Source organism: Bos mutus, chromosome 15, assembly GCF_027580195.1.
Source record: "Bos mutus isolate GX-2022 chromosome 15, NWIPB_WYAK_1.1, whole genome shotgun sequence".
In the NCBI taxonomy this organism is placed as follows: Eukaryota; Metazoa; Chordata; class Mammalia; order Artiodactyla; family Bovidae; genus Bos; species Bos mutus.
The window spans coordinates 59,372,709-59,444,797 of NC_091631.1; the positions used below are offsets into that span (position 1 = coordinate 59,372,709).

General features: G+C 39.3%; 1 protein-coding gene across 1 annotated transcript; it reads right to left on the reverse strand.

Moving 5' to 3' along the window:
- Positions 1 to 8,679: 8,679 nt before the first annotated feature.
- Positions 8,680 to 43,793, reverse strand: FDX1 (ferredoxin 1). The gene is made up of 4 exons (XM_005889823.3): positions 43,410 to 43,793; positions 37,733 to 37,857; positions 19,230 to 19,359; positions 8,680 to 9,269 (listed from the first exon to the last, which is right to left on the reverse strand). Exons 1-4 carry the CDS (start codon positions 43,586 to 43,588, stop codon positions 9,143 to 9,145), a joined length of 561 nt encoding a protein of 186 aa, XP_005889885.2. The 5' UTR covers positions 43,589 to 43,793; the 3' UTR covers positions 8,680 to 9,142.
- Between the last annotated feature and the right edge of the window lie 28,296 nt (positions 43,794 to 72,089).

Here is a 72,089-nt window from a genome sequence, read left to right on the forward strand (position 1 = left end):
AGTTGTGTCCGACTCTTTGCAACCCCATGGACTGCAGTCTGCCAGGCTCCTCTGTCCATGGGATTTCCCAGGTAAGAATATTGGAGTGAATTGCCACTTCCTTCTTCAAGGGATCTTCCTGACCCAGATCAAACTTTCGTCTCCTATATTGCAGGCTGTCTCCTGCATTTCAGGCAGATTCTTTACTGCTGAGCCACCAGGGAAGCCCGGGAAAGTGGGACTGACACATATACACTGCCCTGGACAATTTAGTGGGAAGCAGCTGTGTAGCACAGGGAGCTCAGCCTGGTGCTCTGTGATACCTGGATGGGTGGGATGGTGGGGGAGGTTCAAGAGGGAGGACACACACACACACACACACACACACACACACACACAGAGCTGATTCACTTATTGTACAGCAGAAAGTAACACAGCATTATAAAGCAATTATACTCCAATTTTTTTTTTTTTAATTAAGAGAGAGCTTGCTTTCTCTCTCTGCTCTCCTCCAGGTGAGGACACAATGAGAAGCTGGGAGTCTACAACTCTCAAGAGGGCTCTTGCCAGAACCTGATCATGCTGGCACCTTGACCCCAGACTTCCAGCCTCCAGATTGTGAGAAATAAATTTCTCTTGTTTACAAGCCAAAAAAAAAAAAAGACCTAAGTGTGGAGAGGGGCAGGACAGAGGTGGGGGGAGGAGGAAGCAGAATGGAATTAGTATCTTGGCAGAAAGTGTGAGTGGGACAGGGAGGGATTCCTCTACGTCTCAAGCCTCATGGTCAAATGTTTAAAAAAAAAAAGCATTAGGAGCCATGCACTTCTAAATTTTATTACTAATTAGAATTTAACATGCTTGGGGGTTTGGGATGAGGTGTTAAGTACCAAGTATGTTACCTTGGACAGGGTGAGCTTTTTCCAGTTCAGAATTAATACCCCTACAGAAAGTAAGAGCAAGGGGATGCTTCACCCAGATGGTTTTGCTCTTTGGTATCTACACACATTCTGAAAACACCTAATGTACTTTTAAACTTTTCTGTGCACTGGCATTAGGTGATGACTGCTGGCTTTCTTTCCTTTTCAGTTTGCCCTTTGCTCTCCAAACAACTTTTAGTTTGGAAGGCTGTAGTCAGCCCACAAATCTGGACTAGTGGCATAAAAAAAATTGTGTAATAGCAGGGACACATGAGTGCCAACAGGTGGTTTTGCAATCTAATGTCTCATGATAAGTTCTGTCATCCTGCTGCTCAGCATGAATTCTGAGCCTGATGATGGTTGTTTTGAGGTGTGTACATTAACCACATCAAGATGAGGCTTTCACCCACCCAGGATAGGGTTTCATGGGGGCTTTGGAAGGAAGGGCTCCAAGTCTGAACATGAAGTGAACCCAAAGTTACTCAGCCACATCTGACTCTTTGCGACCCCAGCGACTGCAGCCCACCAGATGACTCTGCCCATGGAATTCTCCAGGCAAGAATACTGGACTGGGTTGTCATGCATGACTACACAAACATAACCAGCCTGAGAGCTGGTACAACAGTTAGATATTCTAGTCCCTGGTAGAGGAAGGAAAAAGCCAAGGAACTCAGCTTCTTACTACCCTCTTTGTCCTCTACAGTAAGAAGCCTGCATCTCCTGAAGGTGTGCTCACCAGGCAGGACACCCCAGACAGTAGAAGCTGATAGAAACGGGTGCCAAGTCAAAGTATGTCCGCTCCACTGCTGGGTACATGAACAATTCCAGCTTTGTAAATTCTGGCAGCGCCCTTAAAAGAAATAATCATCTTGTTCTTCCGAAGAGTTCAACTGTCTGGCAAGAGTAATAAAAACACTTGAGAGTTTGTCTCCTCATCATCCTGGTGATCGCTGTGTGTGTGCACTCAGTCATGTCTGACTCTATGCAACTCCATGGACTGTAGCCCTCCAGGCTCCTCTGTCCAGGGAATTTTCCAGGCAAGAATACTGGAGTGGGTTGCCATGCCCTCCGTCCAGGGGATCTTCCCGACCCAGGGATTGAACCTGAGTCTCTTGCACCTCCTGCATTGGCAGGCGGATTGTTTACCGCTGAGACACCAGAGAAGCCGCGAGAACAGCTATATCCCAAGACTTTACCCCTGAAAGCTGTTGATAGTATATAAACTTTTTGCTTTCCTTTGGTTTAGTGGACTCGTTTTAACATAATCACACTTACTTAATCCACACCCCTAACCTGAGATTTTCTCCTCTCGAGCCCCTCCCACTTTACCCCTGAAGCCGTTCAGAGCACAGTGGTGGGCAAAGGAAATGGGTCTTTTCATAGGAATTTCATTCAATAAACTCAACCAATATTTAGTGACCACCTACTACATGTCACATACTCCTCTCAAGGCATTTGGAACATAACAAGTCAAAGACTGAATGATTTACCTTATCATGAGCAATGATTATGCTTTAAAATATTTGGGGTGTCAAGAAATGTATAAAAATTTTTTGAGCTGATTTTAAAACTCATATGTATATCTTACTTTAGTGGGAAGGGAGTAAGCTGATCACAGAAGTGCTGCTATTCTTTTCAAAACATGTTTCCACTAAAAAAATAAAAAACAAGTTTCCATATAGCAATTTGTATTAATATTTTAGTATATGAATAAATGTGTGGTTTGAAAGAACTGACATTGCTCTAAAAAGTAAACAACTTATTCTTTCATTTTCAGCAATGGGGCCCTCACTTCTGTCACTTGTATTGAAAGTTGCTCCTTGCTTTTTCTTTCAAAAAGACAGTTATTTCCAGTTCAGACACAGCTGTATTATCTTATTTGCTTCCTTTTGTAGTTATTATAGCCTAGAAATTTTCAACTCGTAACTACTTCTTGAGAATTTAATATATGTGGTTATCAATGGAATATGTCTAATATAAAATATTATAATAAAGCACTATAATAAAACAAATTTTAGTGCATTCATCAGATGGGTAGTAGGCTTAAGATTAATCCCTTTGCACATCTGCTTTTCAAAAATAACATTCTGAATATAAAAGTCAAAGAATCAAGTCTCAGTTTGCAATTCATATGCAACAGGAATTTCATGTTTTAATACCTAAGGGTTAGATTTTGTCAAGAAGCAACCAACAATCACACAGTGCTTTACAGTTAACAAAAAACGTCTATATGCATCATCTTAAATAATTACTGAACTGTGTCCAGCAGAGACTACTACACAGATGACAAAGCAGTTTGGTTCAAGTATGGGTATTATCATCTCTACTTAACAGACATGTAACCAGAGACTCCACAGGGTTAAGTGACTACCTCAAGATGGAACATTCATGAGGAGGCATAGCCAGGCCTCAAGTGGACACTGTACAGTTTTCTGCGAACTATAAAAAGCTCTCATACAAAGGTATAGTGACCACATGTTTAACTCATTAGCAAGGAGATTAGCAGAATGACAAGACTGATTCAAAGAAAGACATGAGAAACTGATACACAGACACACACGTGCGCATGCGGAAGGAAAAGAGAATGCTGTTTTAAGACTGCAGAGATACAAAACTGGCTGCCTTACAAGGCAAGAAAACCATAACTCTTAAAGAGTTATCTTTTCTACCAAACTATTCCTTTGCAACTTACCAGTCTTCTCTACATTATCTCACATCTATCTTTAGAGGGACCGGGCCCTAGTCAAGAGTAAGGACCAAGTTAGCTTCCTCCTCCGGGGCAGGAGTCAGCAAATTTTCTCTTGTGCAGGGCCAGACAGCAAATATATATATACACTTCAGGCATTCTAGGCCATTTGGTCCCTGTCACAACTACTCAACTCTGTTGTCGCAGCATCAAAGCAGCCATAGGCAATGAATAAAAAATGAGCGTGGCTATGCTGCCGTTAAGACATTACTTACTAAAACGGGATGGGCTTGATTTGACCCACAGGATACTTTGCCAACTCCCTTGCCCTAGAGCTTCAGATGATCCTTGGGTGGCCCAGTTAGACAAGCCACTTCACAACTTTGAAGTGACCTGCAGTAATCTTTCTGCTTTATTTCCAAGTTTTAGATAATTTTTTTTAAAATGGTGGTACCCAGGCTTTCAAACAACTTTTGCTGTGCTTTTCCTGCACAATGTAAGACAGCTTACTTTGCTGTCTCTCTAAGGCTCATTCAGACTTTGGACTTCTGTTACAGAACAAAAGGCTCTCATTAAAGAACATTAGGGGCTTCCTCGGTGGCTCAGCAGTGAAGAACTTGCCTGCAATGCAGGAGACATAGCACAAGCTGTGCTTCAATTCCTGGGTCAGGAAGACCCCCTGGAGAAGGAAATGGCAACCCACTGCAGTATTCTTGCCTGGAAAACCCCATGGACAGTCCATGGGGTCACAAGAGTCTGACATGACTTACTGACTAAACAACAAAAGAACATTAAAACAAAACCACTGAGTTCTTTTTAATGTCTTTGCTTGCTTGGTTTGAGGAGATTCTGACTTCCTATTCTTTTTCACAGGCCTGAAGAAAGCTCATCAGAACCGATGGAAAACCCAATGCTAATGATAACTCACTGAAGGCTACCATAAATACAGGATGCCAAGGCTTTCCTGGAGGTCCAGTGGTCAAGACTGTGCTTCCACTGCAGGGGGTACAGGTTCAATTCCTGGCCAGGGAAAGTCACGCATGCCAAGTGCTGTGGTGAAAAAAATTACAGGATGTCAGACACTTCTAAGATGAAGCACCACTGATCTGCAGGCATGGTGGTAACAGTGTCACATGACTCAAGAGAATGGAGTCCATGTATCACCTATAGGACCTCAGCACTCAGACTTCAGGAACCACTGACATCTAAGACCAGCAGAGGGATCTGCATTGACCTCATTCAAAACTGTTTCGGCCAAAATGTTAAAAAAAAAAAAAAAAAAACCCTCATTCTTCTCATGGCTGAGTAGCATTCCATTGTGTATATACAAATCTCCTTATCCATTCGTTTGTTCATGGGCATTTAGGTTGCTTTCGTACTTTGGCTATTATAAATAATGCTGTTCTGAACATTGGGATACACGAATCTCTTTGAATTAAGTTTTCATCTTTTCCAGGTATATGTCCAGGAGTGGGGCTGCTGGAACATAAGATAGTTTTGCTTTTACTTTTCTGAGAACGCTCCATACTGTTTTCCAGTGACTGCATCAATTTACATTCCCACCAACAGTGTACAAGGGTACCCTTTTCTCCACATCCTTGAAAACATTTGTTGTGTTCTTGATGATCAGCATTCTGATAGGTGTGAAGTAATATCTCATTGCAGTTTTGATTTGCATTTCCCTGGTAATTAACAATGTTGAGCACCTTTACATGTGTCAGTTGGCTATGTGCATGTCCTCCTTGGAAAAATGTCTACCCAGGTCTTCCACTCATTTTTAATTGGGTTGTTTTTTTGATATGATGTGTAAAGGATGTTTGTGTGTTTTGGATATTAACCCCTTATCAGTCATATCATTTACAAATATTTTCTCTCATTCAGTAGGTTGTGTTTTCATTTTGTCTATGTTTTCCTCTGCTGTGCAAAAGCTTTTAAGTTTAATTAGGTCCCATTAGTTTATTTTTTGCCTTTGTTTTCTTTGCTTTAGGAGACAGATCCAAAAAATACTGCAACAATGTAAGTCAAATTTTGTCATTTACAACAACATGGATGGACTTGGAGAGTATTATGCTAAGTGAAATAAGTTAAACACTGCATGACATTACTTATATGTGGAACCTAAAAAACACAACAAACTAGTGAATATAACAAAAAAGAAACATGTACAGATATAAAAAAACAAAAGTGGTTACCAGCGGAGGGAAGGAGGGGACAATATAAGGCTAGGGGGTTAAACAGTACAAACTGTTACATATAAGCTACAAGGATACAACACAGGGAATATAGCCAGTATTTTAATTATAAATGACTATATGCTTTAAAAACTGTGAATCACTACACTGTACACCTGTAACTTACATAATTTGGTATATAAACTATACTTCAATTAAAAAAAAAAATCTTAAAGTTGAACACCATCCTTTTAAATATAATGGAGATTATCTAACCTCTCAAGAAAATACTCCTATGTATCTGACTCCCGTTAAGTTGGAGTTAGGATGCAGGCACACTATAAGGCCTGTACTGGGCTCATGTAATCCCATCAGTAACAGGTGACTGCTGACGAGCAAAGCACCAGAAGCACGCTCCTTGTAAGCCCAGGTTTTGACTAATTCACCTATGTACTGTATACCTTGTTGTTTAGTCGCTGAGTCACATCTGACACTTTTGCGACTGCAATGGACTGTAGCCTGCCAGACTCCTCTGTGCATGGGAATTCCCACAGAGAAATACTACAGTGGGTTGCCATTTCTTTCTCCAGGGGGTCTTCCCAACCCAGGGATTGAATCTGCAGCTTCTGTACTGCAGGCAGATTCTTTACCACTGAGCCACCAGGGCTTCCCACTGTATAGCTATTGTAGGCTAAATACCACAACAGAGACTGCAAAGCTGAACACAACATAGTCCTTACCCCAGAAGTGACCAGCAGACAAAGGGACAGAGGGAGCCAGAAAGGCACAATGGCTTTTCTTAATTTTATATTATTATCAAATCAAGTCTAAAAATTAAATGACCAATAATACATCCAGATAATAAGATAAGCAAATGGGATTCAAAAGGAGAGAAGAATAAGACATTGATCAGGTGATTTATTACTAACAGTTTTTGCAGAAGTAACACCTCTCACTGTAAAGATCTTTCCCATCAACTTCTCAAGTTGCTTTGAGTAGATTTAAATTATCTTTTAACTTCCTGTTTCTGTTGTCATAGCCACATTTATTTCTGTCTGCTGGTGATCATGTCTTCCTCCTGCCAGCTGGCTGTCTAGTTTTTCAGTTTCTAGCAACTTTGAAACAGAAGAAAATCTGATAAAAGTAACTTGATATCATGTGATGTGTTGATATATTAAAGGAATCCTGTTGCTGCTTCACAAAGATCATGCTTCTATTCTTCAAAACTTTTCCAACAAGAAACAAAGTTTATATGTAATTTCTGAGTATCTATGAATGGTTTACACTTAGAATAAATTTTCACAGGCTGTTTTTAGGAATATGCATACAATTATTTTGGGTTTTTTTTTATTTATAGTGATGTTATCCTACAAATAAGAAAGTCATCAAAGAAATTCTGATCCCAAAATGTGGTTTACCACAAAATTTCAAGTAGCTTAAATAAAGGAAAAGCAATTATAAGAGCTGTAAAAAGGAAGAAAAGAAATAGGAAAACATATACTGAATCTAAATTTACCTCAGAAAACATTTTTCCAAGTGAAATGTAATTGTTCTATTGCTTAATGACCACAAAAACCACATGGACCACCATGTGATACTGAAGTAGTTATTTAAAAAGGAGGAGAGTTGTCCTTTAAGACAAAAGTTTGACAGTATTTTTCACAGTGAAACTTAAGCAAAAGGTTTTGGAAATTCTTAGAAGTGTTCACTTAAATTCAGCAGTTCTGAATTATTTCCATATTACAGGATGGTTTTATCTGTGAAAACCAAATTCAACATTTAGTATTAGCACGTAACCAACAATTCTATAGAGTACTGTGCCAAAGGAAGGTGCATTTCTTGATGGCAAAGTGACAGAGAAATGTAAACTGAAAATTACCCAGCTTTGCAAGGAAGCCTATCTTTCTTCTCCTGGCTTTAAACCATCAAGAAGAAAACTATGAGGAGTCAGAATAAAACAAACGAACCATCATAATAAAGGAGACATAAGAATCTTTTGAAACACAATTCAAGAGTAAAATCTAGCCCTCTTAAAAAGTTTAGAATACTGTTAATTAAAAGGCTAATCTTCACAGGCAATGAAGTGCTAGTAAATTAATCTGAAAGTAATGGTTACTGTGATGGCTTAAAAATGTTGTCTGCAAATTCTCTGAAATCCCACAATGCAAATGATGGGTCAGACTTGATGTCTCACTTCTAATGAAACAAACAAGCAAAAGCAATACTCCATGACTTTCAGCTTCTGCCTAGCAATGCTTATACGCCTCTTAGGGCACTGGCTCTCAGAAACCACCTACCCCATTGTAAGGACACCCGGCTTACACGAAGGGACCGTACGTACATGAGGGTCCTGCTAGATCCCCAGCGGACACCAGCATCAACTTGCCAGTCACATGAGGGAATCATAAGCCTTCAGATGATTCTAGCACCTGGCTTCTAATGCTCAAAGTGCACAGATATACTTGAAGCTAACTCAACTTTACAATTCACTTTGCACTAATTTTTTTCTGCCCTTCCCCATTAGTCCAAAATAGTTGCTGTTTCATTACACTTTCAAGAGCATACTTCATACCCTTTTATTGTCATTTATCAGTTTATTCACAATAAAGATAAAATACAAATGTCTGCCATGCATGGATGGTGATCTGAAGGGCTCAAGCCCCCCGTCCTCCAGGACCCTGCCTGCATGCTCACTGCACACCACGTGGCTGTCCTGGCCGAGGGGATGGTAGCCCCCTCGTTCCCTTCTTAGGACAGAGAAAACCTAATCCGTAAGATATCCATTCTGTCACAGGGAGAAATTTATAAATAAGCATTACTTTTTAAAGATTACAAAGACAGACCATTCTGATCAAGATTAAAAAAAAAAAAAACACATTTAATTTTTAGTTTACTCCTCCACCTCAGTCAGAATTGAGACCAAACATCTTTGACAGTGCTTTATTATCTGTGCTCAGATTTTAAATGAGATCCCTAATTTCCCCAGTTTCGATCTAAACATGTACAGTTCTAGTACTGACCTTCTAATTAGCAGTATGACCCTAGACAAGCCACCTTACATCTCTGCCTCCACCCACATCCAAGAGAGATAATGACACCCTTTTTTAACCTACTTACTTATAGGTAGGTAGGCGTAAGATTTATGTTGCTGATCAATCACAGGTAAAATATATAAGGTTTTTCATACTAACTACTTTCTAGTATTTGTTTTTATAATTTAATCAAAATAAAAATGGCATACTTTCAGAACTACAAAATTCAGCAGTTGTATCAGATGAATTTAGTAAATCTAGTCATAATGATAAATCCATTCATCCATGTTCTCATTTAATTACATTAAGAAATAATAATTATAAAAATAGGGTAAAATGTTGTGAAAATATTCCTATTTATTCTATCTTTGAGGAGTTCATGCCCATATCAATGGACTCTCTGGCATCAGACACGGCATCAGGTACTCGAACAGTCATATTGTCCATAGCCTTTGTCAAACAGATCTGGCAGCCCAACCGCGATCTGTATAAAAAAGGGGAAAGGTACGGTTTAGTATTAAGCATATCTTATTCACAAGGCAACAAAGTTAATACGACCTTTTCTTACCCAGAACACTGGGATTTATTTACCTTTTAAGTTTTCATTAAGTCAAAAAAGATACATCCAACCCTTTCAACTAGAGAATAACAGAATGTAAACATGAAAACAAAAAGGTTGATATGTCAAAGTTTTATTTTAACCTCTAGCTTCTATCTTCTACTAATTGTTTCATCAGAACTACTGATTTTTGGTGACAGGAACGACAGGCAATGAAACAATGAGAAGACACAACGTTGGAGAAGAGAACTGGGGTTTTAGCAATGCCAAGAAAATAATTACCTTACAGTCACAACTACACTGGGAGGTGACAGGCACATCAGAGGTATCCATCCCTTCAACTGAGTTATGGGAAATATGTTAATACTATGTACTGAATTTCATTACCATTCAAAATAATTCCAGCCCAAAAAGATTACACTATGGCTGATTCATGTTGTTGTTTGCCAGAAACCAATACAATACTATAAAGCAATTATGCTTTAAATAAAAATAATTTCTAGAAAAAAAAAAAGACTACAAAACAAAAATTAAAAATACAGAAACAGCATAAATTGATAAAAGGAAAGTAAATATTTATCACTGGAAGAATAACTGTAATTCCATTTTTTTCACAGAATTATGACCAATTTTATGTTTAAAAAGGAATCTTAAACAGTGATGTACAAATTTATGTCTTCGTAGCTCTAAATCTAAGTATAAACAAATCTTTCAACAAGCATAAAATGTTAAGTTATAAGATCATTTTACACCATATTTTAATTAGCAGAGCTTTTTATTTCTTAATGGCACATAAAAATAAATACTATATTTGTCTCATACTCTAACTGCCTTCAAAAAATTTGATGGAATGTGATATGCAGGTCTTGATTTCATCAACATACTCATCAAGCACCTGCTGAGCATCTAAAGGGAGAGAACTAAATGTCAGTGGGTTTGCAAAGAGCAGTTCACTTCGATCCTTACTAAACACCTCTTACATGTCGGGCACCACGGACGGCAGGAGGAGGCAGCACAGGGGCTAGAACCACACAGACTGAATGTGGTTCAGATCCAGCACTGAATGTGACGTGTTCACAGGCAACTTTCTTAATCCTGACAAATATTAGTTTCCGAATGTCATCCTAAAGATGGATAATAAGTGAGTTCCTCACAGGACTACCGTAAGGATTATTTGCTAATATCAGTATTAAGGCATGAACTTTAAATCAAATAGAAGAGCTGAGACACATTCACAGGTAATTAACATGTGAGATTGTGACAAATGTCATGAGAGAGAAAGCTGTAAGGTCTGAGGAGAAAGCACTGACTTCTAGCTGGGGAGATGGTGTTTCTAATGGGTTCTGAAGATTGGATAGGATTTAATACTTAATAAAAGATAAAGAAGAAAGGCATTTGAGGCAAAGGTAATAGGGGTTCAAGGCATGTTTGAGTTAATATGGATTTCTGACTTGGCTGCTGTGCAGGCCAGACAAGGACAGGAAGAGTGATGGGCTAGAAAGGTAGTCAGGCCACGGACAGCTCTGAACATCAATGAAGGGGTGGTTCATGTTTTCACTAGTGAGCAATGAGGGACTCTGGGAGGGGCCCTGAAAGGGAGTAAGTACTACAGTCATTGGCTTCCCTGCTGGCTCAGTAGTAAAGAACACACCTGCCAATGTAGGAGACACAGGTTTGATCCCTGGGTTGGGAAGATTCCCAGGAGAAGGAAATCAGCTCCAGTTTATGGGGTCAAAAAAGAGTCAGACACAACACAGTGACTCAACAACAATGAACAACTACAGTCATGGAAAACATTGACTGCTGATAGAAAAAAATCCCTTTCTGCCAGTAGTTCCTATTTGTTAAATTAGAAAATCTTGAGCAAAGAATGCTCAAACTACCGCACAATTGCAATCATCTCACATGCTAGTAAAATAATGCTCAAAATTCTCCAAGCCAGGCTTCAGCAGTACATGAACCATTAACTTCCAGATGTACAAGCTGGATTTAGAAAAGGCAGAGGAATCAGAGATCAAATTGCCAACATCTGCTGGATCATCCAAAAAGCAAGAGAGTTCCAGAAAAATATCTACTTCTCCTTTATTGACTGTGCCGAAGTCTTTAATTGTGTGGACCACAACAAACTCTGGAAAATTCTTAAAGAGATGGGAATACCAGACCACCTTACCTGCCTCTTGAGAAACCTGTATGCAGGTCAAGAAGCTACAGTTAGAACTGGACATGGAACAAAAGACTGGTTCCAAATACAGAAAGGAGTCAGTCAAAGCTGTATATTGTCACCATGCTTATTTAACTGTCACCATGCTTATTTAACTTACAGGCAGAGAACATCATGAGAAATGCTGGACTGGAGGAAGCACAAGCTGGAATCAAGACTGCCAGGAGAAATATCAATAACCTCAGATATGCAGATGACACCACCCTTATGGCAGAAAGTGAAGAGGAACTAAAGAGCCTCTTGATGAAAATAAGAGGAAAGTGAAAAAATTGGCGTAAAACTCAACATTCAGAAAACTACGATAATAGCATCTGGTCCCATCACTTCATGGCAAATAGATGGGGAGACGGTGGAAACAATGACAGACTTTATCTTCTTGGGCTCCAAAATCACTGCAGATGGTGACTGTAGCCACAAAATTAAAAGACACTTGCACTTTGGAAAAAAGTTATGAACAACCTAGACAGCATATTAAAAAGCAGAGGCATTACTTTTGCCAACAAATGTCCGTCTAGTCAAAGCTATGGTTTTTCCAGTGATCATGTATGGATGTGAGAGCTGGACTATAAAGAAAGCTGAGCACTGAAGAATTGATGCTTTTGAACTGTGGTGTTGGCGAAGACTCTTGAGAGTCCCTTGGACTGCAAGGAGATCCAACCAGTCAATCCTAAAGGAAATCAGTCCTGGATGTTCATTGGAAGGACTGATGCTGAAGCTGAAACTCCAATACTTTGGTCACCTGACGCGAAGAACTGACTCATTGGAAAAGACCCTGATGCTGGGAAAGATTGAAGGCAGGAGGAGATGGGGACGACAGAGGATGAGATGGTTGGATGGCATCACCAACTCAATGGACATGAGTTTGAGTGAACTCCGGGAGTTGGTGATGGACAGGGAGGCCTGGTGTGCTGCAGTTCAAGGGGTTGCAGAGTCGGACGGACTGAGTGACTGAACTGAACTGAACTGAAAATCTTCAATTATGCATTAAGCTCTTTCAACAAGAGAGAAAAAGAGGCAAGCCAATTTCAAGCCAAAGCAAGTCAAGCAAAAATGAGACAAGACAAAGATTGTGGTGAGCCTGAGACAGACTATTGGTTATACTCTTGGTGTTCATATAAAATTAAGTAATGCTAGTCTTCAAGGAACTTGGGGAAGAGGATGGAAAAAGCTATCAATGATATAGGGCAGAATCAAGTAAGCACAGTAACGGAAGAACCAGAAGTACATAGGAGAACATGGGGAAACCCTCCTGGTTCTATAACCTGAGAGGTAAGGCAGTGGTGCTGGGACCGCTCTCACTCCCCTACTTTCTCCTGGAAGGTCTCCGGCTCTAAGGTGGATCAGTGTAGAACCTCTAGAGAAGGAGCCGGATTGCAAGTCTTCCTTGATTTCATTATTAATTAATTTTGGGAATTCCCATAATTTTTTTTTAAAGAAAAATACAGTTTATTTCAAGCTTACAGAAACTTTCAGAGTGCTCCATTTGTCCATCTGTTTGTTTGTCCAAAGTAACAGGTTGTTGGGGTAGGCCCAGAAACTGCTCCCTTGTTGAGCTCTGAAGCTCAGCTCCCAGAAGGATGCTTCCAAAACTAAGTTTTGGCCACAGCAATCAGAGCAGAAAAAGAAATAAAAGGAATCCAAATTGGAAAAGAAGAAGTAAAACTCTCACTATTTGCAGATGACATGATCCTCTACATAGAAAACCCTAAAGACTCCACCAGAAAATTACTAGAACTAATCAATGATTATAGTAAAGTTGCAGGATATAAAATCAACACACAGAAATCCCTTGCATTCCTATACACTAATAATGAGAAAACAGAAAGAGAAATTAAGGAAACAATTCCATTCACCATTGCAACGAAAAGAATAAAATACTTAGGAATATATCTACCTAAAGAAACTAAAGACCTATATATAGAAAACTATAAAACACTGGTGAAAGAAATCAAAGAGGACACTAATAGATGGAGAAATATACCATGTTCATGGATTGGAAGAATCAATATAGTGAAAATGAGTATACTACCCAAAGCAATTTATAGATTCAATGCACTCCCTATCAAGCTACCAACGGTATTCTTCACAGAGCTAGAACAAATAATTTCACAATTTGTATGGAAATACAAAAAACCTCGAATAGCCAAAGTGATCTTGAGAAAGAAGAATGGAACTGGAGGAATCAACCTACCTGACTTCAGGCTCTACTACAAAGCCACAGTTATCAAGACAGTATTGTACTGGCACAAAGACAGAAATATAGATCAATGGAACAAAATAGAAAGCCCAGAGATAAATCCACACACATATGGACACCTTATCTTTGACAAAGGAGGCAAGAATATACAATGGATTAAAGACAATCTCTTTAACAAGTGGTGCTGGGAAATCTGGTCAACCACTTGTAAAAAGAATGAAACTAGAACACTTTCTAACACCATATACAAAAATAAACTCAAAATGGATTAAAGATCTCAACGTAAGACCAGAAACTATAAAACTCCTAGAGGAGAACATAGGCAAAACACTCTCTGACATACATCACAGCAGGATCCTCTATGACCCACCTCCCAGAATATTGGAAATAAAAGCAAAAATAAACAAATGGGACCTAATTAAACTTAAAAGCTTCTGCACATCAAAGGAAACTATTAGCAAGGTGAAAAGACAGCCTTCAGAATGGGAGAAAATAATAGCAAATGAAGCAACCGACAAACAACTAATCTCAAAAATATACAAGCAACTCCTACAGCTCAACTCCAGAAAAATAAATGACCCAATCAAAAAATGGGCCAAAGAACTAAATAGACATTTCTCCAAAGAAGACATACAGATGGCTAACAAACACATGAAAAGATGCTCAACATCACTCATTATCAGAGAAATGCAAATCAAAACCACTATGAGGTACCATTTCACACCAGTCAGAATGGCTGCGATCCAAAAGTCTACAAATAATAAATGCTGGAGAGGGTGTGGAGAAAAGGGAACCCTCTTACACTGTTGGTGGGAATGCAAACTAGTACAGCCACTATGGAGAACAGTGTGGAGATTCCTTAAAAAACTGGAAATAGAACTGCCTTATGATCCAGCAATCCCACTGCTGGGCATACACACTGAGGAAACCAGAAGGGAAAGAGACACGTGTACCCCAATGTTCATCGCAGCACTGTTTATAATAGCCAGGACATGGAAGCAACCTAGATGTCCATCAGCAGATGAATGGATAAGCAAGCTGTGGTACATATACACAATGGAGTATTACTCAGCCATTAAAAAGAATACATTTGACTCAGTTCTAATGAGGTGGATGAAACTGGAGCCTATTATACAGAGTGAAGTAAGCCAGAAGGAAAAACATCAATACAGTATACTAACGCATATATATGGAATTTAGAAAGATGGTAACGATAACCCTGTATACGAGACAGCAAAAGAGACACTGATGTATAGAACAGGCTTATGGACTCTGTGGGAGAGGGAGAGGGTGGGAAGATTTGGGAGAATGGCATTGAAACATGTGAAATGTCATGTATGAAACGAGATGCCAGTCCAGGTTCAATGCACGATGCTGGATGCTTGGGGCTGGTGCACTGGGACGACCCAGAGGGATGGTATGGGGAGGGAGGAGGGAGGAGGGTTCAGGAAAAAATTAAAATAAAAAAAAAAGAGAAAAAAAAACAATAAAAAAAAAAAATAAATAAAATAAAATGCAAAAAAAAAAAAAAAAAACTACTCACAGGTCAAGCCACAAATTAAACAATAAGGTATTATTTATTGAGGTGACTTCGATGGGATAAGGTGTTGGAAAGAGGTTGGAGGAGACAGAAAACAAAGCCCAGGTCCCCTGAGCTCACTGCCTAGACAAGGTCTTAGACATCCTAAAGGAACCTAGGGCCAGACCCTGGGCTGCAGGAAGGAAACATCCCTGGGAGGTTCAGGAGCACAGAGCTGTTCTGTGTGGGGGTTGGCGGGGCAGGTACCACAGCTACTTTCATATCTTCAACTAATCTCTCTTCTATCTGCAAGCTCATCTCACCACTCCTTAACCAGCAGGAATATTGGTTCTCCTGCTGGCTCTCCCCCTTCACACATTCACTTGCCTACTATCAACCAGCATTTAGCTTCTCCTCCAGTCATTCCCATAATTCCCATAATTAATTTTCATTATTAACCCCACAAAATCTCCCACTTGTGCAAACCCTGAAGACATTTTCTACAGCCACTTTGTCATATACACCTAACAGCGAAATATACTAGGTGTGTTAACTTGACTTCTAAAGTTTGGTTTTCAAAGCAAAGAAGGAGCTTCAAACTGCAAGAAACCAAGGGCTTTGGGGTCCAATGTAACTGACTGAAACCAGGGCTCTGTCATTCTCCAGCTATGTGGCCTTGGCAAATCTCTGAGAACGAAGCCCTGTCCCATAAGGTGGTGATAATACTGCAAACTCTGAAGGTTAGAAACAATCTTTGTTAAGATTGTAGGCATTACAGTAAATGTCTGGCATATGAGTTAATATTTTATAGTTAAAATGCCAACAACAACCACTGAGTGAATGCTTTTTCCATCAGACACTATTTAAGGAGCTGCACGAGCATGCATTACTGACATGACACAACAATCCTATGAGGTAGGTACTATTTTATTATCCCCATTTTACAAATATGAAAATGAGGCCTCTGTGTAGGTTATCCATGGAAACTGGTTGCAGGGAGCAATGACAACTATCAAAAATAGATTCACAAATCATTCCTGAAGCTATCAACCATTAATTCCAAAAACAGCTGGTGATGATGCCCTTTCTGAGTCAGGCACTAGAGATACAATGATGAAATATTGGATCATCAGTTTCCTTTCAACAAAAGTAAAAAAAAATTAATTGGAAGTATTAGAAGATAAGTTCTAGATCCTAATAAATCTTCTTTCATCTATTTTTATTCAAGGAATTAATATTTGCCACAATTTAATGAGTTGAGATGAAATTTGATGCTTTTTATGGTATTTTTGAAGGACAGATTTGATAATTGAAAGAAATTATAATGAAAAGTTTTACCTACTTGAGAGAATACAGTTTTTAGAAAAACTTAAATATAATAATAATGTTAAAATGAATAGTTTTAATTGTACATTAAAGAAAATTAATCAGAACTTATTCTTGTTACTAAAGGATCATCAGTCCATTATTAATCAAGGCTAAGTACACTCTCTAATAACATTAAAATGCTCTTCAATCTAAAAATCAAGGACACTTACATCAAACTTAATTTTAAAATAAACCTAGATCTAAAGACTGAGTTTCCTTTAATCTTTGGAAATATATAGTACCCTAGAAACAGAAGTTTACATGCAGTTACCATTTTTGAACAAAATTATTTTCATTCCATTTTATGAATGCTTTCTAAATCCTACCTGTTAAAAGCATTATACTCTTTACCCACACCCTACTTATTTAACTTCTATGCAGAGTACATCATGAGAAACGCTGGGCAGGAAGAAGCACAAGCTGGAATCAAGATTGCCGGGAGAAATATCAATAACCTCAGATATGCAGATGACACCACCCTTATGGCAGAAAGTGAAGAACTAAAGAGCCTCTTGATGAAAGTGAAAGAGGAGAGTGAAAAAGTTGGCTTAAAGCTCAACATTCAGAAAATGAAGATCATGGCATCTGGTCCCATCACTTCATGGGAAACAGATGGGGAAACAGTGGAAACAGTGGCTGACTTTACTTTTCTGGGCTCCCAAATCACTGCAGATGGTGACTGCAGCCATGAAATTAAAAGACGCTTACTTCTTGGAAGGAAAGTTATGACCAACCTAGACAGCATATTAAAAAGCAGACATTACTTTGCCAACAAAGGTCTGTCTAGTCAAGGCTATGGTTTTTCCAGTCGTCATGTATGGATGTGAGAGTTGGACTGTGAAGAAAGCTGAGCACTGAAGAATAGATGCTTTTGAAGTGTGGTGTTGGAGAAGACTCTTGAGAGTCCCCTGAACTGCAAGGAGATACAACCAGTCCATTCTAAAGGAGATCAGTCCTGAGTGTTTACTGGAAGGACTGATGCTAAAGCTGAAACTCCAATACTTTGGCCACCTGATGCCAAGAGCTGACTCATTGGAAAAGACCCTGATGCTGGGAAAGATTGAAGGCAAGAGGAGAAGGGGACGACAGAGGATGAGATGGTTGGATGGCATCACCAAGTCACTGGACATGGGTTTGGGTAAACTCCAGGAGTTAGTGATGGACAGGGAGGCCTGGCATGCTATGGTTCATGGGGTCACAAAGATTTGGACACGACTGAGCAACTGAACTGAACTGAACTTTCCCCACAGAGCATTTCTACTACAATTCTGTGCACATAAGAATACCAGCTATAAAATGTCATAAAAGCTATTTCTTGCTTTCCATTATTTTGTTCTAAAACGTCTAAATTTTACCATCAAAATTTTTGGCTAGCTTACATTTGCAATAGGTCTTATATCTTCTCACAGTCTTGTATCTCTCCTTTAATGAAGCTCTCCCTTTCCTCTCATTTTTTCTTTTTGTTCAGAGTATTATCTGTTACGTGCACCTATAAATTTTATCTGAATAAAAGAGCAAGCAGTTAGCTATGGTTTACCCCTCACATTGAGAGAAACAATTTTCAGAACCAAATCGACACAACCACTGAGTGTGTAGTGTGTATTATCCTTTAGAACAGAAAAGGAGGTGTTGATAGAGAATGTGGCACCTGAAGATATGAGGGAGACTGGTAGGTGGCAGCCACAATAAATACCAATGAACTAAAAACTTTTGTTGAGGATTACAGAGTTTACATCAAGGGTCTAAGAAAATGGTGGTTACATAATACACATGAAATAAAGTTTATTATTACTTTTTTATTGTTTTCAACTATTTTTCATTAGGGCCACAAAACTGGAGTTAAAAGTCAAAGCCAACCTGAAGTAAACTCTGATTATCTTGCCCTTTGAAACATTAAATTAACTCCATATCTTCCCTAACTCAAACCAAAAGACTAGATAATTAAAAGAAAAAAAGTATCACTTGATATCACTTACTACTATAAATCTTACCACTTCATTTTGATATATGGCAAAACCAATACAATATTGTAAAGTTAAAATAAAAGAAAAGAAAAAAAAGAATAATTCTATTAATAACAAGAATAAGATCTGAGTTTCTTCAATGTACAATTAAAACTACTCATTTTAACATAACTATTATAAAGTTTCTGAAAACTGTATTCTCACAAGTAGGTAAAACTTTTCATTATAATTTCTTTCAATTATCAAATCTGTCCTTCAAGAATACCATAAAAAAGCATTATATTTCATCCCAACTCATTAAATGTGACAAATATTAATTCCTTGAATAAAAACAGATGAAAGAAGATTTATTAGGATCCAGAACTTATCTTCTAATACTTCCAGTTAACTTTTTTTTACTTTTGTTAAAAGGAAAGCTTCATAAGGGTTAAACTGTAGAATACATGGAGAAATGTCATATATTTGATATTCAAAGTTTGCGACTTATCTGTCTACACAGGGAGAACACTATTACATGCACGCAGATTACATGTCTCTGGTCAGAGACAGACATGAACAAATAAAACTTTCACCCTCCCAGATGATTCTTACAACAGAAATGGTCTGAAAATCTTACCTATCTGTTAGTCCATATGCCAGATCAAGCATGTCATTCTCCTCATCAGTGATTGCTTCCAATTTCTCAAATATGTGCTGTTCAAAGATGAGGTGACAGGTAGAACAAGCCAAGGTTCCCTCACATGCACCTACAAAAGCAACACACATTGAAAGCACTCCTCTCTACATTCAGCAAGATTCAAAATCGACTGGAATTAAGTAATTTCTAAATTTAAAAATCAGCATTAGCACACATCAATGGTAGGATTTATTTCTGAATAATAATGAGAATTAGGGACAACTCCGCATACCCGATACACACAGAGTTGGAAATCACTTTCAAATATTACTTTTAAGAGGTTATGGGTTAGATGCTGTGAGGGAGACTCAAAAATACAAAACCTAATATCAAAGAGTTTAGAAGTTAATGAGACATGTATAGATACAAAAATTTATGCCTTTTAAATTTATATAGTTAATAATTTACATACAGCTGTAGAAGTTACTTACCTTTTCCTGGAGAACTCAACACAATTTATAGGAGCTTTTGTGGTATGTAAGAGGGATCAGAAAGTAATCAAACTGATATCTAAATAAAGTTAAATATTCTTCCCTCTCAATCTTTCTTTATAATCAAGATTGCCGGGAGAAATATCAATAACCTCAGATATGCAGATGACACCACCCTTATGGCAGAAAGTGAAAAGGAACTAAAAAGCCTCTTGATGAAAGTGGACAGTGAAAAAGTTGGCTTAAAGCTCAACATTCAGAAAATGAAGATCATGGCATCCGGTCCCATCACTTCATGGGAAATAGATGGGGAAACAGTGGAAACAGTGTCAGACTTTATCTTTTTGGGCTCCAAAATCACTGCAGATGGTGACTGCAGCCATGAAATTAAAAGACGCTTACTCCTTGGAAGGAAAACTATGACCAACCTAGACAGCATATTAAAAAGCAGACATTACTTTGCCAACAAAGGTCTGTCTAGTCAAGGCTATGGTTTTTCCAGTGGTCATGTATGGATGTGAGAGTTGGACTGTGAAGAAGGCTGAGCGCCGAAGAACTGATGCTTTTGAAGTGTGGTGTTGGAGAAGACTCTTGAGAGTCCCTTGGACTGCAAGGAGATCCAACCAGTCCATTCTGAAGGAGATCAGCCCTGGGATTTCTTTGGAAGGACTGATGCTAAAGCTGAAACCCCAGTACTTTGGCCACCTCATGCGAAGAGCTGACTCATTGGAAAAGACTCTGATACTGGGAGGGATTGGGAGCAGGAGGAGAAGGGGATGACAGAGTATGAAATGGCTGGATGGCATCACTGACTCAATGGATGTGAGTCTGGGTGAACTCCCGGAGCTGGTGATGGACAGGGAGGCCTGGCGTGCTGAGATTCATGGGGTCGCAGAGTCGGACACGACTGAGCGACTGAACTGAACTGAACTGATAATCAGGACAGAATCAAAGAAGTCACTTTAAGAGTCACACTGGTTTAAAATAAAGAGAATATTTCTCCTGCTCCATGTTTTTAAAAGTCATTAATTTTACAGTTGTTTATTGAGTGCCTATTACACGCCAGGCACTATAAAAAGGGAACCGAAAAGTCATCTAGTCCAACCAAACTCTGACTGAATATGCTTTCCAACACCCTTTTCCCAGGGTTTACCCAGCTCCTGCTCAAAAACTTCTGACAAAGAAATCCTCCTGCTGAAGCTGGTCGATCTCACATTTGGTTGCTTCTGTGCTGAAGTCTGTCACTCTGTAACTTTCCACCTACTGCTCCAACTCTACCCCATGGAGTCCAATCGTTTTTTTCCTTCTGGTTCCACTGAGGTAAAATTAACAAAATTGTAAGATATTTAAAGCACACATCATAATGATTTGATATATGCATGTACTGTGAAAGGACTCCTCTCAGGACTCGTTAATACACCTGCAACCCCATATATGTCTATTTACTTATTTTCCATGAGAATATGTAAGGTCTACTCTCTCAGCAACAGAGTTATAGCCACCATGATTTACATTAGATCCTCAGTTCTTAATATTAGAGGTAAAATTTTAAAGCCTTTTACCTATTCATCTATTTCCGTGATCTCCGCCAAGCCCCTGGCAACCACTTTTCTACTTTCTGTGTCTATGAGCTTATTTAGTGAATCCTTCTAAACAACAGCTTTTCATATATTTAAAAATGTTCTCCAGGCTGAGCATACCCAGGTCCTTCAGATTTTTCTTACATAGTAACATAGTTCTAAATCCCTCCTCTCAGTCTGGTTGGGTTTTCCTTAAAATACAGCATCCAAAAGATGACCCAATAAAACAGAATCATCCATAATCATGTTCTCATTAAATTCTACCTAAAAAAGTTATTCTGGTTTCCTTTTTAAATAATTTTTAAAGCCATTATACAATTGTAAAGATTATAGACTCTTGGAAGTAACATCAGTTGGATTTAGATTCTCTTGGTCAATAAGCATTATATAAAATATTAATAGAACTACTATCAATAGTTAGTGAATTTCTTACTTTTCCTGTGAAAAAATTTATCATTGTAACAAGAATTGTTCTTTCACAATTTAAACATTTGTTACTCATATTATTTTAAAACATAAAGAAAGAAGAGAGGCTTCCTTAAACATTTCTATTAAATTTCATTCAAAGCAGATTTTATTAAATCTCATTCAAAGCGAAACAAGATGAAGCAGAGACATACCATACAGTGACGTACAGGGGTCATAAGCATGTACTCTGGAGCCAGATTGCCTGGCTTCAATCTCAGCTCCACTTTTTACTAATGGCCTCACGTTGGGCTCCTCCACCCTCCATGCCTGAATTTCCTCAGTAGTAACTGTACCAACCTCACAGGGCAGTTGCAAGCATTACACATGAATGTGTGCTTAACATATGTACTTGCAACCATGGCTGACTGGGAGAGTAAGACCTATTCAGTATTGGCAATTATTATTATTTGGAAGTTACAAGAAAACTTAAAAGAATTTCAACTTTCTTATATATTAAATTATATGTATGTTTATATATTAAATATATAAATATGTATATACAGTACATTTATGTAATATACAAATATATACCCACACCAATTAGTTATTTGAACAAGCACTTTACTTTTCTACTTTTGCATAAATTTGAGGCTTTCCACACAAAAAGGTAAATGGATATATTTTACTTAAAAGGAAATGGGCTTCCTCTGCTTAAAAAAAGGTAGGCAAGTTGTTGTTCAGTCGCTAAGTTGTGTCTGACTCTTGCGACCCCACGGACTACAGCCCACCCAGCTCCTCTGTCCATGGGAATTTCTCCAGCAAGAATCCTGAAATGGGCTGCTATTTCCTTCTCCAGGGGATCTTCCCAACCCAAGAATTAAACACACGTCTCCTGCAGTGGCAGGCGGATTCTTTAGCGCTGAGCCACCAAGTAGGGAGGCAGAGAGGTAGAAAGAAAGAAAACCTCTGCAGTAAAAGGAGAACTGGTGGAGTGCAACCCTGAGGCCAGCTGGGCTCTGGAAGAATCTGCCATACTGTCCGCTGTGTCCTGGGCAGGCGTCTCAAGGACCTCAATTTTCTTCTCATCTGTATCATGGGAGATTGAGGTAGATGATACCTAAGGGCCTATTCACTCTAATATTTTATGACTCCACAAAGAAGAGTTGTAGTTCTTAATGGATTTGCTTACTAGTATTCAATAAATACATACTAATTTTGCTTTCTGTTTTTATCTGATCAGTACCCAATCCAGACAAACTCAAACTAAAATGTCAAATCCATCTGGAGATATTGGGGGACAAAGTTCAGGAAATTCAGCATCTTTTGTCTTAAAATGTAAGTAAAACCCTCCCTAAAATATACCAAGCAACTACCCTAATTTAAAAAGCTTTAAAAAGCTTCAAATTTTTATTATTAAAAACACAAATCCTGAGAAATGCAAGCAATGCGTAACAGAAGATACAAGAAAAACAAACTCACGATCCTGGGCAGAATGCGGAGTTGGGAACTGGCTACAGAGGCAGATGGTGGACCAAGCACAGAGGCCTCCCAAGCTCTCCCAAGGAGCCTGAGCGTGCGTTGTAAGCACACACACTGGGTGGGTAAACCAGCACACTCTCAGGGTGGGTTGCCTCCGAGATGTTTCTGGCTGGGGATTACCAGCAACTGTCACTCTACCACCCCTCTTGAATCCAGCCCCTGGAGAACAGTGGTTGCTGCTGAAGTTTTAGGAAGCTACTAAAGGATTCTGAGTAGGAAAGTGACATGGCATGTTTATTTTGGATAGATCCTGCTGGTGCCTGTGTGTAAAGGATGGGTTTGACATGGACAAGACAGAAGCTAAAGTCATGACATCTCACCAGAGAGGAGGGGGAAAAGAGGAAAGGAAGGATAAGAGACTGAGAGAGTCAAAGAGACACGTCCCCCCACCCACCCAGAAAAGGACTTAAAGTACAGATGTGTCAACTGGAAGACAGAGAACCAGAAAAGGGTGATATCAGAAAAGCCCAGGGAAGAAGCCAGTGCATACAATATGGTCTCAATCATCATGGAATTCACAGAAAAGTCCACATGCCAATAAATCCCTGCAGAAAATTTAGGACATTCTTTGTACCACCTGGTCAGTCAAAATGAAGAGTTACCATCCGTGTTCTAGGTCTTCGCTTTCTTCCCTAGGAAAACTCAATTCTTTTAACCTTCTCTTAAAGGCTTTATTTTCATTCTCTAATAATTTTCATAGCTCCTCTCAGGAACCTTGCCAGCTGATTCCACATCTTGCTTAGGATGCCAAGTTCAGAGCTGAAGAGAGTATTCTAATAAGAATCTGACAAATGTTGAATATATACAAAAGATTAACTTTTGGTTCCTACACTCAAGTTCCTATTACACATTCTAGCCCCATATTTATTCTTTAGATAAACACATCATGCTTGGGATTCCTCCTGATTTTACAGTTTATTTCAAACTTTTTCTATCACAGGTTGTCAATAGATATGCTTTTCTTATTCTTTGTACTGGGAAGAAACTCAAATATAATAGAAACTTTAAGGTTCAGGATGAAATCAACTCAGCCTGTATAAAATGGCTATCACTGAACCAGAGACACACATGGTCATGTTGTGGTACAAATATCACTATAGAAAAAAAATCTGGAGCAAAGCTTTACAAACCCTGTGAATAGTACTTAAAAGAAGAAACAGTCTATCCTGCAAAACTTCAAAATAATACAACAATCTGAGCATTTTTGGGGAGGGTTTTTTTTCCCTTAAACCATACATTCTATAAAAAAAGAAAAAAATTAGAGAACAGTGAAGACATGTCTCTGATAAGGTGTCTGGAGGAAAAAAAGATTTTAAAAGACAGCCTAAAACTGTGAGAAGAAAACTTTAAGTTACTCCTTTTTAAATTTTTTTTTTCATCTCATGATTTCATGGTGGGTATTTCTGCCAATTTGTTTCCTGGTCTTGTAATTAGAGGTAGGCCCCCAGTCAATAAGCATCTGACTTTTGTCTTTTCGGTATACAGGTCTATGAATCTTACACATGTATACGTTTGTGCACCCACTACCACAACCAGGACACAAAGCAGGTTCATCACCCAGAAGAAAATCCTCGTGCCTGCTGTGCTCTCGGAGGCACAGCCTGCATTTCTCCATTCAGGAAACAATTCCATTTACAATAGCATCAAAAAGAATAAAATACCCAGGAATAAATGTACCTAAGGAGGTAGAAGAACTATACTCAGAAAACTGTAAGACACTGATGAAATGAAAGACAATACAAACAGACCAAGATACACTGTGTTCATGGGTTAGAAAAATTAATATTGTTAAGATGACCACACTATCCAAGGCAATCTACAGATTCAATACACTTCCTATCAAATTACCAATGGCACTGTCCACAAAACTAGAACTAAATTTTTTTAATTTGTATGGAAACACACAAGACCTGAAAAAGCCAAAATAACCTTGAGAAAGGACAGCACTCTAAGTATCAATTTCCCTGACCTCAAACTATACTACAAAGCTACAGTAAGCAAAAGAACATGGGACTGGCATAAAAACAGACACACAGATTAACGGAACAGAATAGACAGCCCAGAAACCAACCCACCCATCCATGGTCAATTACTCTCTGACAAAGGAGGCAGTGATTTACAATGGAGAAGAGAGTCTCTTCATTAAATAGTGCTGGGGAAATGCTATTACATATAAAAGAATGAAATTAGAACAATTCTCTAACACCATAGATAAAAATGAACTCAAAATGGAGACAACACAGACTCTTCAGTAAATGGTGCTGGGAAAACTGGCTATCACATGTAAAAGAATGAAACCAAAACACTCTCTAACACCATATACAAAAATAAACTTAAAATGGATTAAAGACCTAACTGTAAAACCTGAAACCATGAAATTCCTAGAAAAAAACAGAATATTCTTCGACATCATAGCAGTATTTTTTTTTGGATCTGTCTAATAAAGCAAAGGACATGAAAACAAAAATAAACAAATGGGACCTAATTAAACTTCAAAGCTTTTGCAGAGTAAAGAAAACCATTGACAAACTGAAAAGACAACCTACTGAACAGGAGAAAATATTTGGACACAACTGAGTGACTTTCACAAGATATGAAGACAACCTAAGTGTATGTCTATGGATGAATGAATAAGATATACATACACCACACACACACACACAATTATTATTCAGCAATAAAACAGAAGAAAATCCTGGCACTTGTGAGACAAGAATAAGCCTTGAGCAATTATGCTAAGTTGAAATAAGTAAGACAGAGAAAGACAAAAACAGTACAATCTCACTTATATGTAGAATCTAAAGTCAAATTCATAGAAACAGAGAGCGATGGCAGGGGCTAAAGGAAATGGGGAGAGTTGTCAAAGGGTGTAAATTTTCAGCTTTAAGATGAACAAGGTCTGGGGATCTACTGTAAAAGATGGTGACTATAGATACAACACTGTGTTATATATTTGACATTTGCTGAGAGTAATCCTAAATGTTTTAACCACCAAAAAAAAGGAACGATGTGAGGTTAACCCTATTGGGATAATCATTTTGCAACTGATTATGTGTATCAAACCATTACATTGTACATCTTAAACTTACACAATGTTAGTTGTCAATTATATGTCAATAAAGCTAGGAAACAAAACCAATAGTGGTGATGGTTACATAACTGAATATTCTAAAAAAAAAAAAAAAACACAGTTTACTTTCAATGAGTAAACTATATGGTATGTGAATTAAATCTCAGTAAAGCTCTTCCAAAAAAAATCAACTAGATGTATTTTTTTTTGCTATTATTAGACTGCCTTGCTTACTGTAACATCAAGTTTTAATATCTGTACTACACATACTTCTTCCAACTTTATCCTTCTCTTCTAAAACTGGCTGTTGTAGTTCATTTTTCTGTAAAAAGTTCAGAATCGCTTGTTTGTATCCACAAAAAATCCTGCTGAGATTTTAACGGGAAATGTAACAAATCTATATTATCAATAAAAACTGACATCTTTACTATGCTGTCTTCCAATTCATGAATATAGTATGTCTCTCAACTACTTAAGTCTTTGCTTTCTTTCATCAGTTTTATAATTTTCAAGATATTGATGTTATATTGTGTTAAACCTAAAAATTTCATTTGGGGTAGGTACTGTAAATGTTCTTTTAAAAAACTTTTTTGGTTCCCAACTATTCATGCTGGTATACAGAAAGACAATTGATTTTCATGTGTTGATCACGTACTAGGACCTTGCCAAACTCACTTAGGTCTAAGGTTTTTTTTTTTTTTAAGATTCCTTGTGATTTTCTATGTAAACAGCCATCTAAAAACCTTTTAAATCAGTATGCCTTTGATTTTTTTTGTTTGTTTGTTTCACTACACAGACTAAGACTTTCATCCTGATGTTATAAGATGGTAAGAACAGACATTCTAAGCTTGTTCCTAATCTTAGGAGAAAGGCATTTCATCCTTCATTACTGGGCATGATGTCAGCTGTAGGTTTTCACAGATACCTTTATCAGCACCGGATCTACACCAGAGCTGATCCGGCACTGCCCACTTGTCTTTAGTTAAAATGCAGGAGCTGCCACCAATTCTGTATCCTATTTGACACCAAGTTCATGTCCTTACTGACCATCCCTGCAGCTCCAAACTCCGCTAAACCACAACCCAAACTGCACACGCTACAGACAAGAACAAAGTGAATGACGCTCCCCTTGGGCTTCATCTTCTAACTTATCTTCCGCATTATAGAATTCCCAGGTTCCTATCCACCGTGAAATCACCAGCACTGGAAATCAGCAGTAAATATTTTCCTACTACCAAACTGGGATGCAAAGGGGAGTTCCTATAGCATATGAGCGGGTACGTGCACTGTGCATATGCAGTAGGTGGGCCCAAGGAGTTCAGAAGTTCTTGATCTAGTATTAAAAGTTAGACATTAAAATGCAGTCTCTCATAGAAACCAGGGTATAAATGGTTAGTTAGCTATTAAGTTAGTTCTGTGGGTTGGCCTGAAAATTTAGCCATCATGTGTAACAGTATTTCCATGGGAAAACAAATTCCAAATGCTAAGAAGTTGACCTGAAAATGAATGTGGTAAACAAAACCTATCCCAAAAATGAAAAGTGTTTGTTATTTTTTATGCTAATCACATACAATAGGGAACAAGTCCACAAAACAGTGGGAGACAATTTATCAAACAAAAAAGGATACACAAGCAGCAACTACTATAGAACCTTCAATCTAAAAATGATAATCTAAAATAAATTTTAAAAGTTAAAATGATAGCTGATCAAAATATGGGTATATTGATACAATAATACATGTGTAGAGATGGGAACTGAAAGTACAAAAGTTATGTGACTTATGCTTATACACAATCCCAAAGCAGTACTGACAACTGTTGGTTTTAAGTGTCTTTGTAAGACGTTGGCTATATAAAAGTAAATTAATAGATAAAATGTGTAGATATGTGTGTGTATATACACATGTATATCTGTATCTATATACTTATATATACAGATACATACTCACAATATATTAAACATAACATGATCACATTTTATGAGGAATACATTCTCAAAGATTTTGAAATTGTTAGAAGTCTCATAATTCGAGAGTTATATTCTCAATGAAACAAAATGGATTCTTACGGTCCATAAAGCTTTAACCTTCAAATCATTATTTTTGTTGCAAAATATACTTAAGTAGAACAAACATTTGAAGTGAAACTTTTTACACTACTATGTCCACCTTTCAAATAATCAAAAATACTCCATGCCTTACAACAGACGATAATCTGATATGACTCAGGGACACATTACAGCCTCATGAGCCCGTGGTACCAACATTTTACCATCGTCCAATAACTGTCATGAACTTAAAGATACATACGGTTCAGTGCTGCTGTAATTTTGCTGGCATTTTGCCTAATAATTCAGAGTTCTTTCTCCTAAATTAGCAGTAATAGAAATTATGACAGGTTTTTGGCTTCCTTCACTGCATTCTGTCACATTTAACTGCTGTTCCAAAATAATTCATTTTCAGATGCATTTTTCAGCATTAACACTTAATGAATGCTTGGCTGAAACCGTCATGGGCTTTAAAATGATATTAAACTATAATCACAGTTTAAAATATCAGCACTACAGTCAACAAAAATCACACAGACATCAGATATCTGGAAACAGCACAGTTTACATGATACTGACAAAAGCTGACAGATACTGGCTTGTAATTGTAAAAGGTATCAAAACAAATATACAATTTGTAATTCACACAGTCTGCCAGCTTGAAATTATGGGATTCTTGACAAAAGTTTTGGGCTTCACAGTACTTCTGATTTTACTAGAGTAAGAAACTTAATATTATTAATCTGTACAATTTCAAATGTGTATAATTTTAAAATTATGTTAAGAATAAGTAAGATATTTTGTTAACTAAGGTATTTTGTTTAGTAAGGCAAGGCTATTGGCTAATTTCAAGGCTGATGATGAATAAAACTTTTTGTTTTTAACAAGACTAATACTAAAGATTAAAATTCCTGTCATAAAAAACTAATTCCCAGAGTAAGTTAGCTATCTGCAGACTACTACTCCTTTCATGTAACTTAAGAGTTTTCCACCAGGAACAGACTGTTTCATGGGTGTGTGAGTGTGTGTATATCTGTAGCTTATATTATATTAAAAAAACTTGGAGCTCTATAATGATGCTGACAAGAAAGATTGCTAACCCCTTTCTCAAACAAAACTCCAGAGGATAGCTATGCTGGAATATTATATCCTAAAAATATGAAATGATATATAAATATTAAAACCTAATTTTCTAAAGTAAAGCTTGATTTCAGAGCCATAAAGAATCAATTAACATGACATGAATAAATATTTATATGATCATTATCAGGACCACACAATTTGAATAATTTCCCTCAAAACAGTCACACAAAGGAAATACACAGTAAGAAAATATAAATAGTCTGAGATAATAAAGGAGGTAAATTTGATCAGAGAGGTGTAACTGCCCCCTAGTGACAGAATACTATAATACTGAAAACTTAAAAGATCATCCAAGAAAACCTACATTAACATAAAAGTTGGAAATAAGAATTTTTATAAATGTATTGCTTCCAAAATTTACTTTTTACTCACTGATCCATTCATTACTTCACTTCATATATGAAAATAAGAATCACTAAATCCTTCAATACAGTCCCCAGGGAGAAAGATGCAGAAATAAACAAATATATAAATAGATTATGATGTGATGAAAGAAATGAACAGGATGCTGTGATGGAGAAAAACAGATTCAGGGTAATAAAAGAATTCCTACTTTGGACTGGGTGGTTGGGCAAAGTCCCTCTAAGGAAGTAACAAACTGAGACCAGAAAGATGAAAAGCAACACATAAAGGATTCTTCAGGAGGGAGAGGAAGTGTCCCAGGTAGAAAAAAATGTAAAGTGTATACACAAAGTCTTCAAGCTAGAAATTCTAGGTGAGTTCAGCTCTTGATAAATGGCCAGTGTGGCCAAAGTGACAGAAAGAACAATGAGAAGTGGGAGAGAGGAGGAAGGGCAGAAGGAGCCAGGTAATGCAGACGCTAGCATAAGGAATGTAGATTTTATCCTAAATGAAATGGGAATTTATTCATGGTTTTTAATCAGAGGATCTGTCTTATTTGTATTATGATGAATGACCCCAGCTGCTGGGTTCAAAAGCAGAAGTAGAGAAGTGCAGCTCCTGTAACACGTAACTGGCAGCCCAGACAGTGACTGCAGAAATGGTGAGAACAGGACCCACTGGAGACAAACAGAGTACATCTGATAGGAACAGCTGACGGCCTGAAGGGAGAGGATGCTGAAGAAGGAAGAATAAAAGATGCTCTCCAGTTTCAGGTTTGAGCACCTGAGAGATGCTCACTGCTGATAGTCAAGATCCTCGGAAGGGGAAGTTTCAATAAGGGCGGTGTGGAGGGGGGAGGAGGGCGGGGATCAAAAATCCGTTTAAATATGACAACTTTTTTCAGTTCAGTTGCTCAGTCCTGTCTGATTCTTTGCAATCCCATGGACTGCAGCACGCCAGGCTTCCCTGTCCATCACCAACTCCCGGAGCTTGCTCAAACTCATGTCCATCGAGTCAGTGATGCCATCCAACCATCTCATCCTCTGTCGTCCCCTTCTCCTCCTGCCTTCAATCTTTCCCAGCATCAGGGTCTTTTCCAATGAGTCAGCTCTTCGCATCAGGTTACCAAAGTATTGGAGCTTCAGCTAAAGCATCAGTCCTTCCAATGAATACTTAGGACTGATTTCCTTTAGGATTGACTGGTTTGATCTCCTTGCAGTCCAAGGGACTCTCAAGAGTCTTCGCCAACACCACAGTTCAAAAGCATCAATTCTTTGGCGCTCAGCTTTCTTTATAGTCCAATTCTCACATTTATACATGATTACTGAAAAAACCATAGCTTTGACTAGACAGACCTTTGTTGGCAAAGTAATGTCTCTGTTTTTTAATATGCTGTCTAGGTTGGTATTAGCTTTTCTTCCAAAGAGCAAATGTCTTTTAATTTCGTGGCTGAAGTCACCATCTGCAGTGATTTTGGAGCCCAAGAAAATAAAGTCTGTCACTGTTTCCACTGTTTCCCCATCTATTTGCCATGAAGTGATGAGAGCAGATGCCATGATCTTAGTTTTCTGAATGTTGAGTCTTAAACCAACTTTTCACTCTCCTCTTTCACTTTCATCAAGAGGCTCCAAGAAAAGATATAAAGTAGGAAGTTGTGCAATTTCCAAGAAAAGAATTAAATAGGAAGTTGAATCTTTAAGTCCAGGGCTCAGAGGGACACTGTGAGCTAACAACACACAGTCTATGGACATCTAGATGGGATTTAACGTCACGGAAGGGATAAGATCACCCAGAGAGGAACCGTACAGACACTCTGAACTAGGCCAACCTCAGCTGTGTACAGTGTTCACCTGTTGAGTAAGACTAGAACAAGGGCAATATTTAAAGCATCTCCTGTATTCAGCTTTAGAAATGAATGAAATAGTTGGCCCTGCATACCTGCCAAGTCGCTTCAGTCATGTCCGACTCTCTGCGACCCTATGCACTATACCCTGCCAAGCTCCTCTGTCCATGGGACTCTCCAGAGAAAAATACTGGAGTGGGTTGCCATTTCCTTCTCCAGGGGATCTTCCCGACCCAGGGATCAAACCTGCCTCTTTTATGTCTCCTGCACTGGCAGGTGGGTTCTTTACCAGTAGCTCCACCTGGGACGCATAGTTGTCCCTTACAATGTTGTTATAATCGCTTCTTTGTAAACATGGTAGTTCAGACTTCTTGATTTCATTTCTTCCATTTTTATTCTAGAAAGTGACTTAGGCTTAACTCTTATCTTTTGTGAACCTAGTTTAGCTTATCTCAAATTTATATTTATATCCCAAAATTCTGGACACATTAGGATCCTTGATCTTTAAAGTATCTCTTCTATGTCCACGTAAACAAATGCAGAATTCTTACTGAATTACTAAAGACTGTGTTGGCATTAAACTTTCGGTACTTACAGGAAACTAGGGGGAAAAGGACTCTTTCAGTGTTTATCTCTGTGTATTAAGACTATGGGAAGTTACAATTTTTTAATGTGCTTTTAAAATTTGTTATAATGAACAATGAACCTGTAGTAATAACTATGCTAACAAGAATAGCTAACATTAATTTAGCCTTGCTTAGATAAACTCATTTGATCTCTATAGCAACCTTACAAAGTACTTAAGTACTAACATTATTTCTATGTTACCCTTAAGGAGACAAGGTATGAAGAGGTTAGAGATCTAACTGAAGGTCACAAAGGTGACAAAGTGACAGAGCTGGGAAACAAACACAGGCAGGAACTCCACTCTTAACATTCCAGCCAACAGTTTTCCAAAAAGAAAATATATATATTTTAAATTGTGACTCATTGTATGAGTCCAATTTTACATTACAACCTGGTATACATATACTTTGTAAAATAGCTAAACAAGCATTTCATGGAATAATACAAAAGATGGTGTTGTTATATTTTCTTTTTAATTACTTTAACTGCTGAGAGCTACTAAACTGATTATATGACTAATGGTTGCAAACTGCAATGTGAAAAACAGTGTTATTGCAATATATAGTCATGAATGATGAAAGAAAAAATACTTTAAAAAAATTTAAAGTACTTTCAAGTATTAAGGTCAAAATATGCTTTTATTTCAAAGAAATGGAAAGCAACTCATGAAAATTATCTACTGTAATAAAGTATTTTACAGTATTTTGAGAAAAATGTAGTTCCGTGTAAAACAGAGGTTAAGAGCCTTTCAAATAAATGTTTAAAATTAATTTTCATTTTCATTAGTTTTTTTGGTCAAACAGCACATTTAAAGAGCCTTTGCTAATGGCTAAAAATAAATAATACCTCATCAGAAAAGCAGGCAAATAATTTGAGCAATTAATAAAACAAATTTTACTAAGTAATTCTTTCCCTAGGAATTTACCACAAGGAAATGACAGAACACAAACACAGAAAAGTATTCATGGGGATGTTCACCTTAAGGGTATTTGTAATAGCTGAAAAATGGAAGTCCCCTAAATGTTCAAAGAAAGAAATGGATTAAATATACCATGGAATTAAAAGCTTCCCTCCTGCTTCCCTACCAGTAGGTAACCACTGATTATTTGTTTTCAAGACTCCTTCCACAGTTTTGTTTTGTTTTTTAATGGAGTAATATAGTATCCCCTTGCATGACTAAGTATCAGTCTTCTATCAATGGGCATTTGCTTCTTTCAAATCTTTTGCTCTCAAATAACTCTGGAGTAAAGGGTCTAGTATATATGTATTTTCATAAAGCTGAGATTGAAGCTGTGGAGAACTGTATAGAAACAGATTTACTGGATCACAGCCTCCACATTAGCCGTTCCAGAACACAAAAGATTAGCTTTCTCAAGAACAGCAAAAACGTTCTATACTTCTTTAACAAACCCTCACACCCAGTGGTAACAAAGTCCACACATAGTGATGTACAAAGGCCAAAGATCATCCCCACATACCTTAAGCTCTCTGAACTTTGGTAACAGCTGATTCAACATTTTGTCTAGTAAGTCTAATAGCTGGGACTCCTCGGGGACAGCTTCTATTGACTGCTTTTCTTCCTGAGTATGGGCCATACTTTCCTGTTTCCTTAGGCATCTTGAATTTTTTATTGCAAAGTAGAATAATATAATATGGCAACTCTGGAAATCAGGGCTCACCACTGTCTCCCCTAGGTTTGTTGCTGCGGCTGGCTTTTTGGCGATTGTTCTTGCAGCTATTTATTTCTTTAGTGACTTTCCCAAACTAACTCTGAGGTCTGTATTCCCGGCAGCACGTGATCAGCGATGTCTCTGTTCAGTGAGCTTAGTGATCAGCTGAGATCACTATCTGGAGGTTTCCTTCAGGGCTTTGAACCAGTAAGGCTTCTACCCTCTGCTAAGGAGCTCAGTTCATGACTAGGCACACCTTCAACATTCAAGTACTCTGCATGTCTGTCTTGGCCTTCACCTGCATGAAAGACTCAAGATCAGCCAGAGATGCACAGATGGGAGACTAAGGCCCTATCGGGCCTTTTCTGGGCATAAATACAGTCCTGCATTTGTGCATGGCCTCCAGATCCCCAAAGTATTTCAAAGCCATTTCATACAGACATTTCATTCACCAGATTTTTCTTTTAGGCTTTCTGGCCAGGCTCCTGTTTGCTCCAAGAGGCATCACAGCCTCAGGCAGCAAAACTACAGGTCATTATTTCAGACGAAAGTCCTAGGGACAGAGCCTCCTCACAGAGCAATCTCTGAGGCAAATCGAATAACAACTCCTTGGAATGGAGCTTTTCTGGGAAGCTGCAAAATAAGTGATGACATTCTGGAGAATGCTTCTGAGCAAGTCAAATCAGTTTGTTCCTCAAGTGGCTGCAAGGCTGCCAGTTTTTAAGGCTACTGCTGAACAGGGAAGAGGAGGAGAGCAGACCAAGTTAAAATACCACAAATTCTACTGTTCTTACCAACGTAGCCACTGTGCTAAGCACTTCACTTCCAATATACTACTTAATCTTCAACAATCCTATGATGTTAGAACTATTACAACCATATTTTACAGAAGAGGAAACTGAGGCATACAGATATAAAGCAGCTTGCTCCAGATATTATGGCTAGTAAGTGACAATGTTGGTTTATGAAGCACAATTGGTCTGATTCCAGGGTCTATTCTCAATTACTGTGCAGTGTATTACTTTTCATTTGTGAGAGAACAATTCAGAGAAACCAAGCTTAGTCAACTAAGTGCTGCTGAATAGGAACTCATGAGGGAACTCAATTATATATAAATTTTACAGAATATATATGGAATTACCCATGGGTTCTTTTACATAAATCAGTCAATCTATGGTATGGATCTGAATCATGTGAATTCAAAAGGATATCTGCACAACTTCCCACTCTCGCTATACTATCAGGACATAACATACTTTAATATTTCTACAGATTTCTGAAACTCAATCCCAGCCAAGAACCACCGCTTTAGAGTAAGAAATTCCTTAAAACTAGAACTCGGAGAAGGCAATGGCACCCCACTCCAGTACTCCTGCCTGGAAAATCCATGGATGGAGGAGCCTGGAAGGCTGCAGTCCACGGGGTCGCTGAGGGTCGGACACGACTGAGCGACTTCACTTTCACTTTTCACTTTCATGCATTGGAGAAGGAAATGGCAACCCACTCCACTGTTCTTGCCTGGAGAATCCCAGGGACAGGGGAGCCTGGTGGGCTGTCATCTATGGGGTCGCATAGAGTCAGGACATGACTGAAGTGACTTAGCAGCAAAACTAGAACTATAGCAACTATGTCATCACCTAATTTCTGTAACAAGTGTTCACAAAGGAAAGACACTTCTTAAGAGAAAAATGGTTTCTTACAGGAAAAAGCCGAGGTTTGGGAGTTATGAGAAACTTAGGCTTGAATTTTGTAAGGCATTCTCACTTGTTACTGTATGATCCAGGGAACATTAAGTTTCTCTGAACTTTATTAGTTTCTTCACCTATAAACTGGAAGTTAAAAAAAAAAAAAAACTGCCTCTTAGAGTTGTTAAAATAATAGATAACATATGCTGGAATATAGTAGGTCCAGTTATAGTTATCCCTGTAATTGACATTAGATTCAGAAATTTAGCAAATATTACTGAGTGCCAACTCTGGTTACCTGAGTGATAAGAGTCTTCCAAAAGCACACAATCTAATAAAGGGAAGGGACATTTCCTCTAAAAAAGAAAACTGAAATGAGTATTAACATATAGAAGTATATTTAATATATCATGGGAAAACGGAAGGGAAGAAATAATTCTGATCTGAAAAGAGCTCTTAAAAGTGCAATATGAATGGTCCCTTGAATGAAAAATAGTCAGATATGCTCCTTGGACCTGACTGCAGACTAGTGGTTCTCAAACTTTCGCATGCATCAAATCACATGGAGGGCTTGTTAAAATACACATTTCTGGGCCTATCCCAGACTTTCTGATTCAGGAAGTCCAGAGTGGGGCCTGAGAATGTGAATCTCCCAAATGGCACTGATGGAACCCTCTTAGAGAACTACCATTCTAGACTAGAGAGAATGCTCAAGCAAAACTGGCAAGTGACATACAGTGTATCCCTGAGCTCTAAGATGGCAGTTTCCTGGATATGGGCTTTCTGTGAGTGGTTAAGGAATAAGGTAAAAAGTCTAGGAGTGAAAATTTCCTAAACAAAACACTCCCTTAATAAGAAATAGATTAACTACCCTTTCAAGGAAGGTGAGTTGACATCCCTGACTGTATAGTGCATGCATGCTAGGTCACTTTAATCATGACCGATTCTCTGAGATCCCATGGACTGTAGCCAGCCAGGCTCCCCTGTCCATGGGATTCTCCAGGCAAGAAAACTGGAGAGGGTTGCCATGCTGTCCTCCAGGAGGCTTTCCCACCCCAGGGATCAAACCTGTGTCTCTTAAGTCTCCTGCATTGGCAAGCAGGTTCTTTACCATTGGTGCCACCTGGGAAGCCCACCTGAGCCACAGAGATCTTCAATGTATGGTGATGAACACTATTTGGACTTACTGTGATCTATGTCACTTTGCAGTACATACAAGTATCAAACCATTATGCTGTATGCCTGGAACTAATATGTCAACTACGTCTCGATTAAAAATTAGTAAGTAAAATAAAACTCACTTAAAACAAAAAGAATGCATAAGTTCAATGTAACTAAGAAAATACCAGTCTGGGAATTCCCTTGGCTGTCCAGTGGTTAGGACTCTTGGCACTTTTACTGCCAAGAGCCTGGGTTCAATCCTTGGTTGAGGAACTAAGATCCCATAGCCTCTGTAATATGACATTATGACATTTAGTATCTCAACCTGGTATTTTTCTTTTTTTTTTTTAATTTATTTAATTGGAGGCTAATTACAATATTGTGGTGGTTTTTGCCATACATTGACATGAATCAGCCATGTGTCCCCCATCCTGAACCCCCCTTTTACCTCCCTCCCCATCCCATCCCTCAGGGTCATCCCAGTGCACCAGCCCTGAGCATCCTGTCTCATGCATCAAACCTGGACTGGCGATCTGTTTCACATATGGTAGTATTCATGTTTCAATGCTATTCTCTCAAATCATCCCACCCTCGCCTTCTCCCACAGAGTCCCTGGTATTTTTCAATTCCACACACTACTTCCAGCTTTGCATCACACATATAATCAATAAGGTAATGAGGCAACAGACTTTAGGGCATATAGCTAATTAAATGTTCAAAGAATAGAAACACGGTGCCACTCTTATTCTTCATAAGTGAGAATATAACACTAAAGCATCCTGAATTTTAATAGTTCACTTAGCATGCTATAGTTAAAATTCTTCAAAAAGAAAAAAACAAAGCTGAAACCTATTTAATAGTTTCACTTATACATTTTAAGGAATGTTCCATACTCACCAAAACCATCAATATCTAGATTATTTTGAACCACAACATCTAGCAGAGAGTCACCAATTTTTCCTTTGGTTGTTAATGTTTCACCATCACGGTTTATAAAGTGGACTGTTATTTTATCTTCTGAGCTGGAAAAGGAAACAGTTCTTTATTACTTTCAGTAATTTCAACATACTTTAAAATAGTTGCTTGAAGAATCCGTAAGGTGAAATAATTAGGTTGTGTGTGGGTTTGTATGCATGCAAATATGCTCCTTTATAGGATTTTCTTTTCTTTCTAAAGTTTATTTGGGAAGGAGACACCAGAAACCAGAGGTATAACTATCTACCCACCAACCGGAAGGGAAGTTCTGCCACCCTAAAGGAAATGGCGAGTACGTCACTATCAAGGCCACCTGAAGTATGTCTTCCCAGTGGTCACCATCAGTCACAGTTACATGAAATCATTAGCAATCATTATCACTTGTGAAGTCTGTTTTGCTCTCACACAGGTCCTCCGAAAACCAACATCTCTATGAATGTGTCCCTAAAAACTAGATGAGGGCTGTGGAGAGCTTTAAACACAAATCATCATGCTATTGATAAGGCAATTGTTATGCAAGTGTCTGACAAATACAGTCACCAAGAGGCAGCAGTTTGGTAGCTTTGAGTAGCTGAACATTTCGTTTTGGTCGAAAACCAAAGGGACTAGAAAAAGGTTTTCTGTTTAAATCTGTGGGAAGATAAATATAACCCTCCTTATATTTTTCATTATTATAGGATATCTATCAGTCAGTCATCAGTCTGCTAACTTACTTACATTTCTTACCCTTCTCTCAAACATGAGTCCAAATTTTGGGAAAAGAAATCATACTATCAACTAATTGGTCATTTAAATTTTTACTTCATAATTGAAAAGATGTACTTCAGCTTAAAATAATGAGTTGTAATTTTCACCAATAGACAGTCATAGTCCATCAAAGAAAACTTTGTTTAATGTAAGTAAAACCTAGAATTGTACAATTTCAGAGCTATAAATATCATACAAATTACCAAGTACAGTCATGTCATTTCACAAAAAAAGGCAGCCTTATCAGATAATATCTTCCCTGATAACTCAAGGCCTAAAAAAAAAAGATTCTATTAAAAATTGATCAGAATTGTGTTGAGAAAGACAGAATGTCCCTTAAATGGGCCTGTACTCTCCAACTTCTTTTCACAGGGGAAAAAAAATGCTTTAAAGCAAGTATTCCCAAACACACATGATTTTCAACTAGGCAACTGACATTTTTTCAAAGAAGAATGACTAAGAATGAAGATACTCTGGAGGCAGGGAGACCTCGTTGGAGGTTATGAAAGGGCATAAATGAAGCAACAGTGTAGGAGATACTAATTTAAGAGATATTCAGGAGGCAGAATTAAAAGGTTCTGGAGAGGGAGGAAGTAATGCTGAAATTTCTTGCCTGGGCAATGGGAAATACAGGTTAACTGAGGATTAACTGAGGAGGAGAAGGAGTTTTGGGGAAGATCGGAAATGAGCTCAAGTTTAGACGTGTTTGATTTAATAATAGAAAAAAACATATGCTTCAACACGTTTGAACCTTGAAAACATTTACACTCAAGTTATACAAGCCTGGTTATATATATATTAATACATAAATTTCCCAGGAAAGGCAAATCTATAAAGACAGAGAGCAGATGAGAGGTTGCCTGGGACTAGGGTTGGACATGGGGACCGACTGTAAAATGTCAAACTGGTGAAACGAAATTGTTCCAGCGCTGGATTGTGTTTACGGCTGGACAAATCTAAGATATGGTAATGCAGCAGAACCCTAAAGATGTGCTAAAAAATCACTGAATTTTGTATTTATCAGTATATTTTATGCTTTATGTTATACCTCAATTAAATGTTGTCCTAATTCTATCCGAAGTTATGATATGCTTAGCTAAAGATAGAAAACTCATGTGTCAACACTAGTGATTATTAAATCGCTTAAATCATTAAATTGTTAAATCTAGAAAATCTTTATTCACTAAACTGTGTACTATTATCAGAAATAAAACTTATCTTGAACATAAAAATAATAATAGAAAAAACAAAGGTCCAAAAGCCAAAGGGAAATATATGTCTGAGACCCACAGAAGTCTAGAGATTTGACATCACAAAACACCTGGTACACTAAGCGACAGTAAGTACAACAGAAAGATTTCCATAGTTTACCCACACTACTGAAGGCTGGAGGTTTGGGGACTGCCGCTCTTCCGGGGCACCCTAGAGCTAAGCTTTGTTATTGTTGTTTAGTCACTAAGTTGTGTCCATGGACTATAGCCCTCCAGGCTCCTCTGCCCATAGGATTTCCCAGGCAAGAACACTGGAGTGGGTTGCCATTTCCTTCTCCAGGGAATCTTCCTGACCCAGGGATCCAACCCATGTCTCCTGCATTGGCAGGCGAATTCTTGACCACTGAGTCACCAGAGAAGCCAACAGCAAAGGAATTTCAACTCTGACACCAGATTTCTCTTCTTTAAAATCAGGGTAACATTTATCTCATAGTTTTGATAACATATGGAAAATTCCTAACAGAGTAGAGCTCAACAAACACTGATTGATAACTTTTATTTAAAGTCCCAGTCCTTTTGCTGCTAAGGCGCCTGAACTGCTGCTACATATTAAAGGTGTGCATGCGTGTGTGCTAAGTTGCCTCAGTCATGTTCAACTCTTTGCACCCTATGGACTGCAGCCCGCCAGACTCCTCTGTTTATAGATTCTCCAGACAACAATACTGGAGTGGCTTGCCATGCCCTCCCTCCAGAGGACCTTCCCAAACTAAGGAAAGAATCCATTAAAGGTGTTCAGTCCCAGAAAAAACTGCCGAATTAAGAGTAATAACAGGTTTACCAAAGGACAGGAGAGAAAGCAGAAATGAGAGTAAAAGTAATTGTGCAGTTGAGAAAGTATGGAATACAAGAGTCAGAAGACATAAATTCCAGCCCTGGTTCCAACGTACTCATTAGGTGACCATGGGAAGTGGCAATAACGGTGACTTCACTAAGCTGCTGAGAGAATTAAAGGAGAGAAAGTTTGTGGAAACATTTTATTCCCTAAAAAGCATCATACATGTGTACTTTACTCACCTAACTTTATTCATTATTAACAATTGGTACTGATGGGTTTCGTAGGTTTCTCTTCCCCAATTTTAAGAACTAGCAAAAAGTTTTTAGCTATTCCCCAGAAGATCAAGATTTCAGGTAATGGAAAATAACTATGATCCCTCTAAATCCTCTATCATCATCAATATATCAACCAGCACCACAAACAACTACTTCCTTCAACTGTTACCCTTTATGCACCATGCACTGCCATTTATTCTGTTCAGCCACAGCAGATATCTCAATCAAGTTGTCAGTGGCTGTTGTAGAAAAGCTCTTAACAGACTTCTGACAGACAAGGGAGTTATGGCTGCTGATGCTCACCCTTTCACTACCTGGGGCGGCCTGGGGCAGATGGTCCAAGAAAAGGGCCCCATCTAGAGCGCCCCACTTCCACAGCCACCTTAACTCTTCCAAATGACCCTACAGGCTAAAGAATTATCAACTCTAATGGTGCTCAAAAAACAAACAAAAACTATGTGAGTTCTAGTCCCAGTTTTGCCTGCTACTTAATATAAAATTTTTATTCTCATTTATTTACTTTCCCTGCCTCAGGAGATTTTCTTAAGGATCAAGTGAAATAATACACGTGAAAGCCCTTTGCAACCTAAATCACTACAACATGTAAAGTACTAGGACAGGGTATTTTGGAGTTAAAGTTTTTTGACTCTCAGTTACTGAAAGCTTACTTACATGTTAAACTTCAAAGTCAGAACTACAGCCTCTAGACTGCTCTGTCCAATTAAACTTGAACAATAACAGAGATATTCTATAGCTGTATATAACTGATGTCCCAGACAGTAGCTACTAGCTATGTGAGGTTATTCAGTATTTGAAATGTGGCCACTGGAACTGGGAAACTGATTCTTTAATTTTATGCAACTTTAATTATCTTAAATGGCTACATGTGGTTACTGGTGACCATACTGGATAGCCTGGGAAATTTAGTTGCAGCTCCAAAGTCTGTGATGGCACAGGTCATCAACAGAAACTGTGCCAATGGGGCAGAAAGTAGGTTTAAGAGGGAACAAAACAGATGCGCTTCCCTTTAAGACAACCTGATATACCAAATCAAACAGTAACCTGGAGGAGATAATTCCCACTCACGAAAGCACTCATTTTCCTTTAAATATGTTACATAAATGTGTTCAATAAGAGTCCCAATTTATACACAATTTTTCAAGAAAGCAACCAACTTAGAAAATAAGGCATCCAGGTAGATGGACGTCAAAGACTGGAAAGTAACAAATAACCCCAACTTGCCTTCCCCATTATCTCCTTCACAGTTCATGCAACAAAAATTTAGTGAGCACCCACTACCTCACAGATTAAGGGGGAAAAGATGAGTAGGTCCCACACCCTATTCTCAGGAACTTCACAAAAAGAAACTAGAGAGGAACACAAACCCAACTGTTTTTCCCTGCTTCCTACTTCAGGACAGCTGGTCAGAGAGCTGTTCAGAGACCTACATTATACTAAGGCTCCATCCACCACAGTGCTATACTCTGAAATTATGAGTTCATTTTATCTCTATTGTATCTAAAGAGGATTGTGTCTTTGAGAAACAAATCTACCCAAGAATGTAAAACTGCAACATATTCTGGGCAAAATTTTTTTCACATCTCTTTCAACATTTAGTACACAAAACTCAACGCTGTGGGCTTAGGAGGCGGCTGAAGCTAACAGGTGGGATTTACTGAGACCCCCAGACTCTTTGCAATATGTGTATGCTGTTATTTGTTTCTTTAAATAATCCTGTGAGGCCTACACGACTCTTATCCCCCAGTTACAGACATTAGACAAACTGGATAATAAGTGTCAAAGCCCAGTTTAAAACCCTGGCTTGCCAGTCCAACGCAGGGGACTTTTTATCCGACAGCAACCAGGAGGAGTGGAGAAGGGCATGGCATCCTACTCCAGTATTCTTGCCTAGAGAATCAGACGGACAGAGGAGCCCAGTGGGCAACAGTTCATGGGGTCGCAACGAGTTGGACACGCCTGAAGCGACTTAGCACGCACGACTTAGCACTTAGCGGGGAGCACACAGGGAAGCTCGGGGACAAGCGGGTGTACCCTAAATGGACAAGAACTTGGAGACAGAACGTTTCCAGAGCCGGCAGGAGGAAGAGGGCCCAGAAGAAAGCCCTGGCCGCGACACAAACTGGGCGCGAGGTTCACCGCGGTCTCCGGCAGGGCAAAGGTTAGATCCATGCCAAACAGCACGGAGAACCAGCAGCAGCAAAGTGCCAGCTTTCCCGAGGGCACAGGAGGCGCTGGGACAGGGAAATCGGGGGTCCCAGGCCCCCGTTCCCCGCCAAGCGTCGATGGACCTGAGAAGCAACTTGGCAACCGGACGACAAGGAGGAAGCGACCGCAAGGGACGACCACCCTGGGGACATGGAGAAGGCAGCGGGACTGGGCTTGTGGCCCGCAGGCCGGCGCCCGGGAGAGGACAACAGACCTGGAAACCTCTGGAGATGACGGAGGCGCCGCCACCAGAGGACCCACGAGCTCGGCGCGCCCTCGCGCGCGCCCCCCCGCGCGCGCCTCACCTGCTCTGCGCTCGCCCCGATACGCTCAGCGTCCGCGTCGCCACTGCGCCGCCGCCCAGGCCCGGCCCTCGGCTCCCACGGAGGCCGCCGGCTCCCGCGCGCGGTCGCGCGAGAAGCCGCCACCGGCCGGCCGTGTCGCCGAGGGCGGCGGAGGCGACGCGCAGGAGGCGGGCGGCCATAGCCTGTCGGGGAACTACGGAAGGCGACGCAGGCCGCACGGCAGCGGCCGCGAGGGCAGACTCAGCGAGTACGGGCGGGCTGACGCCGCGCGGGTCTGCGGAGAGAAGAGAGGCGCAGCGGACTCTCAGGGCCGGGGTTCCCTCGAGGGCCTGATGCGTTCGCCACCGGGGGCCCCGCGCGCCTTCCGGGTGACTATAAGGCCCGCGCGCCTGAGCGCAGCCCCGCCCCCTGCCGGCGCTCCGCCCCGCCCCCTGGCCCTGGCTTTAGGGGCGGGGCTCCGCGCCTCGTTTTACCTACTGACCAGGTTTTGTCTTGATCTTGCTGCTTCGTTGGCATCTAGGGTCCCCAAGTGAGAACATTAAATTTTAAAAGATAGCAGAATGTCTGACGAAAAGATACAATAAAACAATCCCCAGTTAACTATACCACTCTTTTTTTTTTTCTGCACCTCCTTCTCCTGTCTATTAAAAAAAAGTGGGAGATGGCCATCTTGGAGTTCAAAAACTAGAAAAGAGAATTAACAACAGTTGTTTAAAAAGGACCGTAGGAAATTTCAACATGCTAATAGGCAAACACAAAGAAGAATAAAGAAGAATAACTGTGACAATAAAACTATAAGTAATCACAGTAATGAATGAACGCGGATACCGGAGAAGGCACGTGATGTTCCCAGACTTTGAGTGGCAAATAAATGCTCGTTGAGCAGCTGAAATCCACGAGCCTGAACAGGAAACTTTGATGAACTGAGAGCTTTTTAAGAGTTTTACAAAACTAGGAAGCTGAATTTAAAAATACACTTCATCGTGGTTAATACGTTGTGGGGAACGCATGGGCTTTGAGGTCAGAAACAGCGATGTTCAAATCCAAGGTCTACCACTTTTGAGCTCTTGAGACCTTGGATAAATTACTCTCTTAGAGGATCAGAATCCCCAGAACAGTTTTACGTGGAAAAGATGTTCCATCCTTCAGGGCCAGCCTGAGGGTTAGACAAACTAACCCGCACGATGGGGTAAGGATAGGATAGTGCGTCACAAAGAGCCATAACTCTTCCTGGGCCTTCCTGCCTAAGGCTACTCTTTAAAGGTTAAAGTCACGTGGCTCTTACAAATATGCTAAACACAAGAAAAGATACACTAAAGAATACCCAGAACAAGAAAGTATAGGCCTAAGGAAAGCCTCTCTGGAGACAACGTACGGTGAGTATTGAACCGGAGGGCAGAGAGACCCGCAGTCTATCAGCTCCTGAATTGCCTCAATCTTCTGATAAAGAGAAAGACCTTCAAGTTGAACCGTTCTCAGCAAACCCTGAGAGTAGCCTGGGAGAGGAGGTTGCTTAAAAAAAAAACAGTTAATCATTTTTTTAAGATGAAATCTCCAAGGTCAGATGAATTACTTGTAGGAAAAGAAATGGAAACGAACAAATGCTCCAGAAACTTCTCAGGCCTCCTGTAAATCCAGCTTCAGCTCTGCGGAGGCACTTACAGATTTCTGCTTTGTGGAGTAGTTGTTTGTATACATACTTCCTTTTAGTAGCCCCCATGCTTCCAGGGCCATGGCCTTGAGCATATCAGGGTTTCAATAAGTATCTGTAAATAAATGAATAGTATAATCTCCATTAGTTATCATCAGAATTCATGAATCATGTGCAGGAAGATTAAAGAAGAAAAAAAAAAAGTTTTCCAGATTTTCAAAGGGCAGTAAGGGTAGATTCCGAAAATCACAGACATGCAGATTCAGCAGTATTCCAAAGGGAATTTATAAACATAGGTTCATAAACAGAGATTAAAAAATAATATGGAATTACTGAGGACAAGCTTTTGCTGATGTATTTATCTAAAACTCCCACTCTCCCATCTGTTACTCCTGTCAAAATCCACCTGTATTCTGAAAGTGTGAAAGTGAAAGTCTCTCAGCTGTGTCCGACTCTTCCTGACCCCATGGACTATATAGTCCACGGAGTTCTCCAGGCCAGAATACTAGAGTGAGTAGCTAATCCCTTCTCCAGGGGATCTTCCCAACCCAGGGCTCAGTCCCAGGTCTCCCGCATTGTAAGCAGATTCTTTACCAGCTGAGCCACAAGGGAAGCTCGAGAATACTGAAGTGGGTAGCCTATCCCTTCACTCATCTCATATTTGATCTTTCCCATGAAGTCATAGCTACTAATCGCAAAAGATCATCCCTCCCTCTGCTAAATGCCTGAGACCTTTGTTTATTCCTGAAAACTTTATGGTCCCCATTGTTTCAAATAGGATAATGTTCATGAAAGTGTGTTGTAAACTGTAAAGTGTTATAAAAATTCCGGTTCAGTGTTTACTGAGCACCTACTCTGAGCTTCAGGGTACCGTGTGCTCTATCATAAATACTTTGTATAGCTCCTCTAGAGTGAAAGTATCAAAAGTAGGAAGGCTGTCTTAATCATCTTCATATTCCCAGCACCTGGCATAGTGCCTGGCACAAAAGCAACCATTTAATAGTATCTTTGTTAAGAACTGTGTTACAGACTTTCACAATGTTTTAAAATTAAAGTGTCCTTGATTTACAATATTATGTTTCAGGTATACACCAAAGTGATTCAGTTACTTTTTTTTTCAGAGTATTTTCCACCATATGTTATTACAAGATACTGAATATAGTTCCCTTTACTACACAATAAGTCCTTTTTTCTTACCTATTTTATGTATAGTAGTTGGTATCTGTTAATACTATACTATTTATCCCACTCACTTTCCTCTTTGGTAACCATAAGATTGTTTTCTATGTCTGTTAGTCTGTTTCTATTTTGTATATGGATTCATTGGTGTTACTTTTTATATTCCACCTATAAGTGATATCACATAACTCTTGTCTTTGTCTGTCTGTCTTACTTCACTAAGTATAATAAACTCCAGGTCCATCCATGTTGCTGAAAATAACAATATTTCATTCTTATTTGTGGCTGAGTAATATATACACCAGCATCAGCCCCATGGCCAGACCACAGGACCTGATAAGCACCAGAGACTCAGTGCTGGCAACGCAAGGCACCTATAGAATGCTGTACATGTTGATGCCTGGCACCATTTGCATGCAGTATTGGGGGAACCTTGGCACGACCCCACTCGAGATGACTGATACCCCTCCCCTTCTAGCCCTAGAATGCCCACCAGTGATGTCTATAATACTTATCTCACATCTTAAGCCACTTGTCTTTTGATAAGCACTTGGATTGTTATGTCTTTGCTGTTTTAAATAGTGCTATGAACATGTATGTTTTTGAATTTGAGTTTTCATCTTTTCTGGATATATACTCAAGAGTGGGATTTCTGGGTCATATGATAGCTCTCTCTTAGTATTTTAAGGAAACTCCATACTGTTTTCCATAATGGCTGCACCAATTAACATTCCCATCAACATTATAGGAAAGTTCCCTTTTCTCCACACCCTCTCCAGCATTTATTTGTAGGATTTTTGATAATAGCTATTCTGACAGGATTGAATTGGTATTGCATTGTGGTTTTGATTTTCATTTCTCTAATAGTTAATATTGTTGATCATCTTTTCATATGCCTGTTGGCCATCTACATGTCTTCCTTGGAGAAAAGTGTTTATAGATCTTCTGCTCATTTTTTGTTTGAATTGTTTGTTTTTTTGATATTGAAGTATAAGAGCTGTTTGTTAGAAATTAAGCCCTTGTCTGTTGCATCTTTTGCAAATATTCTCTCCATTCCATAGATTGTCTTTTCACGTTGTTGATGGGGTATTTTTGCTGAGCAAAAGCTTTTACATTTTATTAGGTCCCATTTGTTTGGTGGCACTAGTGGTAAAGATTCTGCCTGCCAATGCAGTAGACACAAGAGACACCAGTCAATCCCTGGGTCAGGAAAATCCCCTGGAGAAGGGAATGGCTAATCACACCAGTATTCTTGTCTGTAAAATCCCATGGACAGAGGAGCCTGGCGGGCTATAGTCCATGTGGTCACAAAGAGTCAGACATAACTGAGCAAGAAACAGGACATGTTTATTTTTACTCTTATTTTCTTTGCCTTGCAAGACTGAGCTATGAAAATATTGCTACAATTTACATCAGATAATGTTTTGCCAGTGTTCTCTTCTAGGAGTTTTATGGTATCATATCTTATGGTGGTGGTGGTGGTTTAGTCGCTAAGTTGTGTCTGACTCTTGCGATCGTAGCCTGTCAGACTCCTCTGTCCATGGGATTCTCCAGGCAAGAATACTGAAATGGGTTGCCATTTCCTTCTCCAAGGGATCTTCCCAACCCAGGAATTGAACCTGGGTCTCCTGCATTGCAGGCAGATGATTTACCAACTGAGCTATGAGGTCTTTAAACCATTTTGAATTTATTTTTGTATATGATATGAAGGAGTGTTCTAATTTCACTTATTTACATGTGACTATCCAGATTTCCCAACACCACTTATTGAAAATCTGTCTTTTCTCCATTGTATAGTCTTACCTCCTTTGTCATAGGTTAATTGACCATAGGTATGTGGGTTTATTTCTGGGTCTCTATTCTCTTCCATAGAAGATCTATATGTCTGTTTTGAGCCAATACCATACTGTTTTGATTACTATAGCTTTGTAGTATAGTCTGAAGTTTGGAAGGGTTATACCCCTAGTTTTGTTCTGTATTCCTCAGGATTGCTTTGACAATTCTAGGGCTTTTACGATTCCATATAAATTTTAGGGTTATTTGTTCTAGAAATTTCCATAATTTTTATCTCATACCTTTAGCTCAGCAACTCTGTAGAGAAGACATAAATATTTACTGACATTAGCAGTGTGAAAAATCATGATGCTAGTGCTGAGGACACAGCAGTGAACAAAACAATCCCTACCCTCTTATTTTACAGATGAGCAAACTGAGGTACACATTGGTTGTGACTGTCTTAGAATTATACTGCTATTAAGTTGTGAATCTAAAATTTAAATCCAGGTCTTCCTGGTCCCAAGTCTGGGGCATAAGCCTAAGAAATGACCATTTTATTATATATATTTACACATAAAATTTTATTATTATATTATTGTACATTATATTATTATGAATATGTTTATATCACATGTATTTTTCACATCTACATTCAATAGTAGATGCTTTAGAGGCTACACAATCCATATAATTTAGAAACAGGATCAGAAATTAGCATTGCCTAAAATTTTAAAAAGTATGAAATTAAGTATATTTCACTCCCAAGAAATTACTCCACCCCCAGGGATTTATTAATATGGCTGATAAAATTGGTGAATTTCCTAACTTTAAATTAAATCACCAGTATGTAAATAAATTGCTGTCTTTGTCTTAATTGATCTTCCTGTCTGCAGTTAGCATCCATCATACTCCCTGGCTCAGATGGTAAAAAACTGCCTGCAATGCAGGAGACCCAGGTTCAATCCCTGGGTGGGGAAGATCCCTGGAGTAGAAAATGGTAACCCACTCCAGTACTGTTGCCTGGAGAATTCCATGGACAAAGGAACCTGGCAGTCTGCAGTCCATGGGATTGCAGTTGGACAGAACTGGGCAACTAACACTTTCACTTTCATACTACCAGTAGGCTAATCCTATTAACATATTGATATGATCAAGTTACTTTTGTCAGCCTTAAAAATAAAATAGCCAGTTATTCAACCACCAAAATGAGATTATTCAGGAACAGCAGAGGAATTGCCACTCAGGCCATGCAAACTATGGCAAACTACAGGCCAAGATCAGAAAACAAAAAAAAGGGGGGGGTTGCTTTTATAGAGGGAGGGGCTGTTTTGAACAAAAATTCACTGGAGGCCAATGAGAGTCCAATACTTTGGTCACCTGATGGGACGAACCGACTCATTGGAAAAGACCCTGATGCTGGGAAAGATTGAAGGCAGGAGGAGAAGGGGACGACAAAGGATGAGATGGTTGGATGGTATCACCGACTCAATGGACATGAGTTGGAGCAAACTCTGGAAGACAGTGAAGGACAAGGAAGCCTGGTATGCTGCAGTTCATGGGGTCGCAGAGTTGGACTAGGCTGAGCGACTGAACAACAACAAATGAGAGTTCAGGGTGGTAACGGCTTTTCATTGACTGGGAGTGTAGTAGTTTCTCATTGGCTGGGTTGTTGCTGGCAACAGCCTACTGTTGGGTATGTAAAGTAAGCTGCTTCGTGTTAAAGAGTGAAAGATAGCTTCTTCCTGATGGAGTCTGCAAAAGGCAGTTAGTGATAGTATGTGAGAGCTCCCCCTTCAGAACTTCCCAACTCCATTGTATTTTTCTTTGTTTTAATATATATGTATTTGGCTGCACCAAGTCTTAGCTGCGGCAGGTGGGATCTAGTTCCATGGTCAGGGAGGGATTGAACCCAGGCCCCCTGTAATGGGAGTGCTGAGTCTTAACCGCTGGACCACCAAGGAAGTCCCCTGACTCCATTTTAAATGAGGTTTCCTTTATTCTCACTTTCAGTATGAAGTCCTTGAATGACATTCCATCATCATGTGCTGTTCCATCACCCTTGAAGTGACAATCATCATTTATTAGTAGAATAAAACAAACTGTTGAACTGGACCCACAGTGTCCTTCAAGCTCTTTCCAACACCCATCCATCCTGCCTCAAGCTTTTCTCCCCTGAATTATGTTATGTACTCTTCTGCCTGTGCCTGGCTGAAGTGTATCCAGCCTCCAGGACTCAGTTCAGCCCTTGCAAGAAGCATACTCTGACATAAATAACTTTTGTGAACCTTACAACACTACAAATCCCTCTGTCATTGCTGGCAGTTAAATCATTATGTGCAATAGGAACTTGGACCAAGTGGCATGTGCAGTTTCAGTTCCATTTGTTCAAGTTTACTTTCTAGGTACATCTAAACTTTTAAATATGACCCTCAAATGTTAATAGTTGGTTGTCTCTTTTTGTGATCTTAGCCAGTCCTGATGAACAGTTCACTTGGGCATACAAAATGAGGTATTCTAATTCAGACAATCCTTCGTGATTGATTGCCTAGGCTACTTCTGCAAAGAGAGATTTGCCCTCATCTTCTATTCAGATATTCTGAGGTAGAGCCTGTAGAGGGAAAAGCAGAATAGATGTTTGATTGCCTCCTTTTATTTATCTGTCATACTTACAAGTCTATTCTTATTTTCCATTTATTCAAAAGCTGGTTTAGAAAGTGATAATTTTCTAGCAAATGGTGTATTTTACCTCATTTGCAGTACTTATTGACATAAAAATTTTCCTGTTATTTATCTTTAAAAAATCTCTGATGTGTCTATAGCTATACTGACAATTATATTTCATATGTTATTTTCTGGTTCATCTCCCTATTTTTTTTCAATAATCTTGCCAAAAGTTGATTTTATTAAGCTTTTCAAATAATAACTCTGGACATTGGTCTGTGCTGTACCTTTATTTTCTAATTTTGTTTATTCATTTATATTAACAACTTCTTTCAGTCTAAATTCCTTAGATTTACTTGGTGGTTCTTTTTCTAACTTCTTCATCCAGATGTATAGCTCATTAATTTTCAATTTTTTTTTTAAGTATTTAAGCTTCTCTATTTAAATTTTCCCAAGTTCTATGTTTGGCTGCATCCACAATTTGAAACAGAACACTTTATTGTTTTGTTTAAGTATTTTCAAATTTCTACTCTGTTTATTCATTGACAGTCAGCCATTTGGAAGTATGTTTTGATGTCTAAATGTACAAAGGTTAGAAATCAATAGCATGGCAGAATCAAAGATCAGTGAGCCTGAAAACAGCAATGTAAGCTCTCCAAAATGGCATCCAAAGATTAAAAAGAAGAAAGCTGGGGAAAGAGAAAGAGTATGGCATCATTGGCCTCTGTTACAATATCAGGTGGCCTAACATACTTCTATTTGAAGTCCCAGAAGAAATAGACGAGGCTGAAATAGAGACATTTTAAAGCCAACAAAAATTAATAGAGGTATCGCCCTCAGACTTTCACTAGAATTCACAAAAAGGACGTTAGTAGTAGGCAGCTTCCGACCTGGCTCCCACTGATCCCCACCTACCGGGGTTCATGCCTAGGTTTAATCCCCTCATCTGGAACATAGATTGGACCAGGTGATTTGCTTCTAACAAATAAATACAGAAAAATTGATAGGGTGTCCCTTCTGGTATTAGGTTACTAAAAGACTGTAACTTCTGTCTTGCTGAGTCTTGTTCTATTATACTCCAGGCTTCCATGATATGAAGAAGCTGCCATGTTTGTGACGCTCACTAGGCAAATAACAGAGAGTTGCCTCTAGAAAACAGCCAGCAATGAACCAAGACCTCAGTCCAATTGTCTACTCTCAAAGAACTGAATCCTGTCAACAAATATTTGAGTGAGGTGGAAACAGATACTTCCTTGGTTGAACCTTGACATAATCACATCCCCCATTGATTGCAGCCTGGGAGAGACCCTGAAGCCGCGGGCTCAGCAAAGACACACCAGATTCTGACATCCAGAAACCATGAGATAATAAATACTATTTCAATTCACTACATATTAGAGCAATTTGTTATGCAACAATAGACAATACAGTGTTCTTCTAAAATAGCAAAGCTGAATGCAAAAGGAAGGACTAAGAGGTAAGAAGAAATTATAAGCAAAAAAATTAGCAGCTGTATCATGCGTGCTCGGTTGTGTCTGACTCTTTGTGACTCTATGGACTGTATAGCCCACCGGGTTCCTCTATCTGTGGAATTTTCCAGGCAAGAATACGGAGTGGGTTGCCATTTTCTGCTCCAAGGGATCTTCCCAACCCGGAGATCGAACCCCAGTCTCTTGTGTCTCCTGCACTGGCAGGCGGATTCTTTACCACTGCTCCACCTGGAAGCAACTGTATGGGTAAATTTAAGTAACAATAACTATGATCTCATCAGAAGACACAGATAAAAACAGAACTATATAAAGTGTTATTGGTAGGATCCTTTTCCCTTTTCTTCCTTTTAGGAATAGAATACCCTGAATTTTAGCTAAACACATGACTTAGCAGCCAGAGGCCACATTTCTCGGCTTCTCTTTTAGCTGGGTGTGTCCTTATTATAGTTTCTGCTAGTTGTACCCAAGTGGAAGTGATGTGTGCAACCATATAATCTTTTTTTTTATGAGGAAGCGTTCTCTATTTTCCTTTTCCACAGGTTAAAAATGGCAGCAACCAGAGTGCTCACATGAGATTCATTAAAGCATGAAAGATAGCAGAGTGTCAGAACCAACCTACCAGCCTAAGCTCCTGAAGAACCTCATGTAGTGGAGTTGCCTGCCTATGTTTGCATGGCAGCGCCTCTCCCCACCCCACCACCATCTTGGCTCACATAAATGTCCCATGAGAGAGAAGTCAACATTTATGCTCTTTAACCTACTTGAAGTCTTTTCGTTTTCCTTGCAGTTTAGCATCCATCCTGATAAGTACATCATTGAAGCTCCAAAAGAAAGAATAAAATGAGGGGAGAAACATTTAAAAGACACATATTTTAAGAGTAAAATGAAATAGTGAAAGTAAGTTCCACTATATCAAAAGCAAATGGACTAAATACACCAATGAATAGGCAGACTTCTATTTAGGAAGCAAAAATTCTATACTACCACATTTAGAAACAACTCATCAAAATTATAAAGACAAAAAGATTGAAGCTAAAAGGTTAGAAAAACAAATACTAGGTAAAAACAATTCAAAGAAAGTTAATTTTTTGTATTGCTGTTTGATTAAATGGACTTTCAAGGGAAGAAGCATTATAAAGAATAAATGGAGCCACTATCTAATGCTAAACATTTAAATTAACTAGCAATATTTAGTAATTCCAAACCTACAAATTTCTAAGGACATGGCCTATGTGTTTGTGTATTTGTGTATACATAATATTTATTAGACAGAATTTCATGGGAAATGGGCAAATATGCCATCATGTTGAGAGACTTTTTTTTAATGTATCTCTTTCAATAATGAATAGATCAATCCATAAGAATATCATAGATTTCATACATTAGTAACCTGTACTTAAATAATCCAATTTTCTAATAAGTTTAGAGAGAACGTTTGACAATATACTAGGTAATAAAGTGTCAGCACGTTTCAGAAAAATGATATCATAGAGAAAAAAATGTAGTTGATGTAAGTTAAAATGTGTAATTTACATATCTTTGTTCTGCAATATAAGTACATCAGAAGATAGAAACTTCCCAAATGAATTTATGTTACGTTAATGATCCCTGAGATATCAAGTCCTGATATTTCACTGTTGGCATCACTGGTTTGCAGGACTGCACGGCACTGAGTCAGTAACAAACCTCAGTAGTCTTCATTCACAGTGTTGCTATTGTAAAAGATGAACAGCACAGTGTTGATTTATTTTCATTAAGCTTTGTCAGACAAAAGAGTCTGAAATTCCTTCAACTCTACAATTTTATAAACGTAGTGTATGCCATATTTTCGGAGAAGGCAATTGCACCCCACTCTAGAACTCTTGCCTGGAAAATCCCACGGACGGAGGAGCCTGGTTGGCTGCAGTCCATGGGGTCGCTGTGAGTCGGACACGACTGAGCGACTTCACTTTCACTTTTCACTTTCATGCATTGGAGAAGGAAATGGCAACCCACTCCAGTGTTCTTGCCTGGAGAATCCCAGGGACAGGGGAGCCTGGTGGGCTGCCGTCTATGGGGTCGCACAGAGTCGAACATGACTGAAGCGACTTAGCAGCAGCAGCAGCAGCAGCAGCAGCATGCCATATTTTAAATTTCTGAAACGTAGACCAAACTATTTCTTGCCAAAAGAGTTTCCAAAAGGTCCAATTTCACAAGCATGACAAAACCACTCAGTGCATTTATACATCTTTATGTAAATGTTCCAACAGAGATGGATTCAGCATTGCCCTGAAATACCAGTGATTTGACTTTCTTGCCAGTTCCTCAAAAGTCTTCTTGCAGCCTCAGGTCCAGGCTAGGCCATCTCAAATGTTGTAGAACAGCAAACTAGCATATAGTGTGCCTAACTCATCTGTGGTTCAAGCCAGTGGAATGTGTAGTTTTGGTACTATTTGTTTATTCATGGCACAATTCATTCAATTTTTTTTTGGCACAAAACATGTAATAAATGGAGTTAAGCTCTACATTCTTGCAAAAGATTGCTACCTTGATGTTGCCAACTAAGGAATGTCACTCACCACCTAGCTCTACAAGAATCCAGTCATTAGCCACTGCTCCCACTGACCTGCAACACACCGAGAGAATTTAGGGTGAAGATCAGTGATGAGGCACGTTGTGCTCTGGGAAAACTGCAAAACAAGCCCTCAGATAGTTAGATATTTTCGGGAGGAAATTTCATAAATCCAGATTCTTGCATCTTCCCACACTTATAAAAGCACTAAAATCATTAACCGAGAGACCCATGCCTCATGACTTACAGTAACCTTCTACCAAGATGTGTGCTTGGCTGCACGTAACCCTTCTCCAAAATCATGTATCTACTGACCTCCTCACCCCCAACCTTTCCGGGGCAGCTCCTCAGAGCTCTCTGAGGGGCGTCTCCTAGGCTTTAGTCCTCAGTGAAGTGAAGTGGCTCAGTCGTGTCTGACTCTTTGCGACCCCATGGACAGTAGCCTACCAGGTTCCTCTGACCATGGTATTTTCCAGGCAAGAATTACTGGAGTGAGTTGCCATTTCCTCCTCCAGGAGATCTTCCTAACCCTGGGATTGAACCCAGGTCTCCACATTGTAGGCAGATGCTTTACCATCTGAGCCACTCAGTCCTTAGTAAGTCCCCAAATAAAACTGAAACTCATAGCTCTCATACTGTACAGTTTTTTCAGTAGACAGTTTATTAGTTCTCTTGTTGCTGTAACAAATTCATTATCTCACAATTCTCTAAGATGGATCCAAACTGGGACTCACTGGGCCAAGTCATGTCCAACTCTTTGAGACCCCATAAACTGCAGTGGGCAGGCCTTCATTCCTTTCTGGGTGCTCAAGGAGAGAATCTGCCTCCTTGCCTCTCCTGGCTTTAGTGGCCACCTGCATTCCCTTAGCTCATTTCTGTTTTTCAGAGCCAACTATAGCTGGTCTGCTGGGTGAGACCCCACATCACATCTCCATGACTTTTTAACCAACATCATCTCTCTGACCACAGCAGGTTCTTGCTTTTGGTGTTAGTCGCTCAGTCCTGTCCGATTCTTTGCAATCCCATGGACTGTGGCCTGCCAGGCTCCTCTGTCCTTGGGATTCTCCAGGCGAGAATACTGGAGTGGGTAGCCATTCCCTTCTCCTGGGGATATTCCCCACCCAGGGATTGAAGCAGGATTTCCTGCATTGCAGGCAGGTTCTTTACCATCTGAGTCACCATGGAAGCCCTCTCGCTTTTAAGGACTCATGAATAGTTTGGACTCATCTGGATGACAATAGGATAATCATTTTCAAGGTTCCTACCCCTAATAACATCTGCAAAAACTCATTTGAAATATAAATGAACACTTTTACAGGTCCCAAATATTAAGAAGAGAGTGCGTGCATGCTAAGTCACTTCAGTCGTGTCCGGCTCTTTGTGACCCCGTGGACTGTAGCTCGCCAGGTTCCTATGTCCATCGTATTCTCCGGGCAAGAATACTGGAGTGGATTGCCATGCCCTCCTCCAGAGGATCTTCTTGACTCAGGGATGGAACCCATGTCCCTTTTATCTCCTTCACTGGCAGGCAGGTTCTCTATCACTAGCGCCACTGATAATATAATAGCTAATATTTATTGCGTGCTTACTCGGTGCAGCACTTGCTTTACATGTTTGACTTTTTAAATCTTCATGAAAAATCCTATGAGGTGGCTATCAGCATTATTACTATTTTATTTGATGAGTAAGTTGAGGCAAAATCTATATTTAAATGAGGTGTGCAGTGTTACCAAAAGAAATGATACTAGATGACCTTCAGTACAGTAGTTTTTCTAACATACAAATAGAAATGTATGCTCTATTCTATAATATGATAGGGGTATATTACATTCTACCCCCCCAAATGCATTTATTCCTTTCCTCCCTTGGAGTCTAGGGGAAAAATAGACAGAATCTATACATTTCTGTTTTATTGATTCTGAAAGAATTGCCTCCACTGGGATCGTGTGTGTGTGTGAGAGAGAGAGAAAGAGAGAGAGAGAAAGGGAGGGAGAGGGAGAGATTGACTTACTATCAAAAGGGATTTCCTCCAGTTCTATTCTGCATTGTTTGTACCAGTTTCGCTCTGTGATATCTGTTCAAGACATTATATGTGTATTATTTTGCCTTTGGAGTTATTAATATGCAGTTATTAGAGTTACTGTATGCAGGCTGTATTAGAACTCAGCAAAAAATAGAATTCACTTAATAGGGCTGTGGGGGAGCTCAAGGCCAGTTTCTAGGAATGCAGCATTTGATCTTTCTGGATTAAGATTGAGCAACTACACAGCAGTTGCCAAATTTCCTTGAACTTCCTTGGCCTAAAACTCTTGAGTTACAGAAAAATATTTTTTGTTTTGTTCAAGAGTCATTTGTTATGTGTTAGTCTGTTGCAAAGCTTCAGACTTGGGGGCTCTGCTTTGAAGAATCCATTTCTACTAAAATTTACCTTGAATTTTGACCAGCATTTCAACTTCCCAACTCTTTTCTAAAAGCTATATCTTCCTGCAAATTAAAATCACCCTGCATACCATTTTCCCTGTCAAACTACTTAAAAATCCACTGTTTAGACAGCACAATGTTGGTGGGGCTGTGGGGAAGCAGGCACTCTGATATAGGCCTACTTGACATGGACAATGGTCCGACTTCTATGGGGAACAGTATAGGCTTAGCAGGTGGCGCTAGTGGTAAGGAACCCGCCTGCCAATGCAGGAGATGTGGGTTCGATCCCTTGGTCAGGAAGATCCCCTGGAGGAAGAACTGGCAACCCACTCCAGTATTCTTGCTTGTAAAATCCCATGGAAAGAGAAGCCTGGTGGGGTGCAGTCCACGGGGTCACAAAGACTCAGACACAACTGAGCACATGTCAGTATTTACAAAAGTTACAAATTCATTTACTCTTGAACTCAGGAATTCCACTTCTGGGAATTTGTCCTTCTGATACAGATGTGTATAATATGAAATGGTATGTGTATGGTTTTATTTATTTGTAGCATTGTCTATAATAGCAAAATATTAAAAATGGCCTTCAAGTGTCCTTCATTAGGAAATCAGTTAAATAAACTGTGGCATTGTCCCACAATTCAATAATATACAGCTGGAAAAAATAAAGGAAGGTCTTTGTGTGTACTGCTGTAAGGTAATTTCCAAGGTACATTGTTAAGAGAAAAAGACAAGGTGTGAACTAGGGAGTTGTTATTGTTCAGTTGCTCAGTCACATCTGACTCTTTGCAGCCCCATGAACTGCAGCATGCCAGGATTCCCTGTCATTCACTATCTCCCGGAGCTTGCTCAAACTCTTGTCCACTGAGTTAGTAATGCCATCCAACCATCTTGTCCTCTGTCATCCCCTTCTCCTCCTGCCTTCAATCTTTCCCAGCATCAGGGTCTTTTCCAGTGAGTCAGTTCTTTGCATCAGGTGGCCAAAGTATTGGAGTTTCAGCTTCAGCATCAGACCTTCCAATGAATATTCAGGATTGATTTCCTTTAGGATCCACTGGTTTGATCTCCTTGCAGTCCAAGGGACTCTAAAAAGTCTTCTTCCATACCATAGTTCAAAAGCATCAATTCTTTGGTGCTCAGCCTTCTTTGTGGTCCAACTCTCACATTCGTACATGACTACTGGAAAAACCATAGCTTTGACTCTACAGACCTTTGTTGGCAAAGAAATGTGCCTGCTTTTTAATATGCTATCTAGGTTTGTCGTAGCTTTTCTTCCAAGGGGCAAGCATCTTTTAATTTCACGGCTGCAGTCACCATCTGCAGTGATTTGGAGCCCAAGAAAATGAAATCTGTCACAGTTTCCATTGTTTCCCTATTTATTTGCCATGATATGATGGACCAGATGCCATGATCTTAGTTTTTTGAATGTTGAGCTTGAAGCCAGCTTTTTCACTCTCCTCTTTCACCACCTTCGTGAAGAGGCTCTTTAGTTCCTCTTCGCTTTCTGCCATTAGAATGAGTTGCCATTTCCTTCTCCAGGAGATCTTCCTAGTCCAGGGATTGAACCTGGACTAGGCAAGCAGTCTCCTGGACTGCAGGTGGATTATTTACCGACTGAGCCGCCATATATACTTATAATGTGTATGTAAGTATAGTATATATAGAAGCAAACAAAAAGTTTATAATGATGTGTAGTGATAGATGTTAACTAGATTTATTATGGTGATCATTTTGCAGCATATGCAAATATATAATCATTATGGTATACACTTGGATATTATTTTTTCACATTTTTATAATACAAAAATGTTTTACTGAATTCTGCATAATGTACAGAATTTGTAAACATGTACATATTTACAAAGGAATGATCTTATATACCTTTGCATGTGTAAAATAGATAACTAGTGCTGTGTAATACAGGGAGCTCAGCTTGGTGCTCTGTGATAACCTGGAGGTGTGGGATGGTGGGGTGGGGGGTGGGAGGGAGGCTTACAAGGGAGGGGACATATGTATACTTATAGCTGATTCATATTGTACAGCATAAACCAACATGACATTATAAAGCACTTATACTCCAATTTAAAATTGTTTTAAGTTAAAAAAGAGAATGATATACACAACTGCAGGGAGAAAAAAGAGAAAGAAGCCAAACACAGAAATTGTATATTGTACGATTCCATGATATTAAGTCTGCATGCTTCATGCTAAGTCGCGTCAATCATATCCAACTCTATGGACCATGGTTCACCAGGTTCCTCTTTCCATGGGATTTTCCAGGCAAGAATACAGAGTGGGTTGCCATGCCCTCTTCCAGGGGATCTTCCCAACCCAGGGATTGAACCCAAGTCTCTTCTGTCTCTTGCATTGGCAGGCAGGTTCTTTACCACTGTGCCACCTGGGAAGCTGATATTGTCTAGAACTGGTTAAACCAGTGATGTTGGAAATCTGATCAGTGGTTGCCTGGGTTTGAGGATGAGAAAGCACTGATAGCAAGAAGTGTGAGGGAACTTTCTAGGGTGATGCAAATGTTCTATATGTTCACTGTAGTAGTAGTAACTAGTTAATGGACATATATCAAAAACTCATAGAAGAGTATACTTAAAATGTAAGCATTTATTATACTGTATATAAAATATACCTCCATGGAGTTGGTTTAAAGACACATCTCCCTTCAGCCACTGTTCTTTGTTCCCTTTTATAGAAAAATTCCTCAAAATAGTTCTGTGTGTTCTGTGTTCGTTTTCCCTCCTCCATTCTCTCTTTGACCATTAAAGTCAGACTTCTGTGTCATCACTTCACTGAGATTGCCTGAGTCAAGATAATCAACAATTTCCATGTGGTAAATGTCATGGCCAATTTTCAGTCCTCCTCTTGATTCATCAGCAGCATTTGTCATATCAATTACTCTTTCCCTCTACAAATGCTTCCTCCACTTGTCTTTAAGAACACAATTTTTTACATTGAAGTGTAGTTGGCTTACAATGTTGTATTAGTTTCTTGCATGCTAACACAGAAACTGTATGTGTGTGTGTGTGTGTATATATATATCCATATATATATGGAATCTAAAAGTGATATAAATTAATATATAAATATATACATATATTCTTTTCCAGATTCTTTTCCATTATAGATTATTACAAGATGTGGAATATAGTTCCCTGTGCTATAGAGTAGGACCATGTTGTTTGTTTATTTTATACATAGTAGTTTGTATTTGCTAATCCCAAACTCTTACTTTATCCCTCCCCCACCCACTTCCCTCTTTGGTAACCATAAGTTTGTTTTCTATGTCTGTGAGTCTGTTTCTGCTTTGTAAATAAGTTCGTTTATATCATTTTTTTAGATTTCACATAAAATGATATAATATGATCTTTTTCTTTCACACTTATTTCACTTAGTATGATAATTTCTATGTGCATTTGTGTTGCTGCAAATGGCATGATTTCATTCCTTTTATGGTTGAGTAGTCTTTCACTTCAAGGACAGGGAAACCTGGTGTGCTGCAGTCATGGGATCACAAAGAGTCTGACACGACTTAGAAACTCAACAACAACAACAGTATTCCAATATATGTAACATATCCATTGTGATCCATCATGTCACATTTTTCATCCATTCATGTATTGATGACACTTAGATTGCTTCAATGTCTTAGCTGTATAAATAGCGAGGCTGTGAACACTGGGGAGCATGTATCTTTTTGAATTAGAATTTTCTCCAGATACATGGCCAGGAACAGGATTGCTGGATCATATGGTAACTCTATTTTTAGGAATAATTTCTATTTTAAGGAACTTCCATGCTGTTCTCCATAGTTAGTGGCTATGCCCATTTACATTCTCAGCAACAGTGTAGGAGGGTTCCTTTTTCTCCAAACTAGGAGGGTAGCAACTTTAACATACTCCCAACAAATATATTACATACTTTGATTTAAATAAATCAATGTTCTGTCCATAGTAAGCATTCAATAAATATTAGTTGAAAGAATTAATGAACTAAAGATATTTATCCTTGGACTTGAGAGTAGAAGTACTGTGAAACAGCCAGAAATGAAATTCAAAGTGCTAGAAATATGTGGATAACCTGGTGGACCAGATTTTCCTGAGACAAGGAGGGCAAAGGGATTGGAAAGTCATATAAACAATGTGTTCGCTTAGAACCCAAGACCCAGGTCAGTTCCTGTGATTCTAATAGAAGTAACAATTATCAACAGAAGATCTTCCATAAAGGGAAACTTTGCATATTGAAAATAGTAATTGAGAATCACTGAAAATGAATAGAAGTTTCCAGCTTCCATAAGCTCCCGTTAACCCACTATTGACTGTTAAGGAACATGGGAACGTTCCTCCAAAGAAGGAAATGTGTCCATGAGGTATGATCAAAAACTATTTAAACTCCTGTCCAGGAATAATAGAGTTTCACAGAGTCACATTTAAGTATAATGTTAAAGTAAGATATATTAGAGTTCTGTTTAATTTGAAGATTTGCAAGCAAAACCACAACGGGGAAATTAGGCAAGCACTGGTCATTTTTGTCCAATAGATGGAGCCAGAATAGAAAGGAAGCAGTTTTTGGCAGATTGTGAAATCACACAAAGAAGGATTGGAACTGGGAATCTACTGTGGATTCCAGACCCTTAGAGCTCATTAGGCATCTAGCCAGGGCTCTGTCTAGTCAGTTGGTGTGGCGGGAGGTGAAGGAGGGTGAGATGAACTCCATGAATGTATAGAGTATATATAGCAACACAAAGCAATGTACCGTGGAAAGAAAAGCAATTCTGATTTTTATTTGGACACCAAAGGTTTGTTTTTTCAAGTGTGCACAACTTTGAACTTTAGAAACTGAGGTGGGATGGAGGCTGATTTGTGACATACTTTGGGTTATATATAAAAGATTAATAGTTATATTGAAATTATAAGGCTAATCTTTGTATTAAAATTAAAGTCATGAGACTGTGGGTTTATGGTAAACACATGTGTGCTAGAAGGAAAGAGAAAAAAGTGTAAAAAGAAGGCTTGTGATTACCTAAATTACTATGACTGATTAATAACCAGATATATAATGTTTCTGCAAGATTTCAACATTGTGATGCTACTAAAATTTATTGAATTACAAATAATGAATTATAGTTCATGGATGAACTTAGTACTCTACCACTTTTAAGATGGTCTCCTGTAGATCATCCTGAGAGCAAACCTCAGAGACAGAAATTGATAACTGACCCAAGATTAACAGGGCAATCAGTAAAAATAGATACCCCATCTTATGTACCTCCACGCCTTTGTCAACCACCAAGAGCCCCCTGCCTCCTTGATTCTTTGAATAGACTTAGTGGGTGTGACTGAATAAGAATACAGTTCTCCAGAGATGGGAGCTATCCTTTGAGGAGTGTGATGACACGGTGAGTGGAGAGAGAGTTCAGGAAGGAGAGCTGGGGCTGAGTGAGCTTGGACTCACAGTACTGGCCCTCTCTTATCCACACGGCGAGGGAGGGCTCTGTCCTCTCCATCAACCCGTGAGGACAGTGAGGGGAGAGAAGGACCAGAGAAACTCATAAGATTACTGGGCTGCATAAGGGCCTCCAGGAATGTAAAGTGAATCCAGTTCATGAGGTTGCACGCTCTGCTGCTACACTCAATGAGGGAAGACAGGGCCACCTGGAGTTAATAAGGTTGGGATGGGCCAAGAAAGTAGAATCCCATGAGATGGAAAAGGGTGCTTGGAGTGTGTTCAAGGAGATGATTAAAATGATCAGCCATTGAATTTCAGTTGGATAAGAACATCAGTGAGGAATGGAAAGTCATAGGCATGGTCTGAGCCCATTCTCAATAGCCAAGGTTATAGAAGGACAAAGGCTGTAAGAAAGCAAGGAGGAACCTGACCCTGATGGCCTCTTAGAGAGAGTAGAACCCAATCTCTAAGCCAGTGATCTGGTTTCCTCTGCCTTAAACAACTTTTGGGTCGGCTGGTTCACAAAATTGCCTTTAGAATCAAACCCCATACCTGCCAGAGATGCTTGGAGGGCTCAAACAAAACCTTGTGCACACCAGGAGACCCCACAGAGAATGAGCCAGACCTGCCTTTGAGTGTTTGAGAGTCTCCTGCAGCAGTACGGGTCAGCAGTGGCCTGCCGCAGGGCCAGGGTATCTGGGTACAGCAGACCTGGGTATGGCATAAGCTCTGTTGAAGGAGATTGCCATTTACCCCACCATAGAGCCCCCAGAACTTACACAGGACTGGGGAAACAGACCCTTGGAGGCCACAAACAAAACCTTGTGTACACCAGGACCCAGGAGAAAGGAACGGTGGCCCCACCAGAGACTGACCCAGATTTGTCTGTGGCTGTCCAGGAGTTTCCGGTGGAGGCATGGGTCAGCGGTGGCCTGCTGCAGGGTTGGGGACACTGAGTGTGGCAGGACCTGTTAAAGGACTTTATTTTGGGGGACTCCAAAATCACTGCAGTTGGTGACTGCAGCCATGAAATTAAAAGACACTTGCTCCTTGGAAGAAAAGCTATGACCAATGTAGACAGAATTTTAAAAAGCAAAGACATTACTTTTCCAACAAAGATCTGTCTAGTCAAAGCTATGGTTTTTCCAGTAGTCATGTATGGATGTGAGAGTTAGACTATAAAGAAAGCTAAGCACTGAAGAACTGTTGCTTCTGAACTATGGTGTTGGAGAAGACTCTTGAAAGTCCCTTGGACTGCTAGGAGATTAAGCCAGTCAATCCTAAAGGAAATCAGTCCTGAATATTGAAGGGACTGATGCTGAAGCTGAAACTCCAATACTTTGGCCACCTGATGTGAAGAACTGACTCATTGGAAAAGACCCTGATGCTGGGAAAGATTGAAGGCAAGAGGAGAAGGGGACGACAGAGGATGAGATGGTTGGATGGCATCAGCGACTCAATGGACATGAGTTTGAGTAAACTCCAGGAGTTGGTGATGGACAGGGAGGGCTGGCATGCTGCAGTCCATGGGGTTGCAAAGAGTCGGACATGACTGAGCAACTGAACTGAACTGAACGTCACTATTAAGACTAAAACTAACAAGTAGGAATGAAAGATCTAGCTTGAAAATCGAGTTTTCAGAAAAAATATTTGTCTATTTGCATCTCATGGTGCTGTTGCAAAATGTGACTCATACACTCAAAGTCCAGAAAGAAACTAAATTACAGTGCTTTAAAAGAAAACAATTATTCCTGATGTACTCTAAATTTTCCTAAAGTAAGTTAAAAGAAGGCTGAGATAGAAAAATCCTTATTTGTAGCCTGCAAAGGAGGTTCCTGCCATGGAGGCAATTGGCTATTTGCCCCAGGATATGTCACAAATGAGGTGAAAATGTAAGCATTTGGCTCTTGTTCAGGCTCAGGTGGGGGTTTGGCCAGGCCTGTGGTTCCTGGGAAGTCTGTCCAGGGACCTGTCTTGCTTTGTCTTCCGACCACCCACTACATGTTTTGCAGGGATAGGATCACAGGCCTCAGAGGATGTTGTTCCAAGGAGACTAGAAAGCCAGAAGGAAGCGAAGGGTAGCACTCCCTACCCCACACTGCTCTCCCACTATTGTCTGTCTGTAGGAGTAATACTAGTGCCTGTAATATTTCATCCCGATGCATGAGGCTGGGGTGTTCCCATCAGATGAGTGATACTGGAGAAGGGGTTTTCTGTTCACCACGCACAGATGGGTGTGTCACTCACATACTTCACAATCCAGAGTGAGTGAAGACAAAAATCCAAAATTATATCTATTTTTTAAAATTTTTGTTTTAAATACTTTTGTATTTAGTGTAGAAAAACAAACGTGAATGTTTTATTTATTTTTTTCCTCTTAAGAGCTATTCATCCTTGTTTCCTAAGGGAGAAAGAAAAATATTTATTAATTAGTGTTTGGGATATCAGAGAAGCTTCATTCTCCAACAAACTCCAACTGGATCAGAGATATAAATGTCTAAAAGAAAATTTAGAGGCTTCCCTGGTGGTCCAGTGGTTAAGAATCTCCCTTGCAATGCAGAGTTCAATCCCTGGTCTGGAAAGATCCCACATGCCATGGAGCAACTAAGCCTGAGACCAATTACTGAGACTGCTCTCTAGAGGCCACAAGCTGCAACTTCTGGGCCCACCAGCCGCAGTTACTGAAACCTGCTTGCCTAGAGCTCATGCTGCACAGCAAGAGAAGCCACTGAAATGAGAAGACTGAGCACCGCAACTAGAGAGTTGCCTGCGCAGAGCAATGAAGATCCAGCACAGCTAAAAATAGAGAAAAGAAAATCTAAAGGTATTAGAAGACTTAGAAAGAATTCCCAAATAGAGTAGACTGACCATATGCTTTTATTTTCTGTGTGTAGGATAAATGAAAACTCCCAAAGATATGTCTGTGCCCTAATCCCCAGAACCTATGAATGTTATTTCAAATGATAAAGACTTTGCAGATGTGATGAAGGCCCTTGAGGTAGGGAGATTACTCTGGATTATCTGAGTGGGCCCTAAATGCAGCAACAAGCATCTTCTTAGGAGAGAGAAGGCAGAGGTGTTACACAGACACTAGGGAAGGCAATGAGATCCCAGGGACAGAGACTGGAGTGATGCAGCCACAAGCCAAGGAATGCTGGCAGCCATCAAAAGCTGGGAGAGCTGGGAACAGATTATCCCCTGGAGCCTCCAAGAGGAATGTGGCCCTGCTGACACCTTGATTTCAGATGTCTGGCCTCTAGAAATGAAAAATAAATTTCTGTTTTTTTAAGTCACCAATTTAGTGGCAATTTGCATAGTGACCCTACACTTGATCTTAGCCGAAAGGCCAAGAAGCGATGCATAGTGACCCTAGAAAACAAATACACTTCTGGATCCACCCAAACTTCACTAAAATAACAGTGAACAGAAGGAAAATGATACAACTCACAAAGCAGAAAAGAATTTCTGTAAACTTTTGGAAAATAGAAAAATGAATGAATGAGAGGCAACTAATTTATCAAAAGTAAGAAAACTGCAACCCTGAGAGCCAGGAGAAAGGGCTGTGTGCAAGACGAGTCACTTCTCCCAGAGGGTCACCAAGCACCAGGCAGGGGTGGGGGCAGAGAGTGGGGCTGAAGCTGGAAGACTTCCAGTGGCTTTAAGAACACCACATTGGGTCACTCACCCCACCCCCTGCTTGATACTGATGAGCCAAGAGCCCAGTACACCCCTGTTTCTGTCTTCCCACACCTCAGTCCATTCGCCTGATCCCATCACCACATGACAGACACATCCGTTCTACTCATACTCCTTCTGTTGTAGAGAACTGGTCTCAAGGGTCTTCCTAGATGTGGGTGGGCTGGGGGATACCATGCAGGGCCCGCATGGCTTCCCACTACCCTGCTGTTCTGCAAAGGAAGGCATGCTTTCTGATGGCCCAACAGCAGCATCTGCCACACTCTCTAAGGCACATCATCCTAAAATTTCAGAACACTGGGCATAAAAAGAAGATTCTAAAAGTTCCCCAGATGAAAAATGTGGTCACTTCATGTACTAACTAACAATCAGCAATCTGACTGACATCAGACTTTAAAACAGCAATTCAAAATGCTAGAAAACAATAAGGCAACACCCTCAGTAGCTTATAAACGAAAAGTTTCTATTTCGCCAAGCTGTCACAAAATGTAAGGGTGGTATGCAAGTTTTGAATGATATGCCCACAATGCATCATCTAAGAGGAAGCTATCAAGGCGCATAATTCAGCACAATGTAGAGTAAACAAGAAACGGGAAGACATGAAATCTAGGGGAAGAAAAAAATAATCAGGATGCATACAGGAGACTGGCAAAGGGGGAGTCCTAGGATGATGGATGTTTATCACACCTGGCAAGTAGCCATTCCTACTTGAACAGAAGCCTGTGCGAGTGTGAAGGGGAGACATTTAAGGAGAAAAATAGAACTGATTATTTACTGTGTTTGAGAATTTGGGGAAAAATTATTACTAAGAGTTTGCCAAATTTGTTGGATTATCTGGGGACAAAAAGTGATGACATGTAGAAAACTAAACAATTTCATCAGAAGTAAGGGGGGGATTAGCAATTATTAATGCCAGGAAAAGCAGGTTATATAAGAAGATATGGTTATGATATAATATCTGATTCAGTGGTGAATAATATTTGATAGTCATAATTATATAAGCACTGACTCAACTAAACTAGACATTGCAACATAATTATTTTGGGAAAAGGGGAGAACCTAAAGTGGGGAGACTTAGAGCTGGATAAGAAATCAAAAGCCTCAGTGATTTCTTTTCCAGGATTCTAATCTATTTTTGACACATGTACGAGGATTTATGTACAAAAAAGTTCATCACATCACTGAACAAGAAATAGCAAAACAGAGACAACTTTAATATCTGTCAGTTGAGGGATAACTATATGTTTAACCATTATCTTAAACAGGTCATGGTTAAATAGAGTAAAGTGCAAGCTTTAAAAAAAAGCCAAGCAATAAATGATGACATGAACAACCAGATAGTGAAAACAAAGCGGGGAGGGGTGGGTCCTGTACACCATCACTTTGTGGGGAAAACAGATATATGTATCAATATATTCCCATGCACAAACATTGAATCTTGTATATGTATAATTTCTGGAAAGATACACAAAGAACTGCTAACCGTGACTGTTTCTATGGAGGGGAACTGCGATCAGACAGGAAGGGATAGAAAGAGACCTACTTTTCCTATACATCATATTGTTATTTAAAATTTTATGCTAGAAAATATATTATCTATTCAAGTGAATAATTTTTAATAAAATTATTTTTAAATGTTTAATAATTTAATAATTTTTAAAGGAAGGGAAAAAACAAATTGGCAAAAGAAAAACGACAAAACAAGAAGATTAGCCCCCTTAATATCTCAACTTAATATATCAAATATATCTTAAAATGTCATTTCACTATTTTTAGCATTCTCCTTTGTGCTGTGCTTAGTCATTCAGTTGTATCCGACTCTTTGCAACCTCATAGACTGTAGCCCTCCAGACTCCTCTGTCCATGGGGATTCTTCAGACAAGAATACTGGAGTGGGTTGCCATGCCCTTCTCCAAGGAATCTTCCCAACCCAGGGATCAAGCCCAGGTCTCCCACATTGCAGGCAGATTCTTTACTGTCTGAGTCACCAGGGAAGCCATGTATCAAACATGTCTTAAAATGTCATTTCACTATTTTTTAGTCTTTTCCTTTAGGTGGTGGCAACTACATTTTTTAAATGCTATCCGTCTGTCTAACCTCGAAGATCAGTTAACTGTAGCATTTAGATTTCTTATTTTTTCTTTTCATAAGAAAAAATTTCTTAAGATGTTTAAGTATATATTGATGAAATGCATGGTCTGGAGATATTCCTGAGTACTGTTATGCAAAATATAATAATGATAAATTTAAAAACAGGTTATACATTTGAGGAAATATAAAACAGACTGGGAAGCTATTCCCCAAAATGTTGGCAGTGATTATTTCTGGATAGTAGAGCAATTAATAGGTGAATTTGTTTTTCTTTTTGCCTTTCCATATATTTTACAATGAACATGGTATTTTTTTAAAACCCTGTTTTATCCTTCAAGCCTGCTTGTCTTAAAGTGTCATCTGGCACCCAAACATTCCCAGTATCACTGAGCTCTTTATTTCTTAACTATAGAATAAAAATGACAGAAACTTTAGGCCCACCATAAGGACTATTGAAGGAGAGATTTCAGAGCTAAAGGATTCTTTCAATATTCTTCAAATCTATAATCAGATTTACTGTGCATGCGTGCAAGTTGCTTCAGTCGTGTCCAACTCTACCACCCTATGGACTGTGGCCCACCAGGCTCCTCTGTCAATGGGATTTTCCAGACAAGAATACTGGAGTGGGTGCCATGTCTTTCTCCAAAGATTTACTGTAAAGTTAATAAAATTTGTGCTTTGGAGTAAACCCCCTTCACTTGCTCTTATCCCTTCCATAACCTTGTGTCTCTCTTTCTTTTTTTTTAATGTGTATCATGGTTGTGACTATATTTTTATAATTTTATTTATTTTTGGCTATGCTGGGTCTTCATTATTATGCAGGCTTTTCTCTAGTTGCCACGAGCAGGGGCTACTCTCTAGCTGCGGTGAGTGGGCTTCTCATCACAGTGGCTTCTCTCCTTGAAGAGCACAGGCTCTAGGGTGGGTGGGCTTCAGTAGCTGTGGCTCCGGGCTCTAGAGCACAGGCTCAGTAGCTGTGGTGCATGGGTTTATTTGCTCTGCGGCATGTGGGATCTTTGCAGATCAAGGATCAAACCCGTGTTTCCTGCGTTGGCAAGCAGATTGTTCTACCACTGAGCCAACAGGGAAGCCCCCATTGTATCTTGTTTTGAACTCATAATTTTGTATTATTTTCTTCACAGGGCTCATAAATTACAGTTACAGAACCTACCAAACCAAGACCCACCACTGCCAAAGCACATCAAAATACTGTTTGCCAATTTTTTAACATCCTTGAATGAGATAGTCCAGTTATCATTTATTCTGAGGGGATGTAGGGAAGATATCTATAAGCTCCCCACTAAACTGAGAGGCCAAGCCTCGCAAACTTTTGCACCCCTGTTGCCTTGCGCACTTCTGGCACATTTCAAGTATTCAAAGACCATTTGTAGCACTATTAAATGGCAGTGAGTTTAAAGGGAAAAGTAAAAGATCTCTTCACCAATTCTTGTCCTTGGAGTAGTTGAGGGGTAGTCCTTGTAGAGCTATTTCTGATGGCTAGCAGAAAGGGTGCACCCATCTCAAATAACTGGGGCCACAGCATGACCCCTGGTCCCCAGAGTTTTTGATTGTCTGTGGGATGGTAAGTGGATCGGCCAGGTGAGTCATCACAATGGGACAGTGCAGGCAGACTCTGTGCCAGTGAGGAAAAGGACCTCATCTCTTCTCTTTGAAGAGATAAATTAGCATGTCTATCTATGAAACAGAGAAGAAGACATGTCTGGTGTGTGACTTTTACATCTCTCAAATACAGGAATGCAAACTGGTGTGGGACACCAAAAGACAGAAGAGAGAGTGAAAAAGTCAGGTGCCACGTGACCAGCACTTCCGTTTCTGGGTATATACCCATAAGGAATGACAGCTGGGATTTGATCAGATATTTGTACACCCGTGTTCATAGCAGCATTACTCACAATAACCAAAAAGGGAAAGCGACCCATGCCCATTGACAGATGAACAGATAAACAAAATGAGCATACATACAATGGAATATTATTCAGTCTTTAAAGGAATGAAATTCAGTATACCTGTGGTGGATTCATTTCAATATTTGGCAAAACTAATACAATTATGTAAAGTTTGGAAATAAAATAAAATTTTAAAAAAAAGGAATGAAATTCTAACATATGCTACACTGAACCTTGAGGACATTATGCTGAGTGAAGAAAGCCAATCACAAGAGGACAAATATTGTACAAATCCGCTTATTTGAGGTGTCCAGAGTAGTCAAATTCATAGAGACAGAATGTAGAATGATGGTTACTAGGCCCTGGGGGAAGGGAAAAGTAGGGAGTTATTGTTTAATGGGTACAGCGTTCCTATTTTTCAAGATGAAAAGAGTTCTAGAGATGGATGGTGGTGATGGTTACACAATAATGTGAATATACTTAAAGCACTGAACTTCACACGTAAAAATGGTCGAAATGGTCAGTTTTATTTATATTTTATTGCCAAAAAATGCCTATAGATGGAATGAGGAAGTAAGTATTTCCTATATTTTATGAATATCTTAAAAAGAAGTTGGATGTTTATTCCAGAACTGTTCTGTAATATAGATTTGAATTATTTGTAGATGTTAATAATGATTGCTAATACCTAATGAGTCAGGGACTATACTAAGGGATTTATGTACATTATCTTAATTCTCATAACCTATGAGGTAGCCTCTGAGGTAAATGCTTTTTGTTATGGTCATTTTCAAGTTCAAAAAAGTGAGGCTTCGTTTAAATCATTTGCCCACGGTGCAAGGTTGATGCCCAGGGTGATGGTAGAGCCAAGATTTGACAGATTTATTAGTGTTAAGCATATTGCTCATTTCAGAGCTGTAATCCTGCTTTTTATAATAAAAATTTTTTTGATTGTCTTAGACTTAATATTTTGTACTTACACAGAAGAAATTTCTAAAACAAGAAATCTGAATCAAGAAAATCCAAATTATATTGATAGGCCAGAGGATATGAGTTGAACAGCAGTTCTTACCAAATTGTGCTTAAAACAATGCCAGCAAGTCGTCCCTCAAATTTACTATGGAGTTGGGGAAGTCAAGTCTAAATTCAGAGGTAAGGGGACTGGAAAAGCAACAATGACCAAATATTCCTTTTGGGATACAAATAATCTTGTAAAATAACTCTAAATATCACTTTAAATTTTTTATTTTCAGACTTCATAACTGTAATTTCTGGCACATTATTCAGCATAAAGTTTTTTTTAATAAGCATTCACTGGATAAAACACTTGACTCAACTAAGGAATTCAGAGATTACAGTCTGTTCATTTCTAGGACTCCACCTTCCCCCAAAGGATTAACTGGATATACTACTACATTTGCTTTTCAGACGTGTTAATCCGTACGCACATACACACACACAGGACGGTGGATTATGCACATGCATTTCCTGATACTACCTCCCATAGTCCCATCAAAGTGACAGAAAAAGTCTTTAAAGAGAATGAGATAAAAACAGGAATAGGAAACAAGAAACAGTATCATCAACAGACCGGAAGTTTTGAGAAATTTGTGAAAGACCAAAAGCAGATGAATGGACTGAGAGAAAGTGTATGGCAAACTGCAGGCCAGGACATAAGAAATGAACACGTTTCCCTAAGGAGGGCCTGGAAGGGAGCTCACACTCAGCAAGCTATACACTAATGAGCTGTGGGGCGATAACAAGTGGCCTCATCAGAGAACTAGACTCAGTGCCTAGGGA

What these genes read in the sequence shown, in the direction of transcription:
- FDX1 (XM_005889823.3), bottom strand. Translation starts at nt 43,588, where the DNA reads ATGGCCGCCCGCCTCCTGCGCGTCGCCTCCGCCGCCCTCGGCGACACG. An exon ending in TCGGGGCGAGCGCAGAGCAG is followed by an intron (nt 37,858 to 43,409) that starts GTGAGGCGCGCG and finishes TTCCTTTTCCAG; the next exon opens with CTCAGAAGATAAAATAACAG. An exon ending in GCATATGGACTAACAGATAG is followed by an intron (nt 9,270 to 19,229) that starts GTAAGATTTTCA and finishes TTTTTTATACAG; the next exon opens with ATCGCGGTTGGGCTGCCAGA.